Source organism: Macaca fascicularis, chromosome 5 (assembly GCF_037993035.2).
Source record: "Macaca fascicularis isolate 582-1 chromosome 5, T2T-MFA8v1.1".
Classification (NCBI taxonomy): domain Eukaryota; kingdom Metazoa; phylum Chordata; class Mammalia; order Primates; family Cercopithecidae; genus Macaca; species Macaca fascicularis.
The window spans coordinates 42,776,566-42,848,654 of record NC_088379.1 but is presented as its reverse complement, the minus strand read 5'-3'; positions in this window follow the sequence as shown (position 1 = coordinate 42,848,654).

The following is a 72,089-nucleotide window of genomic DNA, read 5'->3' as shown; positions in this document are numbered from 1 at the left end:
GATACAGATGTAATTACATGTAAATTATTGTTCAGTACATCTTAATCTTCAAATAAATTCTATTAGTTTGTATAGATTCTTAATAGACTCACTTTTCTCATAACTGTATAATGTAAAATTTATTCAGAAGGATATAAGAAATTGTAGTTCATACATTTTAGCTGCTTCATCACATTTCATTGTGTTTGGTATAAAAATTTCTTTATAAATTCTTGTTTTAAAGGATATGTAAGTTGTCTTCAATTTTAACCATTGGAAATAATGCTATATTTGACATGATTATAATTCTCTATTTGTGCCATCAGAATCAGCAAGCATGGTTAGGTGTATGTCATTTCACTTGATGAAAGTGCACTGCATGGCCTCCTTGATTCATTGCTCAGTGGCTCAGGTCACAATATCACCTGGATTGCCATAATCAGGCATTCAGTTTCTATCTGTTCCCTGACAGAGTGACAACTCTTTCTTAAAAGAGGAGTAGTTATTTTCTAAAGAACAAATAACCTTGAGAAAAAAAAAGTCCCAGTAGCTCAGTTTGATTATTGATAATAGCTAACAAAAACCAAGGAGAATATATGGATAAAATATAATGTATATACTTACTAGAAAACATTGGGAAATTATAAAGATATTCAAGAACTATGAGGTAAAGATTTAGGAGAAAATAAATAGAAATAAGGTTTACATTTATGATGAATTTTAACTTGAAAATTCTAGTAAAGAGGACTGGGAGTTTGAGCAACTGAGCAGTGCATTCTACAGAGAGGTGGGAGAGATAAATATTGGAGTCTAGGCTTATAAGTAGAGAGTTCCTCATAAACACCTTGAGAGTCTATACCCTAGGAAGAAAGTGAAATAGAAGTAGTGAAGTCTTCACAGGGTCTAAAGCTCAGAATACATGATATTAATCCCTTATTAGAATTACATTAATCTAGGATGGCTAGTGATTCTTGAATAGCCAGCAGATGATAGCAAACATAACTCTATCTTGGAGTAAGAGAATAGTATCCAGAGACTCAATTTACCTTGATAGTCTTCATACATACGGCTTGATAAGCATAACCAGGTATGCGAGTAGATAAAAATAAAGTGACCACAAAGCCAAAAGAAATAACCAGATAAGAGATTCAGATTATTCCATTATATGGCACAGGTTTTAAAATAATTATAAAAATTGTGTTTCAGTAAGTAAGAGACACAATTTTGTAATTTCAGTATTAAAGTATAAACTTAAAGAAAATAAGGAAAGTTGAAATTGTAAAACTTAAAAATACAATAACAGAAACTAAGAACTTAGTGTATGTATTTGACAGTAGATTAGATGCAGCTAGAGAAAGAATTAGTAAATTGGGAGGCATCTCAAAAGAAAATATTAAAACTGAAGCAAGGATAAACAAAAGGATAGAAAAAAAAAGAACATGAGAGAAGGTAATAAGGCCTAGAGAATGTTGCTCAAAGTGTGTCCTCAGATAAACTGTTACTGGTCTACATGAGATACATCAGAAATTGAATATTAGCATTTAGAACTTTTTATAACAAGTTGATACTCACTCTATATTTATCACATTTTTTCAAAAGTATCTGCCATCAATAGTTTTGAAAAAAGAAAATGAACAAACAAAACGAAAATAACCACATTCTTCACCACAGATATTTTAAGAAATAACAATCCAAGATGCTGATAATTAAAATTTTGAAATCAGGTGTGAAAAAGAATGAAGTAGATGCACTTTCATCTATATTAAACCACTGAGATTTTAGAGTCAATAACACAGTATAGCTATCCTATTTTACATGATTTTCAGCATAGCAGAAAAAAAACTATTTATAATTTTCAATATTAATCTAAGGTAGAATTAACTATGCTCACATTATTGAAAAACTAATAATTGTATCAGAATCTCTGGGCTCTGTTCAAATTCTTCCTTCATTCCACCAGCTGCCAGTAGGGTAAGCTTCTGATCATTACAATTGTGTGCCTCTGTGTGAAGAATTGCCCTGAACTGAAGAAAAGTGCCTCACCCCAGCTTTCATTCCTCTCTTAACCCACATGCAATAACTAGTTGATTTAAAAGAAACAATAAAAGGTCCCAAGTTTGAGCCAATTTTAAAGAAACATCTCAGCTCCAGCTACAGTTGAGTTAGCCAGAGATTACTAATGGAACTTCACTGGAGTCCAAATTCTCCTTTTGCCAATTCCTATTTTCCTAACTTTGTTAATGGTGCTGTCTTTCAGGGTCTCCTGCATTCCTCTAACTGTCTGCTTCTGTGTAACTCAATCTAAAATCATTGGTACAGGATTGGTCTTAGGAAATTGACCCTAAAATGGAATTTTGATGTTGGATCACTAACAGCCTGGCTTGCAATGAGTACTCATACCAGTGGTCAGTAATGTTTTGATTATTCCTGGTATGCTGTGGTGGTGCAATTGTTAAATCTTTTATCACTAGTAATCAGGGATGTTATATAAATTGAAGATTATGCACTGTCAGTGCCATGCCTCAGACATTTGAGAGTCATAGGGAAGGTAGTAAATTGAAAAGACTAGAATTGAATGCCTATTGCTGAGTGCTATAGAGTCATTGAAGAAAGCCAATAATGTCTAGGGTGATTAACCACCATTTTAATGTTAAGAGTAAAATCAAAGCACTTAGCAACATATAAAGTGACATTCCTCTCCTATAACCATTAGGCAGAGTCTAGGATTAGACACAGTATTTAATTCTAAGTATAGTGAAACTCCAAAGTTGAATTCTCAACTCAATAGATCTTCTATTTGCAAATTTTTCTTCAAACAGGAAACGTATTTCAGGAATCATGAGGTCTTGAAATGGTTGGCTTCTCTGAGATAAAGTCTAGCACTCCCCACTCTCCACTCCATTTCCCAACTCCCTTATCACTTGAAGATAGTATAGGCCTCTGCTTTGCAAGACAATGTGTCTGGTTGTAAAAAGTGATTCCCTGGTGGGAAATAAACATTGAGCAAGGGAGAGACTAAGTCCCCATAAGGAAGGACATACTAATGCCACAATGAGTGTAGGCAGTAAATATTCCCCAAGTCATTCCGCACAGAGGCCTTTGGCAACTTATTAGAAGAGTTGTACACTGGAGCATGAGATCTACCAGACATTTTGAGGGCTACTGGACACAGGACTTAAGATGTTAGTGATGGCTGTATACTTGAATCACTATATCTTCTAATCGGAAAATGATACTTCTTCAGCCCGCTTATTAGATTGGTGCAGGTGCAATGGAGAAAGGTCTGGGAGTCATGTAATTGAGTCCTGTCTCTATTCTTGTTCACCATGAATCTATTGGATTTACGGACATACCCAAGGACTTTTCTTCAGTGTATAAATGTACAATTAGAATGTAAATACTTGACAGTTACCATGATCCTTGTATCAATTCCATGGCCTCTGAGGTGAAAGCTATATTATTGGTAAATGGCAATTAAAAGTCCCAGCTAAGACATTAAGCAAAAAATAATACTTATCTGTGAGGATAAAGCAAAGATTAGGGCTACTACTTTTTTATTCATCAAAATGTAAAACTTTTATTCTTTGATATATACTGTTAAAATAAAAAGACAAGTCACAGTTATCTCACAAATAAATTATACCCAAAGTATATAAAGAATTCTCAAAACTCAATAGTTATAATAATGAAAACACAACTAAAGAGTAAAAGAATTCAGGATCATTGCTTCTACCATTTAGATGTACCAATTTGGTCCCTACAAAATTCAGATGGATTTTGGTGGGTGGCTGTAGATTATAATAAATTTAACTAGGATAACAGTCCTAACTACAACTCCTGGGATCTCTTCTAGAGGAAATTACTAGAAGACATAAATTCCCTATATACCTGTATTCATCCAACAGGTGCTAGGTCAGAGATAGTTTGCTTTCATATGGGATGGACAATAATATATATTTGTAGCTTTGTTTGCGGGTGATACTAACTCTTTTTACTTCTGTCATAATATAATCCTAGGGGACCTGAACAGTTTGGACACTCTGACATTATTTCACTATGTGGATAATTGGAAATTCTGGAAAAGAGGCTTGTGGATTAACCTGTGGGAGTGAACATAAAGCATAGTGTACCCAGGACATGAATGTCTACTGTAAAATATTGACCATAGAAGATGCTCAATAACCAAGTAGAAAGAATGACCCATACAAGTCACATCAGACAGCATCTGGCACTGGTCATTCTAGCGCTGGCAAATGGTTCATAAACAGCATAGACTTAATGGCAAAGATGAAGTCTCTGCATAAACCCTATAACATAAGCTTCCAGTCACCATGATCCAACCTATCATCAACAAAAAGCAATGCTTAGCCTCTGACATGACAATATCCTTTGAAGAATCCAATTACTTAGTTAGACTTTGAAGAGTCTAACTAAGTTCAAACTTAGTTACTTTCAGTTTAGCTATATATTTGTGATTTAACAATAGCTTCCATTAGACACTACCTCACCACATATCTTGAGTTGCCATGGACATATTGATCTGAAAAAAGGGGGACGAATGCGGGAATAAAGACAAGAGACAAAAAAATATATTTGGAAGAAGGGGTCAGAGATACCTTGACTCTAGTGGACAAGGGACCTGAGCTTTACACAACCCTTAGTATTTATTAGCAAAAGAGATAGCAAGAAGCGGGGTGGAATAAGGGGTCAGTGGCTCAGTCCAGAGCAGGCTTGCAAGACTGCATTCTCTAGATGTCGCAGTAGGTAAGCTCGGCACCAGGGAGTGATTGCCTCCAGCAAACCTTCTGTAGGCATGAGCAGTCATGAGTTTGCTCACATCTTGCATTCATGATAAGTATTTTGCTGTTTGATCATATAGCCTCCAGTGGAATGTTGAGTTGGTCACATCCCATGGGCCTTCAGCTCCCTGCATTGAATAATATAGTTGCTTTCACACAATGTAATTATGGTTAACCCCTTTCTAAAGTATGCATTATTATTGTTTTTTTGTTTTTTACCTTACAAATTGAAAGAAGAACATTGTTTTTAAATAAACAGTGGTTTCTTGGACTTACTCACTTGTCTTCCAATTTATATGTTTTCTATTTTCATTTCTCAGAGTCATCTTCTAAGATTCTTTTCTATCTTCCGAAAGTACACTCTTTAGATGTTTGACAATTGAAGGACTGTTAGCAGTGACCTTTCAGTTTATTGAATCTTTAGCTTTGAAGAACAATTTTGTAGACTAAATAATGTTAAATATACAGTTCCCCACTCACCGACCTTTAACTCTTTAATATGTCATCCTGTAGCTTTTTAGTCAATTCTTTATTTTATTTTATCAAACAATTTTATAGTATGCAGTGTAGGTTAATCTGCATTGTACATACTTTTAAAAAGTCTAAACATATTAAATCCTCATAAAAACCCTAGGTAGTCGACATTATTACCTCTCTTATTTTACAAGGACTATGGTAGACAAACTAATATCCCTCAAAAATGTTCAGGTCATAAGGCCTGAAATCTATGAATATATTACCTTTTATAGCAAAACAGACTTTACAATGATTGAGTTAGGGATTCTGAGGTAGGGAGATTATCCCAGATTCACAACGTGATCAATCACAGTGGTCCTTGTTAAAGGGAGGCAGGAGGGTAGGAGTTAGAAAAGGAGATGTGAACAAAGCAGAGGTTGCAACAATGAGAAGAAAGGACCATAAACAAGGAATGCAGGGGGCCTCTTGAAGCTGGAAAAAGCAAAAACATAGATTATAGTTTAGAACCTCCAGAAGAAACACACCCCTGTCAACAACTGACGTTAGGACTTCTGGCCTCCAGAACTATAATAAATAAATAAATACAATAAATCTCTAAGAAATCCAGTTAATAAATCTATGCTGCTCTGTGCCAATGTTTGCAGTGTTTTATCACAAAAGCAGAAGAAAACTCTACAAAGATAAGACACAAAAAGATCAAGTTATTTTCCAAAGATTGCACAGCCAGGGTGGCAAGGAGACAAACTCAAGCAATCTGAATTCAGAAACTGTAATTTCAGTTACTGATGCGAAGTCTGCTTTCAATATCATCCAGTTATTTGTAGGTGATTTCTCTACCTGCATTAAAAACTTTTCATTGTCTTTCATATCTGCAATATTACAATATAAATGTGTTTTCATTTGTTTGTTTTTCCTGTTTATAATTTGTTATGTTTCATGTATAGAGGCTCCTCAACCTATGATGGCATAATTTCACAATAAACTTATTGTAAGTCAAAAATACCAAAAGTCAAAAATGCATGTACTTCCTTGATAAACAAACCCATTACAAAGTTTAAAAAAAAAAAAAAAAAAAGTTAAGTTCAGCCATAGTAAGATGGCAACTGTTTGTATGTGTGGGTTCATGTTAGTTGAACTCTCAACTAGCCCTTTTCAGATATTAGCTTTGCTTCATTTTCTATATCTGTCTTGATCTTCATCTCTTGGCTCCTAGTGGTCATACCCTTTTGTAGTGCCTTCCCACTTTCTATCAGGCTCTCATTATCACTCTCGTGAATGCTTGCTCTCTCTCTCTCTGTCAACCTATACAGAGACCCAATTGGCAAGATGGCAGAGGAATTGAAGGACCTGCCAAAAGACTTGTGAGTGAGATTAGAAGAAATTTTAGCTTTGAAATATCTTCAGAGACTGTTGTCTAGACAACAGCTTGACTGGAACTGGTTAAGAGATCCTGGAGCCAGACAACCATTTGTTGCTTGAAGTTGCTACATTTTGGGATAATGTGTTATATAGTAGAAAATAATTAATACAATCTTCTATTGGGATAATGATTTCAGATGTGCATTAAATCTTCTCAATGTAAAGAACATGCCACTTTTCTTCTTTCTGCATGTTTCATTTTGTCTGTTTGATTAATTTCTTCAGATTTGTTTTCCTGCTTACTCTTCAACTATGTCTACTTTATTAGATCTTTTTCATTTAAAAAATTATGTGTTTTTAATTAATTAATCAATAGTTGATTCATTTTATAATTAACTTTGCCTTTTAAAAATAATAGTACTATCTAATTTTATATTTCTTATTATCTATATATATTCATATGGACACATATATTTAAGTAATATTCTGTATTTGATCTTAAAATATATGAACTAAGTGGGAGCCCTATCTGGACATTATTTCAGCTCTCTCTTAAACCTGGTGGTTTATTTACTTATGTGCTGGGGATCTTTATTTGCTGTCTCATATTTATTTTCTTTATCATCATCTTTGGAATCCTAAAGACCTGAGTTGGGAATACTTTTCTCAAAAAAAGATTGTTACTTGTCTATGATGGAAATCAAGAATAGTGTCAATCTGGGACCACTTTAGCCCTTCTATGAAAATCATGAACCTAATGTAATAATCCCAGATTCAATTCTTCCATTTGGTAGATTGACCTATTTTAATGACAGTGTCTTCATTTTCCCTTGAGGTGCCAGCCACATATTTTGTGTGTGTGAAGGGGTGATCCTTACAGATTTTCTTTACTTCTTAGAAGATCACAAATATAGCAAAAGGAAAGGCTTATTCAAGATCTAGTTGATTTTACCAAACTATAGAAGAAGACTTTTTTTGAAGACTATTTTTTGAGAGCAGTTACAGATTTGCAACAAAATTGTGAGGAAGGTACACAGATTTCTGGGATACCCTTTATCCCAAACATGCATAGCCTCCCCCATTATCAACGTCTCCCACTAGAGTGATATATTTATTATAATTAGTGTAACTACACCGACACATCAAAATCACCCAAAGTCCATAGTTTACATTAGAGTTTACTCTTGGTCTTCTATATTCTATGGGTATTAATGAATATATAATAGCATGTATTATAGTATCATACAGAATATGTTCACTGCCCTACAAATCCTGTGTTCTGACTATCCATTCTTCCCTATTCTCTAACCCCTAACAACCACTATGTTTTTAATATCTTCATTGTTTGGCCTTTTTCAAGATGTCATATAGTTAGAATCATATGGTATGTAGCTTTTCACAATGACTTTTTTCACTAAGTCATACAAGGTTCCTTCATTTGCTTTTAGTGCTGAATAATACTGCATTGTCTCAATGCACCACAGTTTATCCATTCACCTAATGGAGAACATCTTGGTTGTTTCCAAGTTTTGGCAATTATGAATAAAGTTGCTATAAACATCTATGTGCAGGTTTTTGTGTAGATATATGTTTTCGACTTCCTTGGATAAACAGGAAGGAGGGCGACTGCTGATCATATTATAAGAGTGTGTTTAGCTTTGTAGGGTTTTGTCACCCTGTTTTTCAAAGTGGCTGTACCATTCATTTTTCTTCCCATCAGCAATGAATGAGAGTTCTTGCTGCACCACATCTTTGCCACCATTTTCTGTTGTCAATGTTCTGCATTTTCGCCACCTTAATAGGTGTGGGAAGTAGACATCTTTTCTGTTCTTAATAACTTTATATTATTCTGCCACATGATTTTCTTTTAATGTATATAACAACAGCCTATAAATGGAAACTCAAGTTTTTTTCCTTCATTGTTTTGATGACACTGTGTTATGCATTTTTGTATGTAATAAAATATATCTCTCATTATTTCCTTGGTATACAGCACTATAAATTTAATTAGCAAATCAATAAATACACAGCATTTATAGGAATAAAAATATATTGCCAGATTTTATTTTATCAATGTATGCCCTCAAAAGCAGTGTTTGGTGATTTACAGATTTAATTGTAGTAGTATTACTTTATCTAAATTATTTTCCTTTTGTATGCAAGCTCAAATACAGAAAACTAATGAGTTACATTGGTGACCATAGCAGAAAAAAGTTAGAATGTGTTTCAGTACTGCACATAAATAAAGCTCTGCAAGGACACCCTTTGCTTGGTTGCCAGAAATGATCATTGCACACTCGACTGAAGGCACATAAAGGAATATGAGAAATGGAATAATAAAACTAACTGCAAAGAATAAACTATACTTTTTTGGGGATTTCCTACTAGCCAATCCAATTTATCGGATAAGATATCATGTGAAATTAGACATATGGGGCACACCCAAGATGGCTGAATAGGAACAGCTCCAGCTTCCAGCTCCCAGCTTGAGTGACACAGAAGACGGGTGATTTTTGCATTTTCAACTGAGGTTCTGGGTTCATCTCACTGGGGAGTGCTAGACAATCTGTGCTAGTCAGCTGGTGCAGCCCGACCAGCAAGTGCTGAAGCAGAGCGAGGCATTGCCTCACCTGGGAAATGCAAGGGGGAAGGGAATCCCTTTTCCTAGCCGAGGGAAACTGAGACACACAACATCTGGAAAATCGGGTAACTCCCACCCGAACACTGTGCTTTACCAAGAGTCTTAGCAAATGGCACACCAGGAGATAATATCCCACACCTGGCCCAGAGGGTTCCACACCCATGGAGCCTCACTCATTGCTAGCACAGCAGTCTGAGATCTAACTGCAAGTTGGCAGCAAGGCTGGGGGAGGGGCACCCACCATTGCTGAGGCTTAAGTAGGTAAACAAAGCTGTCAGGAAGCTCGAACTGGGTGGAACCCAACACAGCTCAAGGAGGCTAGTCTGCCTTTGTAGACTCCGCCTCTGGGGAAAGGGCATAGCTAAACAAAAAGCAGCAGAAACTTCAGCAGAGGTCAATGCCCGTGTCTGTTAGCTTTGAAGAGAGGAGTGGATCTCCCAGCACGGAGTTTGAGATCTGAGAATAGACAGACTGCCTGCTCAAGTGAGTCCCTGACCCCTGAGTAGCCTAACTGGGAGACATCTTCCACTAGGTGCAGACCAACACCTCACACCTCACACGCCCCTGAGACGAAGCTTCTAGAGCAAGAATCAGACAGCAACACTCGCTGTGAAGCAATATTCTATCTTCTGCAGCCTAAGCAGCTGATACCCTGGCAAACAGGGTCTGGAGTGGACCTCAAGCAAACTCCAACAGACATACAGCTGAGGGTCCTGACAGTTAGAAGGAAAACTAACAAACAGAAAGGACACACACACCAAAACCCCATCAGTACGTCACCATCATCAAAGACCAATGGCAGATAAAACAACAAAGATGGGGAAAAAGCAGTGCAAAAAGCTGGAAATTCAAAAAATCAGAGTGCATCTCCCCCTCTAAAGGAACACAGCTCATCACCAGCAATGGAACAAACCTGGATGGAGAATGACTTTGATGAGTTGAGAGAAGAACGCTTCGTTCGATCAAACTTCTCAGAGCTAAAGAAGGAACTATGTAACCAGCACAAAGAAACTAAAAACCTTGAAGAAACAATGGATGAATGGAAAAGTAGAATAATCAATGCAGAGAAGACCTTAAAAGAACTGATAGAGATGAAAACCATAACACGAGAACTACATGACAAATGCACAAGCTTCAGTAACTGACTCGATCAACTGAAAGAAAGAGTATCAGCAATTGAAGATCAAATGAATGAAATGAAGTGAGAAGAGAAGTGCAGAGAAAAAAGAGTAAAAAGAAACGAAAAAAGCCTCCAAGAAGTATGGGATTATGTGAAAAGACCAAATCTACGTCTGATTGGTGTGCCTGAAAGTGACAGGGAAAATGGAACCAAGTTGGAAAACACTCAGCAGGATATCATCCAGGACAACTTCTCTAACCAGGTAAGGCAAGCCAACATTCAAATTCAGGAAATACAGAGACTGCCACAAAGATACTCCTCAAGAAGAGCAACTCCAAGACACGTAATTATGAGATTCACCAAAGTTGAAATGAAGGAAAAAATGTTAAGGGCAACCGGAGAGAAAGGTCGGGTTACACACAAAGGAAAACCCATCAGACTAACAGCAGATCTTTCAGCAGAAACTCTCCAAGCCAGAAGAGAGTGGGGGCCAATATTCAACATTCTTAAAGAAAAGAATTTTCAATCCAGAATTTCATATCCAGCCAAAATGAGTTTCACAAATGAAGGAGAAATAAAATCCTTTACAGACAAGCAAATGCTTAGATATTTTGTCACCACCAGGCCTGCCCTACAAGAGATACTGAAGGAAGCACTAAACATGGAAAGGAACAACAGGTACCAGCCATTGCAAAAACATGTCAAAATGTAAAGTCCGTCAATGCTAGGAAGAAACTGCATCAACTAGCAAGCAAAATAACCAGCTAATATCATAACGATGGGATCAAGTTCATACATAACAATATTAACCTTAAATATATATGGACTAAATGTTCCAATTAAAAGACACAGACTGGCAAATTGGATAAAGAGTCAAGAACCATAAGTTTGCTGTATTCAGGAGACTCATATTACATGAAGAGAAACATATAGGCTCAAAATAAACGGATGGAGGAAGATCTACAAAGCACATGGAAAACAAAAAAAGCAGGGGTTGCAATACTAGTCTCTGATAAAACAGACTTTAAACCATCAAAGATCAAAAGAGACACATAGAAGGCCATTACATAATGGTAAAGGGATCAATTCATCAGGAAGAGCTAACTATCCTAAATATATATGCACCCAATACATAAATCTGGAGCACCCAGATTCATAAAGCAAGTCCGTAGAGATTTACAAAGAGTCTGAGACACCCATACAGTAATAATGGGAGACTGTAACACCCCACTGTCAACATTAGACAGATCAATAAGACAGAAAGTTAATAAAGATATCCAGGAATTGAACTCAAATCTGCACCAAGCGGACCTAATAGACAGAATGCTCCACCCCAAATCAACAGAATATTCATTCTTCTCAGCACCACATCGCCCTTATTCCAAAATTGATCACATAGTTGGAAGTAAAACACTCCTTAGTAAATGTAATAGAACAGAAATTATAACAAACTGTCTCTCAGACCACAGTGCAATCAAACTAGAACTCAGGACTAAGAAACTCAATCAAAACCACTCAACTACATAGAAACTGAATAACCTGCTCCTGAATGACTACTGGGTACATAACGAAATGAAGGCAGAAATAAAGATGTTATTTGAAACCAATGAGAACAAAGATACAACATACCAGAACCTCAGGGACACATTTAAAACAGTGTGTAGAGGGAAATTTATAGCACTAAATGCACACAAGAGAAAGCTGGAAAGATCTAAAATTGACACCCTAACATCACAATTAAAAGAACTAGAGAAGCAAAAGCAAACATATTCAAAAGCTAGCAGAAGGCAAGAAATAACTAAGATCAGAGCAGAACTGAGGGAGATAGAGGCACAAAAATCCCTTCAAAAAATCAATGAATCCAGGAGTTGGTTTTTTTAAAAAGATCAACAAAATTGATAGACTGCTAGCAAGAATAATAAAGAAGAAAAGAGAGAAGAATTAAATAGATGCAATTAAAAATGATAAAGGGGATATTATCACCGACCCCACAGAAATACAAATTACCATCAGAGAATACTGTAAACACCTCTATGCAAATAAACTAGAAAACTAGAAGAAATGGATAATTTCCTGGACACTTACACTCTCCCAAGACTAAACCCGGAAGAAGTTGAATCCCTGAACAGACCAATAGCAGGCTCTGAAATTGAGACAATAATTAATAGCCTACCAACCAAAAAAAGTCCAGAACCAGATGAATTCACAGTCGAATTCTACCAGAGGTACAAGGAGGAACTGGTACCATTCCTTCTGAAACAATTCCAATCAATAGAAAAAGAGGGAATCCTCCCTAACTCATTTTACGAGGCCAACATCATCCTGATACCAAAGCCTGACAGAGAGACAACAACAAAAAAGAGAATTTTAGACCAATAACCCTGAGGAACAATAAAACGTATCTCAAAATAATAAGAGCTACTCATGACAAACCCACAGCCAATATCATACTGAATGGGCAAAAAGTGGAAGCATTCCCTTTGAAAACTGACACAAGACAGGGATGCCCTCTTTCACCACTCCTATTAACATATGGTTGGAAGTTCTGGCTAGGGCAATCAGGCAAGAGAAAGAAATGAAGGGTAATCAGTTAAGAAAACAGGAAGTCAAATTGTCCCTGTGTGCAGATGACATGATTGTATATTTAGAAAACCCCATTGTCTCAGCCCAAAATCTCCTGAAGCTGATAATCAACTTCAGCAAAGTCTCAGGATACAAAATTAATGTGCAAAAATCACAAGCGTTCTTATACACCAGTAACAGACAGAGAGCCAAATCATGAATGAACTGCCATTCACAACAGCTTCAAAGAGAATAAAATACCAAGGAATCCAGCTTACGAGGGATGTAAAGGACCTCTTCAAGGAGAACTACAAACCACTGCTCAGTGAAATAAAAGAGGACACAAACAAATGGAAGAACATACCAGGCTCATGGATAGGAAGAATCAATATCATGAAAATGGCCATACTGCCCAAGGTAGGTTATAGATTCAATGCCATCACCCTTAAGCTACCAATGACTTTCTTCATAGAATTGGAAAAAACTGCTTTAAAGTTCATATGGAACCAAAAAAGACCCTGCATTGCCAAGACAATCCTAAGTCAAAAGAACAAAGCTGGAGGCATCACCCTACCTGACTTCTAACTATACTACAAGGCTACAGTAACCAAAACAGCAAGGTACTGGTACCAAAACAGAGATATAGACCAATGGAACAGAACAGAGCCCTCAGAAATAATATCACACATCTACAGCCATCTGATCTTTGATAAACCTAAGAGAATCAAGAAATGGGGAAAGGATTCCCTATTTAATAAATGGTGCTGGGAAAACTGGCTAGCCATAAGCAGAAAGCTGAAACTGGATCTTTTCCTTACTCCTTATACGAAAATTAATCCAAGATGTGTTAGAGACTTAAATGTTAGACCTAAAACCATAAAAACCCTAGAAGAAAACCTAGGGAATATCATTCAGGACATAGGCATGGGCAAGGACTTCATGTCTAAAACACCAAAAGCAATGGCAACAAAAGCCAAAATTGAAAACTGGGATCTAATGAAACTAAAGAGCTTCTGCACATCAAAAGAAACTACCATCAGAGTGAACAGGCAACCTACAGAATGGGAGAAAGATTTTACAATCTATCCATCTGACAAAGGTCTAATATCCAGAATCTACAAGGAATTTAAACAAATTTACAAGAAAAGCAAACAACCACATCAAAAGTGGGCAAAGGATATGAACAGACACTTCTCAAAAGAAGACATTTATGCAGCCAACAGATACACGAAAAAATTCTCATCATCACTGGCCATCAGAGAAATGCAAATCAAAACCACAATGAGATACCATCTCACACCAGTTAGAATGGTAATCATTAAAAAAAAATCAGGAAACAACAAGTGCTGTAGAGGACGTGGAGAAGTAGGAACACTTTTACACTGTTGGTGGGACTGTAAACTAGTTCAACTATTGTGGAAAACAGTGTGGCAATTCCTCAAGGATCTAGAACTAGAAATACCATTTGACCCAGACATCCCATTACTGAGTATATACCGAAAGGAGTATAAATCATGCTGCTATAAAGACACATGCACACGTATGTTTATTGTGGCACTATTCACAATAGCAAAGTCTTGGAATCAACCAAAATGTCCATCAGTGACAGACTGGATTAAGAAAATGTGACACATATACACCATGGAATACTATGTAGCCATAAAAAGGATGAGTTTGTGTCCTTTGTAGGGACATGGATGCAGCTGGAAATCATCATTCTCAGCAAACTATCGCAAGAACAGAAAACCATACACATGTTCTGACTCATAGGTGGGAATTGAACAATGAGATCACCTGGACACAGGAAGGGGAGCATCACACACTGGGTCCTATTGTGGGGCGGGGTAGGGGGTTGGGAGAGCATTAGGAGATATACCTAATGTAAATGACGAGTTAATGGGTGCAGCACACCAATATGGCACATGTATACATATGTAACAAACCTGCATGTCGTGCACATGTACCCTAGAACTTAAAGTATCATTAAAAAAAAAAAAGAAAAAAAAAAGAAATTAGACATCCTTTAGATCACTTGCCCAGGAAAAATAATTCATACAAGAGTTATGTGTTTTAGCTAAGGTAAAAGAGAAGAAAATGGTTTTATGAAGCAAGTCACTTTTACTTGCATTACTGATGAAAAGACAGAAATTAGCAAAAGAAACAAGCTAGCTTTCAGCTGGCTAAATAATTAATTTGGCAAAAGTAGAAGCTGCTGACTCACTAATAAGAAAAGATTTATTTCAAAAAGATCTGTGTTGCCTCTGTGGAACTTATGTAACTTTGTGCTATATATGTTTTTTCTAAAAAGGATCTGTTGAATTTAAAATACCTCCACATGATTGAAAGCTCTTTAAAAGATGGAGTGTTATGCAAAGGAAAATATATGATGATATATTTTTTTTTCTGTAAGAGATCTACTAACATGAGATGGTTCATTTCAAGATCTTTGTAAGTGTAAAAAATGGCATGCATAATATTTCAAATTGGTTTTTACCCATGCCAATATATAAAATGTGGCGTAAATAAATAATTTTCTAAAGAATATTTCTGATTCTTCTATTTATGTAAGGGGAGTCCTTTCTTCATTTTTGTGGTTTTACGGTTATTGAATTTCAAGGTACTATAATCTTACGAAACAATGCATAAAATCATTTGTACCTAGCCTAGAATTTAGATATTTACTTTACCTCCTTTCTTTATGATTTTAAAAGTGTATCCTGAGATTAACTACCCATATCAGCAGACTTCAGTGGATAAATGGTTGATCCATGTTTTTAAAAAGATCACGTTTCTGCTTTGAGGAAGAATATCATGTCCTCAATACTAATTTTTCCCTAACTGAGATGTCCCAGTAAAATGGTTCCTCCTCCATTGTTATCCTAGGCACATTTTAATTTTCTTTCCTTTGTAGCATTTAGTTAGCATTTCAAAAATACTTTACCTATTATTTTATAATAAAAAAGAAGCCAACAATAAAAAATGAATTCTCATACCATGAATCGTGAACTATCGATTATATTATCTTAAAAAATACAAATTTTTCTTTATCTGAGATATTAAAGGAGACTAAAAGCATTGTACATTTCAACATAAGAAAAAATAGTAAAATACAGTTACAAATGTATTGTGCTGACAAAATAAATCATTTGTTCAGCATTCCTACTACTTATTTTACATAAACAATGGTAAATATTAATTTCCTTTGGCTAATATCCTTTGTGATTTATTGACATTTTAAACCAAATTAGAGTTTGTGAAATGAGTTTTAAAATGTAAGCCAGAGTATAAGTCATAATGGCAAGAGCCTTACATAAATATTAAATATATAATTGCAAAATATTGTATTAGTACTGTTCAAAAATTTGTCCCTCAGATAAAGAATCATCTAAGATAAAGTTGTTATTTGGATATTTTAACTAACAAACCCAATTTAGAATGATATAAATAACAGTTTCTTAAATTAGATAATTGATCACCAATTAAATAAGTTTTTCTACTATATCACTGTTTGGGTTAGATAAATCAACAGGACCCACTGTAATTAAAACATCACACAGAATTAGTAGTACTGGTTTGGCTTCATTATGCCTTTTGGATATATTCCCAGTCTCCAAATAAAGTTCTATAGTTCTTAGGCTTCAAAGCATTGCCTCCTATCTCTATCACAGCTCTTAATTTGAATGTCTCATTTATGCTTTGTATTAACTAGTAATCATAAAGTTATTTAAAGAAATGTCACATGGCTTTGATTGAGTAATGCTCCCTTGCTAAAAAAAATCTCTAAAAATCATAAAGAATTTGCTATGAGATTTCATGGTTGCCATCAGGTCCTAAATGGTGGGCATTTTTGTATTCATTTGAATTGTTTCATCTAACTACATTAGAATAAATATTCTAAGAATTTATCATACCAACCATGGCACATTACACAGTTTTTATAAAAATAATGACTTAAACCCGAGAGATAGTTAAAAAGTAACCCTTCAGAACTATTGTATAAATATACATAGGCTATCAGGGCTATAAATGTCATCTGTTGCATTACTAATAACATGAAGGAAGAGAAATATTTAGCCTTTTATTCTTCACAATTGCTATATTTTATGCCAAGATTATGAATTATTATAAAATGATATAGCTATTGATACACAATTATATTAAATTAGATATAATTCATCTAATTTTTAATCAACTCTATTGGGGAAAAATTTATTGTCTCCGTATAAAAATAAATGGCTCCTTTAATATTTAAAATCAAATATACTTTAATATTCTTTAATATTTATTACTGTAATTATTGTTCTATGATTACAACTTTTCAAGCTACAAGGAATATCTATTTTATCTATTGGATTTGATCTTATGAACAAGTTCACTCCCTGCCTTCTATCCTCATGACACTGCAGATTCCAATAATATTCTTTGCCTTTACATTTCAAAATTGATAAGTATTAATCCTTATAGCATCCTCATAATGCAACCGTCTTGATTACAAATTACTTTGATTATTTTAATTATCCTTACCCATTATTTCTCAAACTTTTAATATTACCTTTGACTTATGCAAAGCAGTTTATTTGTGAATACCCAGTGAATATGTGGAAGGATTATATGATGATTACCTTTTTCCTTCCCCACAATTCACCTTCTTTTGAGGACCTATGTTGTTGTTGTTTAACATGGAAGCACAAACCGGCAACAGCTTCAGGAAACAGTCTAAAATAGTTTTTCTTTGATTATTAGCTGCATAGATTCCATCATCCTCCAGTTTTTTTGGATTATTTTTCCCTAAGTATTAATTTTCACTTACACATATTGAAGCCCTTCTACTGTCTTTCGGCTATGAATAAAACCATTTATTCGATTTCAGAAGACGCAACCTGCCCATCAACAAAAATACAACTGGATATGTTAATCTACTGGTGCTTCCATTGCAAAACACTGCAGTCTGGGTGGCTTGAAAAACAGGAATTAATTTTCTCACAGTTCTGCAGGCTGCAAGTCTAAGATCAAGGTCCTGGCAGGATTGATTTCTACTGATGCCCCTGTCCTTGGTGCAGAGACAGCCACCTTCTTGCTGCGTCCTTACATGGTCTTTTCTCTGTATGGGCCCCTCCCTAGTGATTCTTTCTTTATTCATAAGAACACCAGTCATATAAGATGAGGGTCCCATCTTTATGTGCTCATTCAACCTTAATTGCCTCCTTAAGGGCCCTATCTTCAAACACATCCACACTAGGGGTTAGGGCTTCAACATATAAATTTGAAAGGGACATAAGTCATTCTATAACACTAGGTTTTACCTTCTTTTTTGAGGGAAAAAAAGACTCATAAGACCACAGTAGGAGAAATTGTCGCACCAGCAATATCATTGAGGGAGATTGCCTGATGCTGTATGTCACTCTGTATCCAAACAACTTCTTTCTATTAAGTCTTTTCGAGAATAGTTTCCTCATTTTCAATACTCCAGAGCTTACCGGAGGGAAAAAAAAAGGGGAGGGGGATACTTGCTTCAATTCTTCTAATTTGAAACAACTTTATTTCTTTACAATTGAATACTTTACTAGAGTGAGACTACAGGAGAAAAGGGATATCTGTACATTTATCCAGGATATCCATTATACAATTTCTTTACCAAGTCTCCTGAGATGATAGATACCAAAAAAAAAAAAAAAAAGCAACATTATTTCCACAAGCCGAAGGTTGCTGTTGCTACTCACATACCTTACATGTGTCTGCCTTCCATGCACTGAAGAGCTACTCCGTATATAAGAAATAGACCAATGGAACAGAACAGAGGCCTCAGAAATAGCACTACATATGTAAAACCATCAGATCTTTGACAAACCTGTCAAAAACAAGCAATAGGGAAAGGATTCCCTATTTAATAAATGGTGTTGGGAAAACTGGATAGCCATATGCAGAAAACTGAAACTGGACCCCTTCCTTACATCTTATACAAAAATTAACTCAAGACAGATTAAAGACTTAAATGTAAGAGCTAAAACCATGAAAACCCTAGAAGAAAACCCAGGGAATACCATTCAGAACATAGGCATTGGCAAAAACTTAATGAACAAAGCACCAAAAGCCATTGCAACAAAAGCTAAAATTGACAAATGGGATCTAATTAAACTAAAGAGCTTCTTGCACAGCAAAAGAAACTACCATCAGAGTGAACAGGCAACCTACAGAATGGGAGAAAATTTTTACAATCTATCCATCTGACAAAGGTCTAATATCCAGAATCTACAAGGAATTTAAACAAATTTACAAGAAAAGCAAACAACCCCATCAAAAGTGGGCAAAGGATATGAACAGACACTTCTCAAAAGAAGACATTTATGCAGCCAACAGACATATGAAAAAATGCTCATCATCACTGGTCATCAGAGAAATGTAAATCAAAACCACATTGAGATACCATGTCACGCCAGTTAGAATGGTGATCATTGATAAGTCAGGAAACAACAAATGCTGGAGAAGATGCAGAAAAATAGGAATGTTTTTACACTGTTGGCGGGAATGTAAATTAGTTCAACCATTGTGGAAAACAGTGTGGCGATCCTCAAGGATCTGGAAACAGAAATACCATTTGACCCAGCAATCCAATTACAGGATACATACCCAAAGGGTTATAAATTCTTCTAGTATAAAGACACATGCACATGTATATTTATTGCAGCACTATTTACAATAGCAAAGACTTGGAACCAACCAAAATGCCCATCAATGATAGACTGCATAAAGAAAATGAAGCACATATACACCATGGAATACTATGCAGCCATAAAAAAGAATGAATTCATGTCCTTTGCAGGGACATAGATGAAGCTGGAAACCATCATTCTCAGCAAACTAACACAGAAGAGAAAACCAAACACTGCATGTTCTCACTTATAAGTGGGAGCCGAACATTGAGAATATATGGGCACAGGGAGAGGAACATCACACACGGGGGCCTGTAGCAGGGTGGGGAACAAGGAGAGGGATAGCCTTAGGAGAAATACCTAACGTAGATGATGGGTTGATAGGTGCAGCACATCACCAGGGCACGTGTATACCTATGTAACAAATCTGCACATTCTGCACATGCACCCCAGAACTTAAAGTATAACAAAAACTAAAATAAATAAATAAATAAATAAATAAATAAAATAAAATAAAAAAAGAAACAGAAACACATCTTAAAACTCAATTCAATAATATTGAATATCCAGAAGAAAGGCCCTAGAATCTCAATTTAAAACACATTTTTAAAATTATTTAGATGTGGTTTTGGTGTAGTGAGACTTTGTCTTCTGGAATAGAGCAAAGCAGATGTATCCAAAGTCTTAGCATGTTTTACTTGGGGTTCAGTTCCTTCCATAGTATTTCAGATTTTATGTACAATATAATATAGTCTGCAAAACTGAACATAGAAATGTCGGTATATGCAGACGTGTGTTACCCCAGGTTACACTATAGATTATCAGGGGTAAAGAGAACAGGAAAACTTTTCTTCAGTGTTTGACTTGTATTGGTTTCACACTGTCTTAGTGAATAAATTATTTGAGGAGGGAATTAATGAGGCTCCTCTTTTAATATAAATTAATTCTTCCAATAATTTATTGTTTCAGATAAGGCAAATATTTCTTCGTGTCTACCAAATTAATTGTTACCTCCATCCCCCTCTTCCTCCTTTTACTCTTTTTTCATCTTGTTTTGTTTTTATGTGTGTATATATTAGACAATTATCAATGTAACTAAAAATGTTCAGTTGGAGGAAAAACACAGTGAATGGAATTTTCAATATAAAAAAGTTATTGGGTCAGTAAACTATAAGGGACATACCTGACCTATAAATGGAATTAGATAAGAGTGAACAGTTCATCTTCAAAATCGAAAAGAAAGTAAAAAATATGAACTTCCAAATGATTTTCATAACAAAACGTATTCAAACCAAGACATATAATTTTATAATTTTAAAATGTCTTCTTATTAATAAAAGTGTTCAAAGTGTTCTCTTTTTATTAAAATAATCAAGTAATCAATACCTTCTGTGCAGTGTCAAATAATACAGCTGAGTCAGTGATCAAAAAAATTATGTTCAAAATATATTTCAAGCAGATCAACAAGAGAAAGCTCAGATTCCTTTCAGAAATATCTTTAATAAAAAAGGTATAAAGATGATGATGAAAACAAGGTAGAAAAATGTGAAACGGGACTTTATTTCTTCCTTTTAATTGTGATAAATTATTTTTTCCTCTGGAGAATGAGAATGGTCTTTCTGTTAAGTCATTGGCAGAAAACAAAGCAAGATGTCATGCACCCTTAGGAAAACTGAGACATGCCATTGCAAATCTAACATAATTCATATTCCACTTAGCATAGATTCCTAACAGGTATTAACAGATTAATTAATGCTGTGGAAGGTAGGTAGCTAGGAGGAATTTGGGAGCTCACTTTGAAAAAGACAGGAAGCTTATTCTTGGTTGTTACAAGATTTTCTGAAGCTTACAGGGTATCTTGAGAATATTAATGTAAGTTAAGGGAGATGCATTCCAACCAGTATTAACCAAATATCACTCAGTATTTGATGCTGAGTTGACTTTTAGGTTATGCTTATTAAGACATATCTGTACTTTTTCTCATAAAGTAAAATTAATCCATGCTACTCTACATTTTGTTAATTGTTTAAATTCTCCATTCAGATTTTTAAGTGCTTATTAAATATCTGACCACAACCTGGGAGAAACACTTTGCTTTCATTATTCACCTGCTCAAAAATATTCAGTATGTTAACAGTATTTACAGTATGAAGTCATCCTCCATAACAAGGTATTCCAATGTTCCTATCATATGTCTTTAGTTCTTAAACACTTTCTCTAGGATTATATTCTTGGTCTCCAAGAGTTTGGGCTGAATTATTCTCATCCCCTCAAATTCATATGTTGGAAGCCTAACACCCAATACCACATAGTGTGGCTGTATTTGGAATTGGAATCTATAATGAGGTAATTACGTTAAAATGGGGTCATTAGAGGAGACCCTAATCCCGTATGTCCTTATAAGAAGAGGAGATAAGGACAGAGAGACATGTCTGTGAGGACGTACCAAGGAGGCAGCATTTCTACACCAAAGAGAGGCCTCAAAGGAAATGAGGCTTGCCAATACCTTGATCTTGAATTTCTAGCCTCCAGAACTAATAGAAAATACATTTCTGTTGCGTAAACCTCTCAGTCTGTGGTATTATATTGTGAGATTTCTAGTAAACGAATGCAGCCAGCTTTAAAGATAATTAAAATTTTTCCAAAAACATTTATCACTGATGGAATATTCATTGAACATTTACTAATGCCAAATATAGTTTACTTTACACACATACAAAAAAAAATGAAAGGAGATTATTATTATCCTCATTTTAATGATATTAGCACTTTGCCCTACATTATATGGTTTGTTAACACTGGTTACACCGTTTGAATTTTGCTTATATCTTACAGTATTCTACCTTCCTGGCAGTGAATGTTTACACTCCTACCTAGTTCAGCTTATTTTATTTTCAACAGCCCTAGTTTTTAGTCTCCTGTTTCAGGGTTTTGCTCACTATACAAAATTTTCTATATCTGATATCTTCAATGTAAAAATTGGAGTAAATTTAAGCACAAAATCAGTACAATGGAAAGAGAACAGACCCGGATATAAATCTTCAATGTACCAATCAATAGTTGTGTGACGTGAATCCACTTAACCTCTCTGGGCCTTGTACTTTCATTTGAGGAATGGAGTTACACCTAATCGGAGGGCTCTTTTGAGGTTTGATGTAAAGTCTGTGCACAGTACATGATTTGTAACAGGCTCTTAAATATATCAATTGGATGATAAATAGCCTTTAACATAAAATCTGTGGCTGTATCACAAGACTTTCTATTTTTGTATGATTCCATATGAATAGAATTTTAAGATTCTTTTTCAAAAATCGAATATTGCTAAGTCCTGACCATTAAACATTTATTGTTTGCATGGTAATATCAACTCTAGAAAAGCAAATGATTCTTTGGATCAGTATTCTCAGCTAAGAATTGTTTTCTTCATTAGGTGCCGCTGAACAGATAATCAATCATGAAATTATTGAGAGCAAGAATTGTTGCTAACCCAAGCTGACAGACAACATAAGCCAAAGTAAAGAATTATTAAGAAAAAAATCTACTCTTCATTATTACTTCATTTGTTGATTCATTCACTCAATCAGTAGTTAATGAATGACTAATGTGTGCGAAGTACTGAGATGATGCAGATGTTACAAAGATTCATCAAGGACAACATTAATAAAAAATATCAAAATGATTAATGCAAGATAAAAAATGAAATTTTCTATTCTAAAATGACACAAAAAGTACTGAGTCTTGAGATTCCCCCCGGTAAAGAAATTTTTGTTTTTTACTGACTTTACTAGGGCAGACAATATAGAGGATACATAATTTAAACTGAATTATAACAGATGAACAATGTTTAGACCTTAAGAAAACAGAAGTGTGGGAGAAATAAAGCATGTTTTTAATGAAGATGGGAAAGCACTGGGCATATACACAATAACTCAGTAAGTCTGGAGTTCTTTTTAGCAATAATGTAGCTTTCCTGACAATAAATAGTTGAAAATACACTTGGAAATCATGAGTGTCTTGCATACCAAATTAAGAAGGCTTGGTACATTTGAAAATATGGAGATTAATTATAGTTTTTTTTTTTTTTTTTTTAGCAAGGAGGCATTACTCAATCAAAGCTGTGTGACATTTCTTTAAATAACTCATTATCCAATCCACTTCAGCAAGGGGCAAGGCTTGCCTGACATATGAGCTACAAATCGATATTTCTCTGGCTCTGCACCCAATTTTGGTAAATGCAGTCCCTTTAAAATTCCCCTAGACTGAATGCCTTAATCTTTTACCTATCAGTAGTATTTAGGAGTTCCATGAACTAGGCATAGACAGGAAAAAAATATAGGCCTTATGCACACAGAGGCAAACCCATGCATGCACACACTCACACACAGGCACACACACCCTTCTTTCATTACCTTTCTGTCATATTGTAAACTGTTTTTGTTTATAGAGAAAATGTTATATTAATTATATTTTATAATTACATTAAAACTAACATAAAATGCTTTATTAATGTTATATTACATTAATGCTATTACATCTTTGTTATAAATGGCATAGAATACTACTGAACATACATGTATGTGAGTATAACAATATTTCATGTAGGAAAGTTTCTGCTTGATATAAATAAAACACACGTCTTTGCTATTTTTTATATGAGACATCATTTAAGTTGGGAGCTGTCAATTAAAATACAGTAAAATGAAGCTGAAATTACATTTTAATTTCATTTAAAAAAATCTGATTGGACATCAAACGACAATATTTATAATATGACAAACTTTGTATGTCAATGGTAATCTAAAGCCCCGGAGGCTGAAAAAGCTCCTCAGGTGTGTTCAACCTGAGAATATGTCACACTCATTGATATGTCTCAAGAGAAGATGTCTTGATTTAAAGGGGCTGGAAACTAAGGCTACCCTGAATCAAAACCTTCCTTGAAAGCATCCTACACAGGGTTGGGTATTGCATTTCCAATTATGAAACAAAGCTGTTCACAATTGTGGAGACCTTGATACCATCACGAAATAGAAATGGATAAGTTTTTTTGCCCAGAAAGAAAAGATGCAGTGTCTGTGACAAATGATACCAGCCATTTGTTTTCTAATATATAAGAGATCACTAAAGAATCAGTGATTCAGCATCAGCAGAGAATCTGATAGTATATTAATGAAGGTCACTGAATGATTAGCAAAGAATCAGCATGCAGCAACATGAAACTACTGAAATCTCTGTGCAGACAACACATAGATTTCACCTCTTAGAATGGGATGACATCACTGGGAATTTCTGTTTGGAGAGCTCATTTAAAATCGTCAACATCTCCTTAAAATCCTTTGCTACTAAAATGTGTTAATTGAAAAGATATGTTTGATCCTCTTTTCAGAAACAAAGCACCTGCAATGCTTACTAACACTGTTTTGCTGTTTGGGCAAAGAAGAACATGTAAATGAGTCCTGTTTCATAGAACAGTTGTCAAATCTCAGCCAAAGATTCTGCAAAAAAGCTTGGACTTTTGCTCTGAGACTTTAATTTCAATGGAGTTGCTGATCTCTCCTCTCTAAAGTGATCCGGGCGAGAATTAAAAGCAGAGGCCGGGCGCGGTGGCTCACGCCTGTAATCCCAGCACTTTGGGAGGCTGAGGCGGGCTGATCACGAAGTCAGGACATTGAGACCATCCTGGCTAACATAGTGAAACCCCCTCTCTACTAAAAAATATTCACTTGGACACAGGAAGGGGAATATCACACACCCGGGCCTATTGTGTGTGTGTGTGTAGGGAAGAAGGATAGCATTAGGGGATATACCCAATGTAAATGACGAGTTAATGGGTGCAGCACACCAACATGGCGCATGTATACATATGTAACGAACCTGCACGTTGTGCACATGTACCCTAGAACTTGAAGTATAATTAAAAAAAAAAAAAAAATAGCCAGGCGTGGTGGCGGGCGCCTGTAGTCCCAGCTACTCGGGACGCTGAGGCAGGAGAATGGCGTGAACCTGGGAGGCGGAGCTTGCAGTGAGCCAAGATCGCGCCACTGCACGGCACTCCAGCCTGGGAGAGAGAGCGAGACTCCATCTCAAAAAAAAAAAAAAAAAAAAAAAGGTTGCTTACCTGTGACAAAGAATGTTTTTTCACCTCTCAGTAAATAATTACTAAAGTCTTTGAATGAACTTCAGCCAGGTGTTTGACTATATTTTTGAATAAATAGGGACGTCTACCTCAAAATAATTTGATAAGAAGCAATTCATCCTAGGCTTCCTCTATTCAATGAAAATGGTCATAAAATGAAATTTATCTTGTCTGCTTGATCTCTCTGAAAGGAGTATGTTAAAATGACCAATTACAATTTTTCATTAATCCATTGATCTCATGGTTCTGCAGAGTTGCTTAATACATTTTAAGTAAGTTTATACAAATTTATGATAAATAGAATGTTTCATCCATTTTTCCTTTACAAAATACAATTTCTTCTTTCACCCTATTTTTTCTTATGCCATAAATTCTATTGTGATAATCATTAAGATTGTTACCTCTACTTTTATAATGATTTCTATTTATGTGTTATGTTTCAAACGTTTTCTTAGGTATATTTTTATTTAAGAGAGAATCTTTGAAAATTATATTATTTTAAAAATTAACAGTATATTTCCTTTTTATTATTATACTGTAAGTTCTAGGGTACAGGTGCACAACGTGCAGGTTTGTTACATATGTATACATGTGCCATGTTGGTGTGCTGCACCCATTAACTCGTCATTTACATTAGGTATATCTCCTAATGCTATCCTTCTTCCCTACACACACACACAATAGGACCCGGTGTGTGATGTTCCCCTTCCTGAGTCCAAGTGATCTCGTTGTGAAATTCCCACCTATGAGTGAGAACATGTGGTATTTGGTTTTCTGTTCTTGCAATAGATTGCTGAGAATGATGGTTTCCAGCTGCATCCATGTCCCTACAAAGGACATGAACTCATCCTTCTTTACGTCTGCATAGCATTCCATGGTGTATATGTGTCACATTTTCTTAATCCAGTCTGTCACTGATGGACATTTGGGTTGATTCCAAGTCTTTGCTATTGTGAATAGTGCCGCAATAAACGTATGTGTGCATGTGTCTTTATAGCAGCATGACTTATAATCCTTTGGGTATATCCCAAGTAATGGGATGGCTGGGTCAAATGGTACTTCTAGTTCTAGATGCTTGAGGAATTGCCACACTGTTTTCCACAATGGTTGAACTAGTTTACAGTCCCACCAAGAGTGTAAAAGTGTTCCTATTTCTCCACGTCCTCTCCAGCACCTTTTGTTTCCTGATTTTTTAATGATTGCCATTCTAACTGGTGTGAGATGGTGTCTCATTATGGTTTTGATTTGCATTTCTCTGATGGTAAGTGATGACGAGCATTTTTTCATGTGTCTGTTGGCTGTATGAATGTCTTCTTTTGAGAAGTGTCTGTTCATATCCTTTGCCCACTTTTTAATGGGGTTGTTTGTTTTTTCTTGTAAATTTGATTGAGTCCTTTATAAGTTCTGGATATTAGCCCTTTGTCAGATGAGCAGATTGCAAAAATTTTCTCCCATTCTGTAGGTTGTCTGTTCACTCTGATGGTAGTTTCTTTTGCTGTGCAGAAGCTCTTTAGTTTAATGAGATCCCATTTGTCAATTTTGGCTTTTGTTGCCGTTGCTTTTGGTGTTTTAGACATGAAGTCCTTGCCCATGCCTATGTCCTGAATGATAGTCTCTAGGTTTTCTTCTAGGGTTTTTATGGTTTTAGGTCTAACATTTAAGTCTCTAATCCATGTTGAATTAATTTTCATATAAGGAGTAAGGAAAGGATCCAGTTTCAGCTTTCTGCTTATGGCTAGCCAGTTTTCCCAGCACCATTTATTAAATAGGGAATCCTTTCCCCATTTCTTGTTTTTCTCAGGTTTGTCAAAGATCAGATGGCTGTAGATGTATGGTATTATTTCTGAGGGCTCTGTTCTGTTCCATTGGTCTATATCTGTGTTTTGGTACCAGTACCATGCTGTTTTGGTTACTGTAGCCTTGTAGTATAGTTTGAAGTCAGGTAGCGTGATGCCTCCAGCTTTGTTCTTTTGGCTTAGGATTGTCTTGGCAATGCAGGGTCTTTTTTGGTTCCATATGAACTTTAAAGCAATTTTTTCCAATTCTATGAAGAAAGTCATTGGTAGCTTAATGGGGATGGCATTGAATCTATAAATTACCTTGGGCAGTATGGCCATTTTTGCAATATTGATTCTTCCTATCCATGAGCATGGTATGTTCTTCCATTTGTTTGTGTCCTCTTTTATTTCACTGAGCAGTGGTTTGTAGTTCTCCTTGAAGAGGTCCTTTACATCCCTTGTAAGTTGGATTCCTTGGTATTTTATTCTCTTTGAAGCAATTGTGAATGGAAGTTCATTCATGATTTGGCAATCTGTTTGTCTGTTACTGGTGTATAAGAATGCTTGTGATTTTTGCACATTGATATTGTATCCTGAGACTTTGCTGAAGTTGCTTATCAGCTTAAGGAGATTTTGGGCTGAGACAATGGGGTTTTCTAAATATACAATCTTGTCATCTGCAAACAGGGACAATTTGACTTCATCTTTTCCTAACTGAATACCCTTGATTTCTTTCACTTGCTTGATTGCCCTGGTCAGAACTTCCAACACTATGTTGAATAGGAGTGGTGAGAGAGGGCATCCCTGTCTTTTGTCAGTTTTCAAAGGGAATGCTTCTGCTTTTTGCCCATTCAGTATGATATTAGCTGCGGGTTTGTCATGAGTAGCTCTTATTATTTTGAGATACGTTCCATCAATACTGAATCTATTGAGAGTTTTTAGTATGAAGGGCTGTTGAATTTTGTGGAAGGTCTTTTCTGTATCTATTGAGATAATCATGTGGTTTTTGTCTTTGGTTCTGTTTATATGCTGACTTATGTTTATTGATTTGTGTATGTTGAACCAGCCTTGCATCCCAGGGATGAAGCCCACTTGATCATGGTGGCTAAGCTTTTTGATGTGCTGCTGGATTCAGTTTGCCAGTATTTTATTGAGGATTTTTGCATCAATGTTCATCAGGGATATTGGTTTAAAATTCTCTTTTTTGTTGTTATATCTCTGTCAGGCTTTGGTATCAGGATGATGTTGGCCTCGTAAAATGAGTTAGGGAGGATTCCCTCTTTTTCTATTGATTGGAATCGTTTCAGAAGGAATGGTACCAATTCCTCCTTGTACCTCTTGTAGAAATCGACTGTGAATCCATCTGGTCCTGGACTTCTTTTGGTTGGTAGGCTATTAATTATTGCCTCAATTTCAGAGCCCACTATTGGTCTATTCAGGGATTCAACTTCTTCCTGGTTTAGCCTTGGGAGGGCATATGTGTCCAGGAATTTATCCATTTCTTCTAGATGTTCTAGTTTTTTTGTGAAGAGGTATTTATAGAATTCTCTGATGGTAGTTTGTGTTTCTGTGGGGTCGGTGGTGATATCCCTTTTACCATTTTTTATTGCATCTATTTAATTCTTCTCTCTTTTCTTTTATTAGTCTTGCTAGCAGTCTATCAATTTTGTTGAGCTTTTCAAAAAACCAACTCCTGGATTCATTGATTTTTTTGGAGGGTTTTTTGTGTCTCTCTCTCCTTCAGTTCTTCTCTGATCTTAGTTATTTCTTGCCTTCTGCTAGCTTTTGAATATGTTTGCTCTTGTTTCTCTAGTTCTTTAAATTGTGATGTTAGGGTATCAATTTTAGATCTTTCCAGCTTTCTCTTGTGGGCATTTAGTGCTATAAATTTCCCTCTACACACTGCTTTAAATGTATCCCAGAGATTCTGGTATGTTGTATCTTTGTTCTCATTGGTTTCAAAGAACATCTTTATTTCTGCCTTCTTTCCTTATGTACCCAGTAACCATTCATGAGCACGTTGTTCAGTTTCCATGTAGCTGAGCGGTTTTGAATACATTCCTTAGTCCTGAGTTCTAGTTTGATTGCACTGTGGTCTGAGAGACAGTTTATTATAATTTCTATTCTCTTACATTTGCTGAGGAGTGCTTTGCTTCCAACTCTGTGGTCAATTTTGGAATAAGTGCGATGTGGTGCTGAGAAGCATGTATATTATGTTGATTTGGGGTGGAGAGTTCTGTAGATGTCTATTAGGTGCGCTTGGTGCAGAGATGAGTTCAATTCCTGGATATCCTTGTTAATTTTCTGTCTTGTTGATCTGTCTAATGTTGACAGTGGGTTGTTCAAGTCTCCCACTATTATTGTATGGGAGTCTAAGTCTCTTTGTAAGTCTCTAAGGAGTTGCTTTATGAATCTGGGTGCTCCTGTATTGGGTGCCTACATATGTAGGATAATTAGCTCTTCCTGATGAATTGATCCCTTTACCATTATGTAATGGCCTTCTATGTGTCTCTTGATCTTTGATGGTTTAAAATCTGTTTTATCAGAGACTAGGATTGTAACCCCTGCTTTTTTTTTTTTGTTTTCCATTTGCTTGGTAGATCTTCCTCCTTCCCTTTATTTTGAGCCTATGTGTGTCTCTGCATGTGAGATGGGTCTCTAGAATACAGCAAACTGATGGGTCTTAACTCTTTATCCAATTTGCCAGTCTGTGTCTTTTAATTGGACCTTTTAGTCCATTTACATTTAAGGTTAATATTGTTAGGTGTGAACTTGATTCTGTCAGTATGATATTAGCTGGTTATTTTGCTCGCTAGTTGATGCAGTTTCTTCCTAGCATCGATGGAATTTACATTTTGACATGTTTTTGCAATGGCTGGTACCTGTTGTTCTTTTCCATGTTTAGTGCTTCCTTCAAGATCTCCTGTAGGGCAGTCCTGGTGGTGACAAAATCTCTAAGCATTTGCTTGTCTGTAAAGGATTTTATTTCTCCTTTACTTATGAAGCTTAGTTTGGCTGGATATGAAATTCTGGGTTGAACATTCTTTTCTTTAAGAATGTTGAATATTGGCCCCCACTCTCTTCTGGCTTGGAGAGTTTCTGCTGACATATCTGCTATTAGTCTGATGCACTTCCCTTTTTGTGTAACCCGGCCTTTCTCTCTGGTTGCCCTTAACATTTTTTTCTTCATTTCAACATTGGTGAATCTGACAATTACATGACTTGGAGTTGCTCTTCTCGAGGAGTATCTTTGTGGCAGTCTCTGTATTTCCTGAATTTGAATGTTGGCCTGCCTTACTAGTTTGGGGAAGTTCTCCTGGATGATATCCTGCAGAGTGTTTTCCATCTCTTCTCGCTTCACTTCATTCATTTGATCTTCAATTACTGATATTCTTTCTTCCAGTTGATCGAGTTGGTTACTGAAGCTTGTGCATTTGTCATGTAATTCTTGTGTTACGGTTTTCATCTCTATCAGTTCTTTAAAGTCTTCTCTGCATTGATTATTCTAGTTTTCCATTCATCCATTCTTTTTTCAAGATTTTTAATTTCTTTGCATGGGTTAAATAGTTCCTCCTTTAGCTCTGAGAAGTTTGATTGGCTGAAGCCTTCTTCTCTCAACTTGTCAAAGTCATTCTCCATCCAGCTTTATTCTGTTGCTGGCAATGAACTGTGTTCCTTTGGAGGAGGAGATGTGCTCTGATTTTTTGAATTTCCAACTTTTCTGCACTGCTTTTTCTCCATCTTTGTTGTTTTATCTGCCATTGGTCTTTGATGATGGTGACGTACTGATGGGGTTTTGGTGTGTGTCCTTTCTTTTTGTTAGTTTTCCTTCTAACAGCCAGGATCCTCAGCTGTAGGTCTGTTGGAGTTTGTTTGAGGTCCACTCCAGACTCTGTTTTCCTGGGTGTCAGTAGCGGAGGCTGCAGAAGATAAAATATTGCTGAATGGTGAGTCTTGCTGTCTGGTTCTTGCTCTAGAAGCTTCGTCTCAGAGGTGTACCCCGCCATGTGAGGTGTGAGGTGTCAGTCTGCACCTAGTGGGGGAAGTCTCCCAGTTAGGCTACTTAGGGGTCAGGGACCCACTTGAGCAGGCAGTCTGTCCGTTCTTTGATCTCAAACTCGATGCTGGGAGATCCACTGCTCTCTGCAAAGCTGTCAGACAGGGGCATTTACCTCTGCTGAAGTTTCTGCTGCTTTTTCTTTAGCTATGCCCTGTTCCCAGAGGAGGAGTCTACAGAGGCACACCAGCCTCCTTGAGCTGTGGTGGGTTCCACCCAATTCAAGCTGCCCAGGTGGCTTTGTTACCTACTTAAGCCTCAGCAATGGCGGGCGGCCCTCCCCCGGCCTTGCTGCAGCCTTGCAGTTAGATCTCAGACTGCTGTGCTAGCAATGAGGGAGGCTCCGTGGGCATGGGACCCTCTGGGCCAGGTGTGGGATACAATCTCCTGGTGTGCCGTTTGCTAAGACCCTTGGTAAAGTGCAGTATTAGAGTGGGAGTTACCCAATTTTCCAGGTGTTGTGTGTCTCAATTTCCTTTAGCTAGGAAAAGGAATTCCCTTCCCCCTTGCATTTCCCACATGAAGCAATGACTTGCCCTGCTTCATCTCTTGCTGGTTGGGCTGCACTCATGGACCAGCGCCAACTGTCCGACACACCCCAGTGAGATGAACCCGGTACCTTAGTTGAAAATGCAGCAATCACCTGTCTTCTGTGTCATTCACGCTGGGAGCTGTTGGCTGGAGCTATTCCTATTTGGCCATCTTGGGCACACCCTCAAATTAAAAGTATATTTCTAAATGACAAATTAAGCATATAGACACATTTGAATTTACTCTTATGTTAGAACTCATACTCATGTCATTTTAATGGAATATTATACATGAATTTGTACTTTCCATTCATTTTTTTCCATTTATGAGGCCCTTGGATGGACTGATTTATCTTCTAATTGTTTCAAAGTTGTACATGTGTTCCACATTTTTTCGAAACAGTGTTCATTGTTCTTTATTATATTTTCTTTTCCTTTTTCAGATTGAATAGCCTCTAATGATCTCTTTGACTTTGCTAATTCTTTTTTCTGATAACTGCTAACATCTACTGTTCAATACTTCTGGTGAATTTTAAAAATTTCTGTTATTTGTCTTTTCAATTGCTGAATTTTCATTTTTTTTTTTTAGAATTTCTGTGTCTTTATTGATATTCTGCATTTGAAGATACATTGTCATCTTATCTTTCATTGGTTCTTTAACATTGTTTCCCATGCCTAAACTAGGATCTGGAGGAAGAGGTAGCCAGCATTCTTGGCCCACAATAGAACAATTGAGCTAGAGATTCCATAGCATGGAGGTGGAGAAGGAGTTTTAAAAGAGCAATTTATAATTTTAATAACATAGACTGTCTCTGTGCTTACCAATATTTAGTATATTTTCTTGAATTAATATTTTTCCATTTCTTGTGCTTCCTATGTTCTGTATTTTTATTTTCTTCTTCATTCCTGTCCTTAGGACAATTTTCAGAGACTTTAAACGAATTGTTTTTATAATTTTCATCAGTTAAGTTGTTTTGCAAAGAAAATGGTCCACCAAGTTTCTTACACTGTAAATCTGAAGTCTTGCTCTACCATATGCCTCTGATGAATATTTGAATTTGCATAGCATACTCAGGAGGTGTTAAGCAGTTTGCTGTAGCTTGTATGTAGGGTCACTGAGGTAGGGGCAAAGAGATGATATTGAAAAATATGATCTCAAAATATAGAAGAGAAAGAAAATAGTTTTATTATTGAATATATATTAAAGCTGAATGTGATGCATATCACATACAATCTGATAAAGAGATTGTAAAGACAGACTTTTCATTCCCTTCATAGTCAAGCAGATACAACCCACTGCACACACATTCTGAAAATAAACAATAACTAGTACTCAAGTAAGAGGACTTGACAGCATTACCTGTCTCATATAGTAGTTAATCTTAATTCACCTGGTAGTTAAGTTACCATATATGTTAGCTGATTGGCTTTGTCCAAAGGAAAACATGAATTTCTCATATGAGAAATTTATGACAGGAGGAAGACTTGCAACTTGAAGCTAGGCACCAGCTGAAGTCAGCCAGCTGAAGAAGTTCCTATCTTCTCACAGGAAATAGAGACTAGAGAACTATCTTTAGCCACTGCATTTCACAGAAATGGCCCTTGAGAAAAGCATTTATGGCTTTTAAAGCTGGAAAAAATGGATATTTAGCTTTTAAAAAGATTTGCAAACACCTGAAAGTAATAGAAAAAAAAATACAATTAAAAGTTTTCTAAAGGAAGTGCTCTAAGAAAAAAAGACAAAGGGAAAGATCTTTCTCTTTTTATTCTAGAGAAAATTCATGTGCTTTCTTCTTTTTAATTTGTATTGACCCTTAAAGTTATAACATAATTTGATCCACATGTGAAAACTTGTAAAATCTGTTTATTATTCAGGGATCTTGGAAAAACAGTTACATAAAACTTTCATTATACACAATAACTGGAATGAAATGATACTATACCTGTGTAATAGCTTCTTTTACTTGCCCTATTATATTAAATGAGACAGGGACTTGCTCTGTTGCCCATACTGGAGACCAGTGGTGTGATCATAGCTCACTGCAGCTTTGAACTCCTGCATTCATGTGATCCTCCTAACTCAGCCTCCCAAGAGCGCTAGGACTACAAGAATTGCAACCATACCTGGCTAGTTTTTAAAATTTTTTTAGAGTCAGCATTTCACTATTTTGCCTAGTCTGCTCTCAAACTCCTGGCCTCAAGCAATTCTCCCATCCTTCCCCCTTGGCCTTCCAAAATCCCGGAATTACAGGTGTAAGCCACTGCAACTGATCTTACTGGCCCCATTTTTCAAATACAGATTTACAAATACATAATATTTTTAATGGTTTATGGAGTACATCTAATATTTTGGTACATGCATTCAATGTGTAGTGATCAAGTCAGTATCTTTAGTATATCCATCACCTCAAACATTTATCATTCCATGTTGGAAACATTATAGCTTTCCTCTTCTGGCTATTTTGAAATATGCAATAAATTATTACCTATAATTTTCCTACTGTACTATCAAATGTTAGAACCTATTCCACCTATCTAATTGTATTTTTTTACCTATTAACTGATTTCTCTTCATAGACCCCTGCATTCTTCACTTTTACAGCCTCTGGTAACCACGATTCTATTCTACTTCCATGAGATCAAAGTTTTTAGCTTCCACATATGAGTGAGAACACATAATATTTGTCTTTCTGTGCTTGGCTTTATTTCATTTAAGATAATGACCTCTGGTTCCATCCTGTTGCTGCAAATTATGGAATTTCATTCTTTTTTATGGCTAGTTTTTCACTGTTTGTGTGTGTGTGCATCACATTTTTAATCCATATATCTGTTGATGAACACTTAGGTTGACTCTATATCTTAGCTATTGTGAACAGTGCTGCAATAAATATGGAAGTGTAGGAATCTCTTTGATATATTAATTTCCTTTTTGTTTGGCTAAATACCCAGAAATAGGAGTGCTGGATCATATAGTATCTCTATATTTAATTTTTTAAGAAACCTCTGGTTGGGTGCCGTGCCTCACACTTGTAATCCCAGCACTTTGGGAGGCCAAGATGGGCAGATCACCTGAAGTCAGGAGTTTGAGACCAGCCTGGCCAACATGGTGAAACCCTGCCTCTACTAAAAATACAAACAATATCCAGGCATGGTGGTGCATGCCTGTAGTCCTAGCTACTTGGGAGGCTGAGACACAAGAATCAGCTGGACCCAGGAGGCAGAGGTTGTAGTGAGCTGAGATTGCACCACTGCACTCCAGCCAGGGCAACAGAGTGAGACTCCATCTCAAAAACAAAAAAGAAAGAAAAAAAGAAAAGAAAAGAAAAAAAAAGAAAAGAAAAGAAAGAAAGGAAAGGAAAAGAAAGGAAAAGAAAACAGAGAAACCTCCATAGTGTTTTCCATAATGGCTATACTAATTTATATTACTACTAAGAATGTATAATAACCCCCTTTGCTTCACATTCTAACCAGCATTTGTTTTTGTTTTTTGTGTTTGTCATTTTGATGATAGCAATTCTAACTGGGATAAGTTGATATCTCATTGTGGTTTTGCTTAGCATTTTTCTGATGATTAATTATGTTGAGCATTTCTTCACATATGTGTTGGCCATTTGCATGACTTCTTTTGAGAAATGTCTATTCAGATTATTTGACCATTTTTAATAAGATTATTTGTTGCTTTGCTGTGGAGTTGTTTGAGTTTCTTATATATTCTGGATATTGGTTCCTTGTTGGATTGAATAGATTGCAATATTTTCTTTCATTCTAAAGGTTGTGTCTTCACCCTGTTGATTATTTCCTTTGATGTGCAAAAGCATTTTGCTTTCATATAGTCCTGTTTGCATCTTTTTGTTTTGGCTGTTTTTGAGGTTCTAATTGTATAATCTTTGCCTATATGAATGTGCTGAAGATTTTTCCCCTGTGGTTTTGTTTTGTTTTGTTTCTAATAATTTTATAGTTTTGGGTGATATATTTAAGTCTTTAATTGATTTTGAGTTGATTTTTTTATATGGTGAGAGACTGGAGACTAGTTTCATTCTTCTCTATATAAATATCTAGTTTTCTCAGCGTTGTTTATTGAAGAGGGTATCCATTTTTCAATCTTTGTTCTTGGCACCTTTGTAAAATATCAGTTGGCTGTAAATACAATTATTTATATGTAGGCTTTCTATTCTCTTTCACTAGTCTATGTTTTTATCCCAAATCATGTTTTATTTGTTTTCTGTTTGTTTGTTTGCTTACTATACCTTTGTAGTATATTTTGAAGTCAGGTAACATACTTCTTCTAGCTTTATTCTTTTTACTTAGAATTTTTTTGCTATTCATGTCTTTTGTGATTCCATGCATGTCTTAGGACTGTCTTTGTTTTCTACTTCTATGAAGAATGTCATTGGTATTTTGATAGGGATTTCATTGAATCTGTAGATTTCTGTGGGTAATATGATCATTTCAACAATATTAATTCTCCAATTCATGAGCATAGGGTGTCTTTCCATTTGTTTGTGCTTTGTTTCTTTAATCAGTGTCTCATGGTTTTCCTTGTGGAGATCTTTCACCTCCTTGATTTTATTTATTTCTAAGTATTTAATTATTTTTATCTATGATAAATGGAATTGCTTTCTTGATTTCCTTGTCTGCTACTTTATTATTAATGTATAGAAATCATAGTGATTTTTATAGGTTAATTGTCTATCCTGCAACTTCAGTAAATTTGTTTATCAATTCTAATAGTTTTTAACGGATTCTTCTAGTTTTTCAATATATAAGATCATTTCATATGCAAAGAGGGACCATTTGACTTTCTCTTTTCTAACTTGGCTGCTTTTTCTTTCTTTCTCTTACCATATTGTTCTGGCTAGGACTTTCAGTATTATATTGAATAAGAGCAGTAAAACTGGGCATCCTTGTCTTGTTCCAGTTCTTAGAGAAAAGGCTTTCAGATTTTCCCCATTTATTATGAAGTTAGCTGTGGGTTTGTCATACATGGCCTTTGTTGTATTGAGGTATGTTACTCCTATGCCTAATTTGTTAAGAGTTTTTATTATGAAGCATTGCTGAATTTTATTAAATACTTTTTCTGCATCTATTGAGATGGTCAGTATGGTTTTGTCCTTCATTCTGTTGATGTGATGCATCACATCTACTGATTTGCATATGTCAAACCATCCTTGCATCCCTAGGATAAATCTCATTTGATCATGGTATATTATCTTTTTGATGTGCTGTTAGATTCTGTTTGCTAGTATTTTGTTGAGGAATTTTGTGCCTATGTTCATCAGGGATATGTGCCTGTAGTCTTTTTTTGTGTGCCCTTGTCTGGTCTTATTATCCTGGTATGTCTTGCTTATAGAATGATTTAGAAAGAGTTCCTTCCTCTTTAATATTTTAGAATAGTTTAAGAAGAATTCATGTTAGTTCTTCTTTATAACTTTGGTAAAATCCAGCAGTAAAGCCAGTTTACTGAGCTTTTCTTTGTTGGGAGATTTTTATTACTGGTTCAATCTTATTATTCATTGTTCTGTTTATGTTTCATTTTTCTTCCTTGTTCAATCTTGGTAAGTTGTAAATGTCCAGGAATTTATCCATTTTCTCCAGGTTTTCCAACATGTTTAAGCATGGCTTTTCATAACAGTCTCTGAGAGTTGTTTATATTTTTGTAGTATTGGTTGCAATATTTCCCTTTTTATTTCTCATTTTGTTTATTTTGGTCTTTCTTTATTCTTTGTTTTATCCAGGTAGCAGTTTACCAATTTTATCTTTTCAAAAAATGTTTGTGTGTAGTTCTTCCTTTGTATTTTCATTTTCAGTGTCCATTTTCTTTAGTTCTGCTCTAATATTCATTATTTCTTTTTCCTATAAATTGAGGGTTTGATTTGTTCTTACTTTTGTAGTTCCTTGATGTACATAGGTTATTTTTAATTTTTCTACTTTTTTGATGTAGGCATTTATTATTATAAAATTCCACCTTAACATTGCCTTTGCTATATCCTAAAGGTTTTAGTACATTGTATTTCTGTTTTCATTTGTTTAAAAAATTAACTTCTTCATTGACCTAGTGGTTGCTCAGGAGCATGTTTAATTTCCATCTATTTGTCCAGTTTCCAAAGGTCTTCTTACTATGATTTCTAGTTTTATTTTTAAAAAATTTGTTGAAACCTGTTTTGTATCCTAATCTATAATCTATCTTGGAGAACGTTCCATGTGTTGATGCAAAGAATGTATTTCTGCAGGTGTTGTATAAAATATTCTGTAAATGTCTGCTAGGTCCATTTGGTTTAAACTGCAGTTTAAATCCAATGTCTCTTTGTTGCTTTTCTGTCTGGATGATCTATCCAATGCTAAGAGTAGGATAATGAAGTCTCCAAATATTAATAATGTATTTGAATCCAATTGTCCAATTTGCTTTATAAATAACATTTGCTTTATATATCTGGGTGCATTGGTGTTGGGTGGATATATATTTAGAATTGTTATATCCTCTCATTGAATTGTTTCTTTTCTCATTATATAATGACCTTCTGTGTAAATTTTTACTGTTTTTGACTTAAAGTCTGTTTTAGCTGATATACGTATAGCTACACCTGCTTGCTTTTGATTTCCATTTATGTGGAATATCTTTTGCTGACCTGATATTACCAAAGACCCAGCTCAATGCACTGGAAGAATGAAATATACAAAGCAAATTGGTTTTCCTCTGCATTTTATAGAAGCAACCGTCACTCTCTTCCACAGTACCATGTCTTTTAATTCTAATTAACTCAAAAATAAAATGCTTCTCATAGTTCTTTCAATATAGTTTTTCTTTCATGAGTTATACTTAATATTCTATATTAAAAATAGACTTCAATATCATATCCTTATAACAAACCTATAGCTATCATCAGTACACCTCTAAAGTAATTCTCAAATGTGCTCTGCTTCATAGAATGAAAAATATTCACTCACTTTTGATAGAATGTTATAGTTTATACAGTCTACATAGACATCTACCTCATTCCTAAAATAGTACAATGAGTCATTAGCACAAATAGAATAACATATATATTATTCTGATAAGGATTTTGAAAGAACGTTTGAGCAACTTTCTCAAAGTAAGGATACAGCTGAGATTCAAATTCAGCACTCCTGATACCCAATTTCTAGGATTTTTCACTGTACCGTATGTATTAGTTCATTCTCATGTGCTATAAATAACTGCTCAATACTGGGTAATTGGTAAAGGAAAGAGGTTTAGTTGACTCACAGTTCTGCAGGACTGGGGAGGCCTCAGGATACTTACAATCATGGCAGAAGGGCAAGCAAACACGCCCTTCTTCACATCACAGCAGGAAAGAGAATTGCTGGCTGAGGAAATGTCAGACACTTATAAAACTATCAGATCTTGTGAGAACTCAGTCACTATTATGAGAGCATCATAAGAGAAACCACCCCCATGATTCAATTACCTCCCAGTGGATCCCTCTTATGACATGTGGGGATTATGAGGACAATAATTCAAGATGAGATTTTGGTGGGGACACAGCCAAACAGTATCATTTTTCCACTGGCCCCTCCCAAATCTCATGTCCTCACATTTAGAAACACAATCATGCTTTCCCAACAGTCCTCCAAAGCCTTAACTCATTTCAGCATTAACTCAAAAGTGTACAGTCCAAAGCATCATCTCCAACAAGGCAAGTCCCTTCTCCCTAGGAGCCTGTAAAATCAAAAGCAAGCTAGTTACTTCTCAGATACAGTGGTGGTTGTATTAGTTTGTTCCCATGCTGCTAATAAAAACATACCAGAGTGATATGGTTTAGTTTTTTCCCCACCCAAATCTTTTCTTGAAATTGTAGCTTACGTAATTTCTTCGTGTTGTGAGAGGAACCCAGTGGGAGATAATTGAATCATGGGGTTGGTTTTCCCCATTCTGTTCTTGTGCTAGTGAATGAGACTCACAAAATCTGATGGTTTTATAAGGGGAAACCCTTTATGCTTGGTTCTCATTCTCTTCTCTTATCTGCGTGCCTTTCACCTTGCACCATGATGGTAAGGCGTCTGCAGCCACATGGAACTGTGAATCCATTAAACCTTTTTCTTTGGTAAATTTCTCAGTCTCGGGTGTGTCTTTACTAGCAGCATAAAAATGAACTAATACACAAAACTGGGCACTTTTTAAAGAAAAAGAGGTTTAATTGACTTACACTTCAACATGGCTGAGAAGATCTCACCATCATAGTAGAAGCCCAAGGAGGAACAAAGGCATATCTTACTTGGCAGTGGAAAGGAGAAGTGTTGAGTAAATAGTGAAAAAGCCTCTTATAAAACCATCAGATCTCATGAGAACACACTCATTATCATGAGAACAGGATGGAGTAACAACCCCATGATAAAATTACCTCCCCCATGTTCCTCCCATGATGTGGGGATTAAGGGAACTATAGTACAAGATGAGATTTGGATGGGGACACAGCCATACCATATCAGGAGCTCAGGCACTGGGTAAATACACCAATAACAAATGGGAGAAATTGACCAAAACAAAGGGGCTACAGGCCCCCTTACAAGTCTGAAATCAAAGAGGGCAGTCATTAAACCTTAAAGTTCCAAAATGATTTCCTTTGGCTCCATGTCTCACATCCAGGTCACACTGATGCAAGAGGTGGGCTCCCATGTCCTTAAACAGCTCTGCCCCCTGTGACATTGCAGGGCATAACCCCCCTCCTTGCTGCTTTCAGAGAGAGGGTTGTGTATCTGCAGTTTTTCTGGAGCATGGTGCAAGCAGTCAGTGGATCTACCATTCTCAGGTCTGGAAGATGGTGGCCCTCTTCTCATAGCTCCACTAGGCAATGGCCCAGTGAGGACTTTGTGTAGGAGCTCCAAGCTCACATTTTCCTTCTGCACTGCCTTAGCACAGATTCTCTATGAGGCCTCCACCCCTGCAGCAAACTTATGTCTGGACATCCAGGCATTTCCATGCATCTTCTGAAATCTAGACAGAAGTTCTGAACCTCAATTCTTGTCTTCTAAGCACTGCATGCCCAACACCATGTGAAAGCTTCCAAGGCTTGTGGCTTGCACCCTCTGAAGCAATGGCCTGAGCTGTGCTTTGGCCCCTTTTATCAACTGCTGGAGTGACTTGGAAGCAGGGCACCGAGTCCTGAGGCTGCACAAGCAGGGGGTCCCTGAACCTGGCCCAGGGAATCATTTTCCCCTACTAGGCTTCTGGGCCTGTGATGGGAGAGGCTGCTGTGAAAGTCTGACATGCCCTTAAGACACTTTCCTCATTCTCCTGGTGATTAGCATTTGGCTTCTTGTTATGTATGCAAATTTCTGCAGAAGGCTTTAATTTCTCCCCAGAAGATGAGTTTTTCTTTTCTATTGCATTATCAGCCTGAAAATATTTCAAACTTTTTTGCTCTGCTTCCTCTCAAACAATTTGCTACTTGAAATTTCTTCCAGTAGACACCCTAAATCATCTCTCTCAAGTTCAAAGTTTCACATATCTCTAGGGCTGGGGAAATTTGCAGTCAGTATATCTGATGAAGCATTAACAAGAGTCACCTCTGCTCCAGTTCCCAAGAAGCCCTCATCTCCATCTGAGAACTCCTTAGCCTGGACTTCATTGTCCATATCACTATAAGCATTTTGGTCAAAGCCATTTAAAAAAAGATCTAGGAAGTTTCCAACTATCCCACTTCTTCCTGTCTTCTGAGTCCTTCAAGTCTCTAGGAATTTGCATACTTTTCCACATTTTCTTGTTTTCTTCAGAGCCCCTCACTCCCAAACTGTTCCAACATCTGCTTATTACCCAGTTCCATAGTCACTTCCACATTTTCTAGTATCCTTATAGCAGCACCCTACTCTCTGTGTTATCAATTTATTGTATTAGTTCATTCCCACACTGTTACAAAGAACTGCCTGAGACTGGGTAATTTATAAAGGAAACAGGTTTAGTTGACTCACAGTTCTGCAGGGTTCAGGAAGCCTCAGGAAACTTGCAAATATGGTGGAAGGGGAAGCAAACATGTCCTTCTTCACATGGTGGCAGGAAGGAGAAGTGCCAGCAGGGGAAATGCCAGATGCTTATAAAACCATTAGATCTTGTGAGAACTTACTATCATGAGAGAAGCATAGGGGTAACCACCCCCATGATTCAATTACCTCCCACGTGGTCCCTCCCATGACACAAGAGGATATACAAGACTACAATTCAAAATGAGATTTGGGTGGAGAAACAGCAAAACTATAGCACCATACTAACAAGATTCTGAAAATTGAACATTTCAGTATAAAAATCACAATGTAGCTTAACGTACCTTGTTATAAATTCAGACTAAAATATCTGTAACAAGATAAAAGTTCACCATGGAAATGTACAATTTTTATTTACAATCATTACCATTATATAGAAGAACATGAAGAGGATGAAGAGATTCACTATAAAGTAACAAACAATTGTCCAATCTCTTACTTTATTATAGTGTCTGAAATAAAATAGCTAGATTCAGATTCAGCAAACAATGAATGAAAGTAATGGTTTAGAAACTCTCACTTAGTTTAATTGGAGCCAAGATTTACATTTTGTTTTAAAACATGTTTAGGAATGCTGCCTCATTGCAACTATGGGGGTTATCATTTAGCCGTGAATGAAGAAATCTCTTCTCCTAACCTGGAGCCACATAATCAAGCAATTAACCTGGAATTGAAGTATAATTTAAAGCCCTAAAAAATTTTACTTGCCCCCAAAACTCTCTCCCTGGGGGGTATTATGCTCCTCCTCCCCTCTTCTGTGTGAATTGAACACTTCCATCAAACTCAGACACACATACCACCACCCTCCCTAATGGAATGGCTACTAATTTCTGCTACAGTAGCTGTTTTTAAAAACTCATGATTACCCTGTCATTCTGAACCAATGGCTTCCTTTTTGTCTTTGTTTCACAAAAGCTGGCTAGAATTAATAGATTTTATTAGCAATACAAATGGCTAATCATGGAAAAGACAACTATACTAAGCTAAGAAAAAATTGCTTACATATTAGGGAATAAAATCAATCAAATACTTTTATCCAGTGTGTGAATTAATAAACATAAATTTGATGGGTCTAGTTCATGACACGTAATATATGACTTGCAAATGTTGCTTTCCTTCCTATTAAAAGTTTCACTTAAATTCCTAATGTAAACATTGTGAAATTAGTACTTTTCAGAAAAAATAGGTTTTCTTGTCAAGGCTCCAATATTTCCATACACAGCATAGTTAGAAAGAATCAGAACTTCTTTCCAAAAGGTCAGTAGATGACTGCGCCAGTAATTGCCCAGTAGGACAAGTAAAGAATAGTTAAATCATGAGGTAAGTCTATTACAGAGCAGAGGCTGCAAGTAAGAAACACTAGGCCCCTAATCAAATATGTTCTCCTGTTTATTACAGTGATATTCTTCAATTTTTTTATATTAAAATTTGTGTGGAAACTTAAGAAGATAATAGAGGCCAAAATTACATTCAGGCTCCATTTTATCACCTCAGTTTATTTAACAAAGAAACTCCATTAGAAAAACTTTATAATGGAGAGGAAAATTTTACTAATGGAAAATTCATTTCAGTGACATCTTATCCTTAGCCAGAAAAAGCTCTTCCGAAAGTTAGGGAATCAATAATGCTGATGAGTTCTTGATGCAAATATGATATAGAATATCAATAAGATGATAATATGATAGAATACTCCTAGTTAACACAACGTGGTAGAAGCAAAAATATGCTAATTAACCAAGCATTCCAATGAACAGAGGCTCTTAGGGATACTTTGTGCTGCACATTGTGTACTTTTAATTAAGCTATTGTTTGCAAAAATAACTAGAGACATCATAATTTTTAAAATACAAAAATTTAGATTGTTCCAAGAACACATAGCAACACACTATTTAAAAAGATGTAATAAACAATTAAGATAAGTTATTTTTAGGGGCATACCTTGATGACTCTGTTGCAAACAATATATTTATATAATAAATTTATAAATAAAAACGTGTTCTGCAATTTAATGTTGACTGTTTTGTGCAGCTCATATAAGCAAAATCATTCAAAAGTCAACCCAATGTGAGCTGATATCTAGATACTAGTTTAGATATAATCAGACTTTGATAGCCTTAAATTTGACCTTAGGCATCATATTGCTACCCTACTATCAGATTTACTGCTAAATAATGAATCCTTTAATATATTTGACTCCTTTATCTATTCTATTTCCATGCCATTTTTCATGTCAAAGTAACTGGATTTAGGGTCCAAATGTCTCTCTACCCAGTTTGTAGTAAGGCTTCTCAGATTCTGATTAATTCATGATTGAAGACAACTCAAGTACTCAAGTAGACTGCTCTCATAGTAGTTGATTGATTCTATAATATAATTTTCATCCTTTTAAATGTATACTGGATAGTAAGATTGTCTGCAATTAGACAGATAGTCTTCTACGAAGAACAGATATGAACATATCAAGGCTTAAATATTTAAATATTGATAGCTTGTGGGAGATAAATGTTTAGAGAATATAGTAAATACAAAATTCTATAAATAACCACGATCACTCCAATTTTTAATGTTCCTATCTAGAAAATTGAAATAATAATTTTATCAACTACAAATGACCAATAAGAATTAACAATGAGATGATCTACATAAGGTTCTTGGCAGCAGAAGTATTCAATAAATGATAGTCATTCTTTACTTTTGATTTAAATGTAATATTTTATTAATAATGTAAAGAATGGATATGGTAAAAACTGTGAGGGAATTGTTTTTTCCTTCATCTTTCAGGAGTCAGATTTGTTTTCTTTCTTGTTACCTTAATTAGAGCAACTGAACCTGCAGTTTCTCTTGTTCTCCCACAGTTTTCAATTAATGAATACTGGATAAAGGGCAGCACTGAAACTGATTAGCCAAAATCTTTGTAAAGCAAAGATCCTCATATGGTAAAATGTCATCTATAAAATCTTTTTCAGAACATTTTTTATTCCCCAACTTTTTTTTTAGAATAATAACAGGTTAAGCAAACGTTTCCTGGATATTTCTAGAAGAGCAAATAGTAAAGTATGAGATTAAATGAATCACAGAAATACAAACATGTATCGCTGAAGGCATATCAGGAAGCCCTGATCAGAATCGCCAATCCAAATACCAACCATAGGCAAATAGGTTATGCAATCGAGTACGTAAGGCAATCTATGGAAGCTAAGACAAATGAAACAAAGCATAACCCTTTTAACAGAGGTAGCTTTTATTCAGCTCCATCCAGTTGTTGCCATGAGAAATTAGACCCAATGTTGTCATATGTTCAGATTTTTCAAGATAGATGGAATATTCATCGACGTATGTTTAGATGCTCATATCTTAAATGATGTCAACTCGTTTCATTTTGAGAGTACATTTTTGGCTAGAAGTATCCCATATACAGGCAGTTTGTGAATTCTGTGCTATTGAGTGAGTTAACTCTCCTTGCAAATGAGAAAGGTGATACTAAAAAGGTCACTGTACAATAAATAGGAATATGTAGATCCAAAAAATGTATGCATACCAATAAGTTTAATAGCAGAGAGGGGTAAATTTATTTAGCCTATGTTAAAATTAAAATACAATTTTCTTTTTTAAGAACATGATTTTCATATACTCTTCCTCTGCAAAAATTAACTTTATTTCCATTGAAGCCACATTATTCTTTCTTATTCTTTATTCATCTCATTATACATTCTGGTCTACACTGGCCTTTTTAATACTATTCCTTTTCATTCTCCTAAAATCTACTACCTACACAAGTACATTTTAAAACACTAATTGATTTTCGTGGACAAATACAAATGTAAGTTTTCTGAGAGCAAAAACAACCAATCACTTACTCTCAACTTTATCCTTTGCACCCTGCACAATGCCAGAGGCATGGAGATGATCAATACATATTTCTGGAATTAATGCATATTTCTGGAATTAATGAATCAGTGAATGATCACCCCAGTCAGAAATGCTGGTTCCATTCTCTAAAAAACTAGAATATTTCTTAGGTTTGGAAGCACTTGTCTTAAACTTTCTGGTTCTAAGCCCTTTTGGTAAACTGAAAAAAAGGTGGGTTTTTTTGTTGTTTTGTTTTGTTTTTTTAAGAAGGAGTTTTGTTCTGTTGCCCAGGCTAGAGTGCAATGGTGCATTCTTGGCTCACTGCAACCTCTGCCTCCTGGATTCAAGCAATTATCTGCCTTAGCCTCCCGAACAGCTGGGATTAGCGCATCCGGCTAATTTTCTGTATGTTTAGTAGAGACAGGGTTTCACCATCTTGGCCAGGCTGGTCTTGAACTGCTGACCTTATGATCCACCCATCTTGGCCTTCCAAAGTGCTGAGATTATAGGCGTGAGCCACCTCACCTGGCCAAGGTGTGTCACATATTAATGGTTGTCAGTTTTCTTGCTGTCTTTAAAATGTAGAGTACTCAGGCTACACTATGTACAAGTCTGGGCCCCAGAATTCAACTTTGGGATATTAGAAATAGTCTCACCCAAACATACCTGTTTCTTTCTTATTTACTCTCCCTCACTAGATTTTAATATCTTTGCAAGCAGAAGTGACATTGTGTATTAACTGCTTACTCTCATTAAAATGATTAGCCCAAAGACTTCCCACATGATAATCCTTTAATGAAGTGAAATGAATAAAAATTGATAAGGAAATGTTTTACTCTAACTCGACATTTCTAATTATTTTTCAGTGGCATTGTTATTTTTTTCATCCCAGTCTTCATATCAGATGTTCAAATAATTAAAAGGAAATAAAATTTGAAATGTCTAATCATCAGCTGAATTTAGTTCAACATCATATTATCATTTTTTGCTCATCTGTCAAACACCATCCTTGATGCTGAGGAACCAAAGAAGCAAATACAGACAAAAGGAGGCATAGCACAGTGATATGCACAGTAATGGCAAGATGTTCCAGGTGCTGCTGGAGGAAATAGAAGTTATTGACACTATGTAGGGTGATGCACAAGTGCTATTTACTAAAAAGCTTTGTTTAATGCAACCCCACTGTTGAAATCCTATATTTCTTCAAATTCATTAAGAGAGAAGGGTAATTTTAATCACCAGATTTTAAAATGTAATTTAATAATTTAGACATGAAATCAGAGTGTCAGGTAATTGTTGGCTTTCACTTCCTCAAAGACCATTGCCTTCACTTGTGCTGTCTCACGTTCTACCCTGAGGCCATGTTTATCCAATCTCTGAGATGACCACACTCCAGATAGGAGGCGTTACTGTATTATTTATCTATCATTGTATAACAAATCACCCTGTATTTGACATCTCAAGACAACAAACATTGATTATTTCAGGAAGTTTCTGAGGGTCGGGAATCTCACAGAGGCTTAGCTGTTTGGTCTGACTCAGGGTCTCTCCCAAGTTGCAGTCAAGCTCTTGCTTGGAGCTCTGGTCGTCTCTAAATTTTGCTGCAGTTGGAAAACCTGCTTCCAAGCTCACCTGTGTGGTTTCGGCAGCCTGAGTTCTCACCATGTGGACTTTTCCATAGGGCTGCTGATAACACGGCAACTTCCTTCTTCCAAAATGAGAGATTCAAAATAAAGACAAAAAAAGTGGACACCTGTGGCAAGTTCAAAGATTTCAAGGCTGATTAAGGGAAAAAACAAGTCCATGGAATGGCAGTACATCGCAAGATTTATTGGGTGGTGCTTAGACAAGGTTGCATGACAGAAGTCCCTCAGGGCAGGAGACTTCCCAGGGACAGCAGCAAGAGACACTGTCCACAGGGTGAAGAGGATAAGGAAACTCCTGGGGAAGGAGGGGAATCTGAGAGACGGTTTCCGTGTATAGGTGATGTCATTTAGTGACAAAGTGGGAGTTTCTGGGTCAGTGAGCTCCAAAGGGCAGCAGAAGTTTGGAGTCTTTTAAAGTTACAAGGTTTGTCTTATCTATGCCTAGCAGGTGTTGGCTGCAATTTTACAGGGTATGCAAAGCAGGAAGGCTTAAAATCACTAAATATATACTTATTTAGGCTATACTTAAAGCAATTGGATGTGTACGAATTTGAATTTGGTACCTACAGGTTTTGAACAAATGGTCCTTACCATGCTGCGGGGTAAATAACATCAGGGCCCCTATACAGAAATCATGTTTGGTTCATTTACATAACAGCATTGAAGATTGAACCCACAATCTTTTTTTTTTTTTTTTTTTTTTTAGATGGCATCTTGCTCTGTTGCCTAGACTGGTGTGCAGTGGTGCAATCATAAGCAAGAAGCTACAGTCTTTTATAACTTAATCTCAGAATTAATATATCATTACATCTTCAATACGAAAAGGGTCAAGAAAAATTCTGGTACAAGGCATGGGATGACTATACAAGGATGAGAAATCAAGGAGGTAGAGATCATTGGAAGCCATGCTGGACGCTGGCTTCTATACCTACGAGAAATCACAGCTGAAGAAGTGAGTGTGAACCACAGTTGTATACCAACTTTCCTTATTTTTCTGGTGCCAACCCTTGCCAAGACTGTCTGGACACTTACTAGTGTTTTGCTCTCTAGTCTATTAATCTAAGGTTGTATTTTTACTTTAGCTAATTTTCTGGATTCAATATTTTTCTTCTTTGTACTAAAGTACTCATAGGTTTTGTTTTCCTTGGCTGATTTTCTGAACTTCAACTGGATAAGCCCTAACTTTTGCATTTACCCACCTGTCAGGTAGAACTCAACTTATTTTCCCAGCTCCCACAAACCTTCCCCGATGGATTGTCAGAAAATTACAACATGGTGTAAAATCTTTTAAGGATAAAGCTACTACAGATAACCTCTAACACATTTTTATATAAAGGCAAAAAATTAACACCATGTTATCATATACAACAATAACAACACAAGCAATAATCTTTTCTCACGGATCCTTCTTCAGTGATTTCTTCCTTTTCCCTTAAAAACTTCTGCAATAAGTGAGCAGGTGGGTGATAAAACATCTAAAATTCCTACTTCACAAAAAATATTGACTGTAAATCAGGCTTATCTTGTTATTCTTTCACCTGTGTAGAACTCCTGATCTTGGCTTCATTCATAATAGAAACTCATATTCAGACGGTTCTATAGAGAGTAGGAAAAAATGTGACATTCACCTGTCAGTACCCATATTGTTCTAGAAAAGTTATGATATTGTTGATTTTAAGCAACGAGTAATCCAAAATTATAATTCTATTGAATATTAGTTTTAATACTAAGTTTTGATACTTTCATTTCATTGTGTTATGATATGCCTCTTCCACTTTCATCTTCTTTTCTGTGACTATTCCTCTTTGGGACCATGAGAGGGTTACTTGATGATTAAGTGATTGTCACTCCTTTCTTCTTTGTTCACACCATCTTTCCAAAGCATTTCATATTTAAAAAACATGTACAATTTTATCAGCCCACATGGTTAAGTTAAGAAAGATTGCCATAAATCATTCTTACCCATCCTTAATTGTCTTCGTTTGTGAGCAGACATGCAGAACAATCCCTGTCTAGACAGAGCTGACACTTTCCACCATCATTCAAGGGTGACCTTTGAGTCATAAATTCCAGGAGGTGAAAGAGATAAACAAATCCTTTGAGATTAAAGTTATCTCTTCACAGGTTATCTGAGTGCCACACTTACTAGGGTTATTTATTGTTCAAACCTTTTTTCTGCATAAGAAAAAAAATGCATTTAAAATTATTCAATGCTTGTTATTATATGTCAGGTCTTGGGGTAAAATGGAAGGTTAAAGAAAAAGAAAGATATGGCCTAATTATCAGGTAGCTTAAAGTTCAACTAAGGAAAACGCATCAGCCAAAAAAAAAAAAGCACACAATACCATTACTGCAGATTGTGGTAATTACTGAGCGTGGTGTAAGCATAGAGCAGATTCTGATCTCGTCTGTAGGGTCATGAAAAGTTTTACTCAGGAACTGACTTCACAGCTAAGATTGGAGAATGAAAAGGGCTTAACTAGAAAGAGAGGAGGGATGATAAGGAAAAGATATGGAAAAAGAGTCTCAGTAATAGATAGATTATGCCACAGACATAAAAATAAAAGGAAAATAAAATCGGCTGTAGATGAAGCACAGAGAGAGGGAGGGGTAGCAAAAAATGAACATGGAGATGTGGGTATGAATCAGATCATGTAGGTTCCCGTGAATATGGTGACCGTATAACTTATTGTTCAAATTATTATCATTCTGAGAGTGAAAGGTGAAGCTATTACTTTTTTCAGGACACCAGGCATAAATCAAGACTCTCCAAGGCAAATAAGAATTTATGATATTTCTACATACAGGCCACATTAAGGATTTTGTTCTTAATAGTAAGAGAAATAACTACAGTGATGCATTGCTTAACTATGGGAAATTATTCTGAAAAGTGTATCCTTAGGCAATTTTGTCATTTCACAAACATCACAGAGTGTACTTACACAAACATATATGGTATAACCTACTACATGCCTAGACTATATGATATAGCCTATTGCTCCTAGGCCACAAACCTGTATGGCATATTATTGTACTAAATACTGTAGGTAATTTTAATACAATACTATTAGTATATCTAAACATAGAAAAGGTACAGTAAAATATGGTATAAAAGATAAAAGATAGTACAACTACATAGAGAATGTACCATAAATGAAACTTGCACAACTGGAAGTTGCTCTGGGTGAGTCAGTGAGCGAATGGTGAGTGACTGTGAAGGCCTGTGTATTAGTCTGCTCTCACATTGCTATAAAGAACAATCTGAGACTGGGTAATTCATAAGGAAAAGAGGTTTAATTGGTTTATGGTTTCACAGGTTGTATAGGAAGCATATCTGAGAAGGCCTCAGGAAACTTACAATCATGACAGAAGGTGAAGAGGAAGGAGTCACATCTTACATGGCTGGAGCAGGAGGAAGACAGAGAAGGGGTAGTTGCAGCACACTTTTAAACAATGAGATCTCATGAAAACTCACTCACTATTATGAGAACAGCAGGCCGGGTGCGGTAGCTCACACCTGTAATCCTAGCACTTTGGGAGGCCGAGGAGGCCGAAGTCAGCTCTCATGATCAAATTACCCTAATCAGGCCCCTCCTCCAACACTGGGGATTACCATACAACATGAGATTTGGGCTGAGACAAAAATACAACCCATATCATTCCACCGTGGGTCCCTCGGAAATCTCACTTCCTTCTCACATTGAAAAATACAATCGCGCCTTCCCAACAGTCACCCAAAGTCAGCGAAGTCTTAATTCATTTCGGCATTAACTCAAAATCCACATTCCAAAGTCTTATCTGAGACAAGGCAAGTCCCTTGAGCTTCTGAGTCTGTAAAATCAAAAGCAAGTTAGTTACTTCCAAGATATAATGAAGGTACAGACTTTGGGTAAATGCTCCCATTCCAAATGGGAGAAATTGGGCAAAACAAGGCAGCTAAAAATGCCATTCAAGTCCAAAACCCATCAGGCAGTCATTAAATCTTAAAACTCCAAAACAAACTCCTTTGACTCCATGTCCGACATCCAGGCCACACTGTTGCAAGGGATGGGCTCCTGATATGGTTTGGGTGAATCCCCACACAAATTTCATCTTGAATTGTAGCTCCCATCATTCCCACTTGTTGTGGGAGGGACCCAGTGGGAGATAATTGAATCATAGGGGCGATTTCTCCCATACTGTTCTGGTAGTAATAAAAAAGTCTCATGGGAGCTGATGGTTTTATAAGAGGAACCCTCTTCACTTGGCTCTCATTCTCTTCTCTTGTCTGCTGCCATGCGAGACATGCCTTTCACCTTCTGCCATGATGGTGAGACCTCCCCAGTCATGTGGAACTGTGACTCCATTAAACCTCTTTCTTTTGTAAATTGCCCAATCTCAGCTATGTCTTTATCACCAGCATGAAAACAGACTAATACAGCTCCCAAGGCCTTGGGCAGCTCTGCTCCTGTGGCCTGTGGCTCTGCAGGGTACAGTGCCCACGGCTGCTTTCATGGGCTGGCATTGAGTGCCTGTGCAAGCTGTAGGTGGATCTACCATTCTGGGGTCTGGAGGATGGTGGCCCTCTTCTCACAGCTACCCTAGATAGTACCCCAAGGTGCCCTCTCTGTGCAGGTTCCACACCCACATTTCCCCTCCACACTGCCCTAGTAGAGGTTCTCCATGAGGGCTCTGCCCCTGCAGCAGACTTCTGCCTGGATGTACATCATGTGAAATCTAGGTGAAGGCTCCAAAGCCCCACTTCTTGCTGTCTGCACATCTGCAGGCTTAATATCACATGGAAACCACTGAGGCTTATGACTCACAACCTCTGGAGAAGCAGCCTGAGACATATCTGGGACCTTTTTAGCCACAGCTGGGAGCAGCAGGGATGCAGGGAACAATGTTTTGAAGTTGTACAGGGCAGCCAGGCCCTGGTTCTGGCCCAGAAAACCATTCTTCCCTCCTAGACCTCCAGGCCCATGATGGGAGGGCCTCTGAAATGCCTCTGAGGCATTTTCCCCATTGTCTTGGCTATTATTTGGTTCGGGCAAAAGTAATTGCTGTTTTTGCCATTACTTTCAAGAAGAGGAAGGAGTCACATCTTACATGGCCGGAGCAGGAAAAAGAGAGAGAAAGGGGAGATGCCACACATTTTCAAATAACCAGGTCTTGTGAGAACTCACTCACTATCATGAGAAAAAGTCTATCCCCGTGATGCAATCACCTCCCATCAGGCCCCTCCTCAACATTGTATATTACAATTAGACATGAGATTTGGGCCCTGGTCAGAAATACAAACTCTGTCAGTTTATGACATTATTGTACATTACTCTAGGCTTTATAAGCAAGGTACATTTAGGCTGTACTAAATTTATTAAATATTGTTTTATTTCTTCAAAGGTAAATTAACCTTAGCTTGCTAAAACTTTTAAATTTATAAACTGTTTACTTTTTAATTTTTGATTTTTTTTGTAATAACACAGCTTAAACACAAACACGTTGTACATCTGTACAAAACGTTTTCTTTTTATCCTTATAAACTATTTTTCTATTTTTAAATTTTTTTCCTGCTTTTCAAACTTTGTGTTTCTGTTTTGACATAAGCATACATATTAGCCTATGCAGGACCAGAATCATCATTATCGCTGTTTCACACCTCTATATCTTCCCGTTGGAAGGTTTTCAGGGCCAATAACATGCATGGAGCTGCCATCTCCTTTGATAACAATGCCTTCTTCTGGATACTTCCTGAAGGACCTGCCCGAAGCTCTTTTATAGTTAACTTTTTCTGTATATAAGCAGAAGGAGCACACTCTAAAATAACAATAAAAAGTATACTATAGTAAAACATAAACCTTTAACATAGTCATTTATTAGCAAGTATTAAGTACTGTACACAATAGTATTTATTATACTTTTAAATGAATGACACCATAATAGGTTTGTTTACAACAGCATTACCCAAAAAATGTGAATAATGTTTTGCAACAGGTTATTAAGGTAGCTACAACATCACTAAACAATAGGAATGTTTTAGCTCCATCATAATCTTATGGGACCGTGTCACTGAAGAAAATCTCATCATGCAGCACATGATTGTAATTTAAAAGTAATAAGCAAAGGAGAGATATGATAATATTGGTTCTATAGAAAAGTCTCTCTGATTGAAATAAAAGTGAGTCATGAGAGATTAGTTAAAGAGCTATAGAATTTGTTCAGGTAAGTGATGATAGTAACTTAGACAATATCGAAAATAAAATAATTGAAGGGATTGAAGATGACTCAGAGGTTTCTATTTGACTCAAACTACATAAAAGGGAGAATATATCAGGTCTGGCATAGATCACTGTGGAGTTATTTTTGGATATTATCAATACCTTGTAGCCAAAAACCACAAAGAACACAGCTATAAAGTTGGGATTATTTAATCCTGGCAATGAGGGATGCTATAGTTTGGATGTTCTCTCAAGCGTCATGTTGAAATTTGATACTTAGTGTTGGAGTAAGGGTCTAATGAGAGGTGTTTAGTTCTTAGGGGTGGATCCCACTTGAATAGATGAATGCCTTCCCTGAGGGAAGCAGTGCTGAGTTCTTGTTCTACTAGTTCCCTCCAGCGCTTGTAGTTAAAAAGAGGCTGGCCCCTCCTGACTCCTTCTTGCTTTGTCTGGCACTGTGTGCTCCCTGAACATGCTGGTTCCCCTACATCTTCCACCATGAGTAGAAGCAGCCTAGGACTTTTCACCAGATGCCCAATCTTCCAGCCAGCAGAATCTTGAGCCAAATAAACCTCTTTGTAAATACCTAGCCTTGGGTATTCCTATATAACGACACTGAACGGACAAAGACAAGGGAGAACACACACTACGGAGACCTGTGGATCATCTCAGTAAATGCATTTGAAAAGAGAATTATTCGTTGTGTGGCTTGTGTTGGTGATTTGAGGAAGGTATAAGAAAGCAGAGATTTATTCTGAATCGGATACTGTTTGTCAGAAGAAGCAATTCTATGATCATCTGAATCATTCTTCTTTAAGATAAAGGAAGAATAGAATAAAGCCAAGTTGGTTAATAAAATAGCAGTGATTCATATTAATGAGGATATTGAGATGTATGGTCATTTTTGTGGTTTGGAAAATTGTCATGTTTTTTCTGTACTCAGATTGGATTACAAAGTGGCCTTATTGTGTCTTGATCCCCCAGAGTCACACAGTGGCCATGTCTGCTGTAGGCATTCTGTAAAATTGTTAATGTTGAAGAGGAGAACACCATGGTCCCTCTGTGAGTGCCAGCTCATAGTAGCTTCAAGAGCCAGCAGGTGATAACACCAGGCCAGGCCCTGGATATTGGAGGCTGGTTTTCTCTTTCTCAGTAGAGTAAGTGAGGGTGCCTTTGAGACAACCAAGTAAAGATTTTGAGGGTGTGTTTGGATATATAAGTCTAGGTCTTAGTGAAAAAATCCTGATTAAGAAAAAACAGTTGAGTCTGTTTAGCACTGAGTAGGTAGTGATAATGTAATAATCTTAACAACTTCAATGGGCTTTATGTGTATTAATTTAATCCCACAGAATCTCTAAGAGCTAGTTATTACTACTATCTCATTTCATAGTAAGAAAATTGAGGCATAGACAGTCTAAGAAACATTACCAAGGTGACATAGCTAGTAACTGATGAAGCTGAAATTTTAACTAAGGCAGACTGATTCAAGAGTGTGTAATCTTAACTGCAACTCCACACTATGGCATATGTTGTATGACATTAGTCAGATAAAAGACTATTTAATTATTAGACAGAAAGAAGCCTGAGTCCTGTCTCTTACACTTATCAGTTACGTAAACTTGGAGAAGGTCATTTAACCTCTGTGCATTCATTTATATTCTTTGCAACACAAGGAAACACAAAAGACTGTGTGCATTCAAATGTCAACTGCATATGAAAGTGCCCAGCATTGTGTCTAAGACCTAATAGACCCACTTCAAAGAGTAGATTTTAGATAAAAGTTAAAAACATTTAGATAAAAAGTTATCAGCATGATTTAGACCTTTTCCTAAAGCTAAATTACACCAATGAAAACAGAATATTTAAGGCTGAAGGAAAATATATCTAGAAAGCATTCCATTTTCAATGTCTTCCAAACAAGTTAGAGACAAAAAGATCAAGGGCCTGAGAACAATAAAAGAAAAGAAATATTGTGCCATTATTTTTTTAAAGTGCTGATAAATTAGTGAAACTAACATTTTATCACTGTTCTGAAAATGCTCCCATAAAATGAAAAGATAAATGAGACACAAATATTTGCTTATATGACTACAAATTTGGGAAGCCTGAGTTTGATGATAAATGGTGTTATCTTTTCAAAATAGTATGAACTGTCGAAACATGAAATTCATGTGGTAGTCATGGTACTTTCATTTTCCTTTTATGGCATGTAAACTTTAAAATGTGATTATGTTCTCATGTTTCAGCAGAATTCATGGTGGTTTGTGACTTGGTACATATAATAAATGTCTGCTCAGGCACTTAATAAAATAACATGCTAAGGGAAATAAGTTTGTGGGTGGAATAAAGTATTTATTAGGTCTGGTTTTCCCCTTGAAGTCTGCTATCAGTATGGTAGTGGCCTTCAGTGACGTTTTCAGCTAACTGACAGGGAAACAGGCTTCATTTAAGAACTGAGAAAAGTGTCTTTCACTGGCTCTCAAGACAGTTTGCACAATTAGCATCTGCTAAAATGCTGGAAGGGATTGTCCAGAACCTATCGTTCTAATGTTTCAGCAACCCACTCAACACTCAGAAAATATTATACCTGGAAGCTATAAAAATATTTAAATCATCAAATTGCCAAAATGGAATTGGAAAAAGTAAGACTGATTTGTAAAAGACTATGTATTTAATTTAACCCAGGTCATTTTTTTAAAAATTCAGAGCAATGTCTTATAACTCCACTTGGTATGTGATGGAGTGTGCATCACTTCTTTGAGTGCAAGTCATTTTTTATGTCACTTTTTCATTAATAGGGAGCACGCTGAGCACATCTCCACTCATCACCAGGAGCCATAACATTGTCAGCCATTTTGGGGAGGTTATTTTTCCTTAAGAAAAAAAAATTTAAAAAGAAAATATCTAAAAATTGTGTAGGTAGGTACCAAATTGACCTAATTATTTATACACAAATAACATTACAGTTAATATTTTAGAAATTTCAATTAAATGCAAAAAGAATAACAGAAGATAGTTATCAAAGAACTTACTTGATAATTGAGGTAAATAAGTTCAGAATGCTATTCACAATCTAAGGTCTTGAGACAAATCTGTCTGTGATTGACCACGATTATGCCATGGAATCTGTAATATCTCTTATAATTTTATGTATTTTGTAACTTATCTGCTATGCATACAATGTACTTTACACTTTTTGAGTACAGAAAATTGTTTTATACTTTAAATTTTTCTTTGATAACTTCAGCATAGTTTTTTGCAATAGGTATATAGAAATTAGAACAGCTCTAGTTTGGAATCTCAGTTCTGCTACTATTAATATATGATCCTGGATAGAATGCTTGGGGTTGGATAGGTTGTTAAACTAACTGAACCTTAGTTTTCTCATATGCAAAATGAATACGTACCCTGAAGGGTGGCTGTGAATACCTACTAAAGGAGCTCAATAAAAAATGTTCACTCTCACAATTTGCTTCATAAATATCAGTTGCTTTTTTGGAGGCTGAGTTAGAATATAATACTTCCCTACAAGACTCAGATTTTAAATGGAGATTTCTACAGGCAGAAGCAGACTCTTCCTTCTTTCTAAAGATCTCTTTAATCTCCTCCTTGATCTACAAGGCTCAAAGAGTATAATCCTCATAGAACATAGTATTTTTAAAAGAACATTCCAAATTCTAATATATCTTATTAATAATGTTTGTTAATTGTTTTCACATTTTAGAATAAACAAAAGGTGCTCTAATACCAAGTACAGGGGCTGAGTTCTCACTGCCGCTATTAAAGGAAAATATTTCCTAAGTTCAGGAATTTCTCTAATGTGTTCATTTGTGTCTAATAAAAGAGGCAATTGCAGCAAGTTTTTTAAACCTGTGTTGGTGAAGCAAGTACAGTGAATTCATGTCTCCTGACTGTGGAGTAAAAACAAGGTTAAACTGCATGTGGCATATTGTTGGATAATGCTCTCTGCCAGTGGCTATCCCAGGTACCAGGGCTGTGTCTTATCCTGCTGTAGAAAAACTTTAACAATGAATGGATTCACTACTCCCTGTCACACTCAGTGAAGAAGGCTCTTTTTCAAGCTGGCAAATGTGAATATATCATCAAGCTATTGAAGCTTCATGGAGGAGAAGAAAGTAATAACAGCTGACTTTGGTGAGCTTCGCTACTCAACCAAATTTGGTCTTGGATAGAATGGTTCAATGTATGTGCTTTCTAAAGAAAGGAGGATACTAGAAGATGCATGTTTGTTTTTAGATAACATCTCAGTAACATGGAAATCATGGATATTATTTTTGTATGGCAACATTAAAGACACTTACTGAAACAAAAATGGAAATTACATGTCTCTGTTGCTTGAAGTTGGAATGATAATAACAAAGTAAGGAAAATAGTTTGTTTCTGTTTGTTTCCTTGCTTGCTTATTTTGTGTTTTATTGTGTGGTCCAATGATTACATTCTCAACTGATAATGTATTTATGGAAATAAGAAAAGTACAAACTTTTGATGGGTATAGAAATTTTATGAATACTACAAAAGAAATGCAGACTACAATTTATTTTTCCTGTGATTTATCAGTGGTCTCCAATCTTTTGGCAACTAAAATTGGATGTTGGAATAGAAGTGATCATAGATGATGGAATTATTTATCATTCTGGCTGTTTCTATGCAGGTACGAAAAGCTGCTACTTTATAGAAACTCAGTGGAGCTGACCCAGGGTCAGTATCACCTCCACCAGCTGCGCCCCTGCTCACATCCTGTCTGGTATCTTGCAGCGTGATGTAGGATATTGACACAAGTACAGTGAGGAGGGTACACACTACATAAGAGGAAATTGAGAAAGAGCCACTCCCTTAATTCTGGAACATACGGTGTGATCTCAACAAGGCACAAATGCAGAATTTGGCAGTTGCCTCTCAAAATAACTCAGAATAGGATAAAAGACTGAAGGAAGAGAACAGTTCCCATGTGTGAGGTCAGTTCAGGAAGGTGTCTCTGTCCCTAGACTCTGGCGACTGGGAGAACTGTGAATCCTAAGGATTCCCTAGGCCAAAGACAGGCAAGTCTCCACTGCCCCAGGTTGAAACTACTCTCAGGAACTGGTATAGAAGAAAGATGGACATCACACACCGGCACCTATCATGGAGAGGGGGGAGGAGGGAGTGATTGCATTGGGAGTTATACCTGATGTAAATGACGAGATGATGGGTGCTGACGAGTTGATGGGTGCAGCACACCAACATGGCACAAGTATACATATGTAACAAACCTGCACGTTATGCACATGTACCCTAGAACTTAAAGTATAATAATAATAATAATAATAATAATAATAATAATAAAAGTTTTATTACTCTAAAAAAAAAAAAAAGAAGAAAGATGGGATCAGACATGGCCCCAGAGTATAGATAAAGAAGACAAGATGAGTGGATCCCAGAGCCAGAGAGTCTCCTGCTCTTCAGAGGTGGGGTCTAGAGGGTCATCAGAGACTAACTCACTCCACTCTACGGTGACAGGACTGTCCAGGCTAGGGTGCTTCACTTGGCAGGTGTAGATGTCTCCCTTCTGGTGGCTCATTTCCAGAATCACTAGGATCTGGAAGGTCTAGTCTCATTACGAATCAGGTTGGTGGACACAACCCCAGCTATTTCCTCCTTTCCATTCAGGAACCATCAGACTTGAATGCTGCCTGGATAGAAATCTGTCATGTGGCAGACAAACAGGTTGTGGTGCTTCAGGGGACCCTTCTTGTATGGGGAGACATTCACCCTAAGCTTGACTAGGAGTAAAGAAGAAGACAAATGAAATAGTTTTGAGATTATTACTTCTTAGCTATTCCAAATGCATTATGGAGTTGGTTTCTAGATGTTGAAAATAGGAATAATGTGATTAGGCTAGTGGAAAAGGGTGGTACTGAAAAGATAGAAATGGATCTTCAAATAGAACATGCATGATTTTAAATAAAGTAGTAAGTTTTGAGAAGACTAGGAGGGAGACAAACTTACCAGTTTGTAGCACGTTTAAAGGAAATGTTAACGATAAGTAACTGATTAACAGCCTTTGGACAAAGAATGTTTAATCAGCAGTGACACCACCTACCTATTCAATGCAAAGAATGCAATATTTGCTCAAATAATTTGTCAAAATCTATATATATATAAAACAATGATATTCTCATGGTTTATTAATCTAACAACTGTATTTTATAAAAAATATAAAGAAAATAAAATGAGTTTTACATTAAAAAACTCAGGGGAGCAATATCTTCAGCAGAAGGTATTGCATTGGATCAATACTGTACTTTATAGTACCAGCTTTTTCTGATAAATAGTGGTAACACTTACCTTTGCATTGGATTTAGGGCTCACACTAATCCTGCATGGTCTCCTCTCCAGCACGATATCTGCAAATATCTCATTTCCAAATAAAGTCATGTTCATGAGTACTGGGGCTAGAATATAACATTTTGGGGAGAAAATTAAACTCATGACACTTCTATAACTCTAATACTATTAAATCAAAATTATGTGAATGGAAATTGAAAATAAAAGGCATATCTCACATTTTCAATCATCAAAGAAGGATTTGATTATATTTATTTTTTTTTACTTAATAATAACAACAGAAAAGCAGATTTGCTGCATTTACCACTGTACTGAGTATCAACATATAGATTTTAGTTCCATCATTGTCTTATGTGAATTTGAGCAAGTAATGAGACTACCACAGTTGTAGAAATTATAAAGAATACATTTCTTGAACAATATGCAATAATACATGTAAACTGGAAAAAAAAAAAAAAAAAAGAGTTTGTGATCATCCTAAGTGCAAAGGAAAGTTGTTCTGGTTGTTGTGAATGGAGCCACCTTTGGCCTAGACATTACAAAATTTAAACACTTCTCTAGGGTAGGAACCACAAATAAGCTGGGAGAAAGTGGATGAGTCAAACTTTCAGAAGCCTGTTTCTGTATTGGTGCTCACTTTAGAATTAGCTGTTACTAGATAATTTTATGCTTCAAAATTAAGACTTTAAAATATGTCGAAGTAATCACAATTTTAAATTAACATTGAATTTTTTAGTATCAATGTAATCACCATATTCACCAAAAATCTAACTTAGTCTCAATTTTTCCATATCTTTTTTGTTTAATCAAATGTTACGTTACTCTTTTAATATAAAAGTAATAATTAATGGGTTCCGTATCTGGCCTACAGCATCCGTTGGAAAATTGGCCAAAGTTAATAAACTCTAGAGATTTTTTCTGCTTGGTAACTTGTATTTTTGTCCACTGTAACAAGTGGTAGTAGTTTGAAAGGACTTCACTCAGGCATAATTCTCTTGATATGAACTCCACCAAAGCAATTACTAAGCACAAAACAACCAAAAGCAAATCCTTCCTGGTTAGCTTTCTCCTTTTTTTCTTTTCTATTTTAATTTTAGTACTATGTCTATTATAGTGTAACACAAAATTCTCCAAAGTATATAAGGAAAATAATGACAATAAGAGGAATCCCTCCACCAGATCCACAACTAATTAGGTTCACCTTTGCAGTAGAGGAGGAAAATGTAAAAAATTAACTAAGAAGTGATTGTGCACAGGCTTGAGTGTAAAAATCAATAGCTTTATAAAGTCACTACACATCAAATGCACAAAGAATAACACCTATCACCATGACTTACACATTATAGTTGCCCAATAAATATTTTGTCAAAGGAAGTAATTAACTACTTAGTTTCTGTGACATAGATAAATTCACTGTGATATCTCTCTCCCTTCAGGAAAGAAAATGAATTGATATGCTCTTGATTCCCCTATCCCATCATTCTGTCCTTAGATGCCTGAAGTAGACTCCTCAATGTGATAAGGATTTGTAAAGCACTCCTTCTTTATGTTTTTGAAAAACAAATATTTTTCTCAATTTCTACTGTCCACATTTCCCAAATGAACTTCCCCAGGCACATGATTTCTTGTAAACTCATGTAAACACACAAGTCCTTTTTAGACAGTGTGTGACAGGAGGCAAACTATACAGATTTGCACCCAAAATGAGAAGCTTGATACCTTAATAAGGTGGTATGCTCTTATCAGGCAACACAGCTAACAGTGACAGCAAATTCTGTCTGTGGTAATTTCAAAGGGCTCCCTAATAACGCTTCTAAGCCTCTCTTCAATCTCATCTTATACCACCCTCCAGCCTCACGGTTGAACACCTTATAGCTGTGGCTTATGGTATATTTAATCATCCTTCTCTACCTTTATTATATCATTCCCCCGACTGGACTGCCTCCTTCTTCCCTGGGAATGCTTTAAGTATTATTTGTCTCTCAGTCATGACCTCTGACTTAGAAACCTTTTCAGACTTGCCCAGGTCAAAGCAAGTGGTCGTCCTCTATATTTCCACAGCACCTCACACACACATAGGTACCATCTCTGCTTAAATGGATATTGTCTTAGAAAGATCTTTCCAAAGTACCACAATCCACTCCATCATCATATTCTGTCTCAGCCTCTTATTTTTGCCTTAAATCGCAATTATTTATATGTATGTTGATGTGACTGTCTGTCTTGCTAACATGACAGATATTGTTTCTCTCCTGCTCACTTCTGTTCCATAAAGCTTAGAAGAATGTTTGGTGTAGAGTGGGTACTCAATACCTCATTATTGAGTGAATGAATATACAATGGATGAATTGATTTGAATTTATCTTTTTATTTCTTTTTTTTTTTAATTATACTTTAAGTTCTAGGGTACATGTGCATAACGTGCCAGTTTGTTACATATGTATACTGGTGCCATGTTGCTGTGCTGCACCCATCAACTCGTCAGCACCCATCAACTCGTCATTTACATCAGGTATAACTCCCAATGCAATCCCTCCCCCCTCCACCCTCCCCATGATAGGCCCCGGTGTGTGATGTCCCCCTTCCCGAGTCCAAGTGATCTCATTGTTCAGTTCCCACCTATGAGTGAGAACATGCGGTGTTTGGTTTTCTGTTCTTGTGATAGTTTGCTAAGAATGATGGTTTCCAGCTGCATCCATGTCCCTACAAAGGACACAAACTCATCCTTTTTTATGGCTGCATAGTATTCCATGGTGTGTATGTGCCACATTTTCTTAATCCAGTCTGTCACTGATGGACATTTGGGTTGATTCCAAGTCTTTGCTATTGTGAATAGTGCCGCAATAAACATATGTGTGCATGTGTCTTTATAGCAGCATGATTTATAATCCTTTGGGTATATACCCAGTAATGGGATGGCTGGGTCATATGGTACATCTAGTTCTAGATCCTTGAGGAATCGCCATACTGTTTTCCATAATGGTTGAACTAGTTTACAATCCCACCAACAGTGTAAAAGTGTTCCTATTTCTCCACATCCTCTCCAGCACCTGTTGTTTCCTGACTTTTTAATGATTGCCATTCTAACTGGTGTGAGATGGTATCTCATTGTGGTTTTGATTTGCATTTCTCTGATGGCCAGTGATGATGAGCATTTTTTCATGTGTCTGTTGGCTGTATGAATGTCTTCTTTTGAAAAAGGGATATCAGATGCATAAGGGACTACTGTTTACAGTTTCAAATCCTCAGTACCTTCCATCATGCTTGGCATAAGATAGGGAAGCAACAGACATTAGCAAACAGTTTTATTTAAATGACACTATAGCTCAAAGAATCTCCTTCTTACATGCAATGTAGAAATAAATTCTTGCCTTATCTTAACCTAGTTAAACACCTTAATTTTCATAATTATAAGTCTTAAAATATGTTTGACACTTTATTTTCTCATATAAATCTATATCTATATCTATATTTATATACAGAGAGAGCACCATGATTTTTTAGTCTAAAAATCTGTGGCTTATTTAAAACAATGGTGTGGCACTTACTGTGAAAACTGAAAGAGCCTAAAAACATTCAGCTTTCATTATACATAGGGTTGTATGAGAACATGAATACACTGTTGATTAACTAACTTTTATTTCCTCGACAGTCTTTAAACATGTGCATATGACTTCCAAAGTCCACAAGTGAAGTGAAGAGGTCCTCAAAACTCAGTGAGGTCCACATAACTGATTAAACATTTGTATTTTATTGAATAAAGCATAATGAGAAAGTGTCCAATTTCGAAAATTTTGTTGTCTCCTAAGGAACCATCAAAGCTGGCTAAAATTTAGCACCCACTTATAGCCAGTTCCTTTGATTCAAGAGATCACTTAATCACCTAAGACATAACAATAAATTTCATAGTCATTAATAAATAGACATAATTTTAACCAACACTCATCATCAAGCATTTTATCAACTCCTATGGAAGAATTGAAATTGCTCAGTTTTCACTTGGAGAAAACAGTTAACTATAATAATTCTGGGCACTCTCTGACCTGACATATGATGGGCTTATTGAGGTTGAACACTGTGATACTTTTCACAGGTCAAAATATATTTAAAATCTCTCCATTTCCTTGTTTTTATTTCTTTGGCTTAGCTTGTCTTTCTTTTAAATCTCTACCCTTTTCTTTCCACTTTCTTACTGTCAGGCAAAATCGGTTCTTCCATAACTGTCTTTTCTTTGGAAAAGATTTAATGATCTAATTCACATTAAGGTTGTATTGATTAGAGGAAGCTTAATATTTGCAACTAGGGTTATTTCTCGTTGTTAGACAACAAGGCTTACTCTAAAAGGAAGGGATATGCTTTTTACACAAGATAGGACATTCTAAGAGCCCTTCAACCCATAAACAATTGTTCTTTGTTATGCTATAAATGAAAATGCTCCTTTACATGGAAACTTTGTATTACAATAACTAGTTTCATAATTTCCTAGTGTCTTCCTCTCTGATTACTTTGAGTGCATAGAAACATAAGTAGGAAAAAGAAGGCTATGGAGAGAAGAAAACTCACACAGATGCTCTCTCTTTCTCATTGTCTTTCTCCTCCTCTCTCATACACACACCACAGACATACATACATGCATACACGCACACACACACATACATGCATACATGCATATACGCACACACACATACATGCATACATGCATATATCACACACATACATACATGCATACACACACACCACACACATACATACACACACACGACACACAAACATACACATAAGAAAAAATTTAGTTCCAAACAACAAATATATATATATGTGTGTGTGTGTATATATATGTGTGTGTGTGTGTATATATATGTGTATATATATAATCACCAGAGAAGAGATGTTGTTTGGAACTAAATTTTTTCTTATGTGTATGTATGTCTGTGGTGTGTGTGTATGTACGTGTGGTGTGTGTGTGTGTGTATGCATGTCTGTTATATTTGGAAAAGCATGGATTGAAATGTGTGTATGTACATATATATATACACACACATATGTATACACACACACATATATATAAGGTTTTAGCTGATATTAGGGTCTTGGTGGCTAAGAAATTAAGGGCATAACTTTATCAGGGCTATAAGTTGTGGAATATTAGTGGTACCAAAAATTGCAATGAAAGCAAAACATCACCAGCGAGACTATATCAGAGGAGAAAGTAAGCATGTTCTGAAGATAGTCACAAAAAATTCTAAGATGCAAAGCCAAAAAAATTACATATTACATTTCACATCCCAAATTATGGGTCAGTCACATTTTTCAATATATTCAGCAGAGGTTTTGCAAATTCAGCACAAAATATTATATAGTCCACTAATAAAATGTGTAAAAGTCATGACCCAAACGTGAATGAACCTTCCCCCATTATCAAATTCTTGGGAAGAAAAAAAGTGCTAAAGTTGAATGCTTTTCAGGTGCAGTTTCAAAGATCTGAAAGGCCAAATTTCGTCTACCCTGATGTTTCATCTGAACAGTCTCAAGCAAGAGAGGTTTGGTACTATAACTCACAGATTTGGTCTTTGCCATTTCAATCCATGCTTTTCCAAATATAACATACTACATAATTATGGACCTTAATTTTAACATCACCTTTGAATTTTAAAAAAATATATGTATTGTTTTATTTATTTCTACCAGCATTTATCTTACAAACTAGTGTTTTCTTGGATGACATTGGAAAGTAGACAAATAATTGATGGTTGCCTCTAGAACTCTTTGCCAAAGTTCCTTTCACAGTCTGTCCTCACTTTATACACATTAGTGGCTGAATGTCACTGTCATGTGATTTCTAAACGAGGCATTGGCTAATAATACCTTACAATGTGGCCTGAGAATAACATCAAAATCTTCAGGTCACAAATATTTATCTAAAAGTAGAATAACTGAAGTTATGACATAGAGAATTTTTTTTAATTCTAGGAGCTTTATCTGATATTCATAATCATTCTGCCTACTTCTATGTATGAACTGTTTGGTAGATGCCAGGCGTTCAGAAATTTAATGTTCCACGTTTCAAAAATTTGTGAGCTCCCCAGAAAGTCATCACATGCCATTTCTCATTTTTCTGAAGCATAAATTGGAATCATAAAAGCAGCAAGATTAATGAGGGGGAAAGACATAGTTAATACATTTTTGAGCCAACCAGGGTAACAAGATGTCACCTAACACAGTCAAAGCCAGGGGATCTTTTTGAAGTAGGGACTGTGAAGGGAGCTGTCTTAATTGGCCACCAAATTGGTTTGGGTCACTTGCAGTGGATCTTGACAGGCAACGAATTAGGAGTTTAGTTTCATAATAGGAGTCAGCAGTACTTAAGTTCTGATAAGTCTCTTATTTGGGAAAGGTGAAGCCTCATAGTTCCATATGTGACATGACAACCAGCAAGTGGGTGATTGAGGCAAGGTCTGACTACCATGGGAATGGGAGATTGCAATAACCAAAAACACTATCAAACCCATTATTCCTCCATCCTAGCTACAATAGAGTAACTTGAATACTCGTCAAGAATTAAGATTGACACACAGACGTAGAGAAAGAATCAATGGAAGAGTCCAGGCAGGTGGTAACTCTGGGTAGTTTGAGGCCCATGTGCAACCCTGGCTGACAGTGTAGGATAACAAATTTAACTTAAATTTCACCACTACGGGAGATAGAACATGCACTCAAAACTGATGCAGAAACTTAGCAGGGTGGAGCAGCAGGTGAGAAGCATCAGTAGCCTCAACTGAGTAGTGCTGGAGCCAGGAGGAATTGACATATCACAGGATGCTGTGTAACTATCAAAAAGTGATGTATTGTCACTGCAATTAAAATCACTACAAGCATAAAATATAAGGTCAGGTAATAATGCTATAATGCTATTTGTTAATAGACATAAATGTAATAAAATAAAGGAATTATCATGCCATGCAATTACTGAGCACCTCTTAATTCATTATATACTACACCCTTGCTTACTTATGATTTATTTTTATGATTTGCCATAGTTAATCTTTTGGCACCTCCCATAGGCCAACATTTTTAGAATGTCCTTGACATTCTTGAAGTTTATTATTCCATGTGAACTTTAGAATCTATTGACTTAATTTTCCTTTGACCATTCTTAAATTTGTAGATTAAGGAGAAATGACGTATTTATAATATTGAATCTCTATATACATGAATTTCTTCGAAAGTTTTTGGTCCCTTTAATATTTTAAAGTTCCATTCACATATCTCTTATATATTTCTTATTGAGCTTATTCCTATTGGCTTTATCATTCATTGATTCTGTTAAAGTATTTTTTTCCACTGTATTTTAAAATAAATTACTCTTTTCTATGAAATTTATTTTTTTAAATCAATTAGATACATAGAAACTGAAGTAATTTATTATGGTTTATGGAGAGTGTATGAGGGAATAGGAGTGAGAAGTGAGCTTGGAAAGAAAAGCAAAAACAAAATATAACCCTATTTGGAAGCTTGGATTTTGTACTATAGGCAATGGGTAGTCTTGCAATTGTTTTAAATAGAGGACTCACATGATGAGATTTGTATTGCACAAAATTGTTGCCAGTGTGAAGAACGATTGGCTTTCTGGGGCAAAACTGAAGAACGGATGCCTTCAGAGATGTTGTTCTAAGTAAGGAATGGAGCAGGGACTGGACGTGAGATTAGGAACTGAGAAAGGGGACACACTTGTTTTCTTATAGGAAAGAAAATGAGCAGGACTTCATCACTGATTGGATGGGTGATCAAGGAGGAAGAAAGAAAAGTCTGTCAATGAAGGAGGAAATAAGCTGGAATTTAATTGAATCTCTGTAAGTCACAAAAAGGAACATGTTAGCAATGACCTAAAATATAACAGAATGTGAAAAAAAAATACTTGGAATGTCGTTGGACTATCAATAAAACATTCAAGTGTCCTCTAATTCTAGATCTTTAGTCTTGCAGATGCATGGAAGCCAGATTACAGCAAGCTGAGGAGCCAATGGATGGCAGGAAAAGAGAGTAAGACAATAAACCAAGCCATACAGAATGATATCTGAGGGGTTATAAAAGTCCAAGGAAAGGAAAGCTTTTGTTTTGCAAAACATAAAGCTCAGAGGTGTATGTTTCTGTTTGAAATGAGTGAAAATAGCACGTGGTGAGAACCTGAATTTTCCGAGGTCAAAGAGCAAGCTAAATCCTGGTGAAATTACAAAGGGTGTGCAAGAAACTGAGAGAGGCAGGAAAGAGTGCTTCTGCAATTGACTGTTTCCAGAAATAATACAGTACAATAAGATCCAGAATAAAACGAAGTGAATTTCATCAGGGTTTGTGAAACATTAAATTTCTTGCTTCTGCTAACTAAAATCATAATTCCTGTTAAAAAATTAGTCATGATTATTCTTCTATAGGACAATTATTATTTCTGCTATATTCTCTCTCTTCTTTTTTTTTTTTTTTTTTTACAATTTTCTAGTAAAACAAAAACATAAAAAAGCATGCTCAGGAATTCACATAGCAAAATTATTATCTCCAACTAGTTTTAAAACATCCCTTTAACATTTAAAACCATTTCATTTATATTTTTCAAATATAAATGCAGATGATATGTAGATATAGATATAAAATCTTTGGCCATTTTAAAATAACAGCAAAAGAAAAGCAATGTTAACTGAAAATCCTGTATTTATTTACTCAAAAATAATAGTTAAGTTTAATATTAGTAGGCTTAATGGTAGTTAAATTTAATATTTGTTAAATATATCTGTGATAAAAGCTCTGTTCTCAAACCTTTGATTACTCTTTAATTCTGTGCAGTCCACATACATACATAGTCACTTAATGCCATCTGTCTCATTGATATGTTTTGAGGGTTTTTGTTTGTTAAGTTATATTCCAAGACTGCTACTCCCTGCATGTTCCATGGACTTGAAGCATCAGGATAATCTGGAAACTTGTTAGAAATGCAGAATCTCAGACTTTATCCCAGACCTACTGAATTAGAATCTGCATTTTAACAAGATCTCAGGGTGGTTTTTATGCCATATGGCCCTTAAAGCTGAGAAGCACTGATCCAAAATAAAACACTCATTATTTAGAGCAATACAATACTGACTGTACTACCAAGGTAGAAAAAAAGCTAACAGAGCCTTGTAGTTCTCTGCACGTAGATTTAGTAAGATTTGTGGCATCGAAAATTGTAGCATTAATATAACATTACTTAAGAATAATGTAATAGTAGTTATGATTTATAATCTTTGATATAAAAAGTTACATTATTCAGTTTTAATACATATTGAGTACAAAAATTCTAAAACCGCTCCTTTTGGACATTTTGCTTTGAAATAAAATTTAAAAGTATCACCATTGAATATGTCCAACTCGCCATTTAGAAATCCAAGATTCCAATATTCTTATAATTAAATATTAGAATAGCATTCAAAGAAAACTGAGAAATAGTTTGTGATGTAATGCATCTATTCTCCTGACTCAGCTCTGCGAAATTCTGTAATTTTAAAAATATAAACAAACGTCACCTGCTAAAAACAGTTTGAGAACTATGTAAGTCATGTTTTGCTGAATAACAATCTCAGTATCTTGGTAGCTCACAACAACATATATTCTTTCTGCTGTGAAAATCAACTGCCTATCCATTAATCTAAGCTGATATTGGCTAGTTTAGGCTAGACTCCAGGCTTTGTCTTGCATTCTGATCTCCTCCATCTAAATGTATTCTGAGACCTAGACTGAAGCAGCTATTGTGGAATGCTTGTTTGATCATGGATCATAGGAGTTATGAGAAAGCACAGGATGCTTCGAGGCTTCGGCTGACAATTTGCTTACTGTTACTTTCATTCACATTCCATTGACTAATGCAAGTCATTTCACCAGTCTCCAAGTCAATGAATTAGGAAAGTACACCCATAATAAAAGGTGTTGCTAAGTTACATGGCAAAGAGTGTGAATGCATCATTCCAATACGAAAAGGAAAAGACTCAATCTAGAATAATTAGCTTCACATTTCTCTTATTTTTGACATGGCCTATGTGCCCTGCTCAACTATAAGCTTTCTGAAAACAAGATCAAAACACAAGCACTCCATTCCAATCTTCCCTAACCCTCACAAAAAGCAAAGATTAAATCCATTGTGTTGAATGCATTTGAGAAACTTAAAAAAAAAATGGATTGGTGGTTTTTTGGTTTTTTTTTTAAGTTCCAGGGTACATGTGCAGGATATGCAGGTTTGCTACATAGGTAAATATGTGCCATGGTGGTTTGCAGCACCTATTAATCCATCACCTAAATATTAAGCACAGCATGCATTGGCTCTTTTCCCTAATGCTCTCCTCCCCGACCCTCTCCCAGCAAGCCCCCATGAGTGTTGTTCCCCTCCCTGCGTCCGTGCGTTCTCACTGATCAGCTCCCACTTATAAGGGAAAACATGCAGTGTTTGGTTTTGTTTTCTGATCCTGTTAGTCTGCTGAGGATAGTGGCTTCCAGCTATTTCATGTCCCTGAAAAGGATATGATCTCGTTCCTTTCTACAGCTACATAGTATTCCATGGTGTATATGTACCACATTTTCTTTATCCAGTCTGTCCTTGGAATTCCGGTGATTCCATGTCTTTGCTATTGTGAATAGTGCTGCAATAGACACACGCTTGCATGTATCTTTATAAGAGAATAATTTATATTCCTCTGGATATACACACAGTAATGGCATTGCTAGGTCAAATAGTATTTCCAGTTCTAAATCTTTGAGGAATCACCACACTGACTTCCACGATGGTTGAACTAATTACATTACCACCAATGGTGTAACAGCGTTTCTATTTCTCTGCAACATCCGTTGTTTCTTGACTTTTTAATAATTGCCATTCTGATCAGTATGAGATGGTATCTCATTGTGGTTTTGATTTTCACTTCTCTAATGATCAGTGATGTGGATCTTTTTTCATATGCGTTGGCTGCATGTATGTCTTTTCTTGAGAAGTGTCTATCCATATCCTTTGTCCTCTTCTTAATGCTTTTTTATTGAAAATTTGCTTAAGTTCCTTGTAGATTCTGGATATTAGATCTTTGTCAGATGGATAGATTGTAAAAATTTTCTCCCATTCTGTAGGTTGTCTGTTCACTCTGATAATAGTTTCTTTTGCTGTTCTTTAGTTTAATTAGATCCCATTTGTCGATGCTTGCTTTTGTTGCAATTGCTTTTGGCGATTTAATCATAAAATATTTGCTCATACCTATGTCCTGAATGGTATTACCTAGGGTTTCTTCTAGGATTTTTATAGTCCTGGGTTTTATATTTAACTATGTAATCCATCTTGAGTTAATTTTTGTATAATGTGTAATGAAGGGATCCAGTTTCAATTTTCTGCATATGGCTAGCCAGTTCTCCCAGCACCATCCTTTCCCCATTGCTTGTTTTTGTCAGGTTTGTCCAAGATCAGATGGCTGTAGATGTGCAGTTTTATTTCTGAGTTCTCTATTCTGTTCCAATGGCCTGTGTGCCTGTCTTTGTATCAGTACCATGGTGTTTTGGTTACTGTAGGCGTGTAGTATAGTATGAAGTAGAGTAGTGTGATGCCTCCTCCAGCTTTGTTCTTTTTGCTTAGGATTGTCTTGGATGTATGAGCTCTTTTCTGGTTCCATGTAAATTTTAAAATAGTTTGTTTTCTAATTCTGTGAAGAATATCAATATTAGCTAAATGGGAATCATATTCAATCTCTAAATTGCTTTGGGCAGTATGGCCATTTTGACGATATTTATTCTTCCTATATATGAGCATGGAATGTTTTTTCATCTGCTTGTGTCCTCTCTGATTTCCTTGAGCAGTGGTTTGTAGTTCTTCTTGAAGATATTCTTTGCTTCCCTTGTTAGCTGTATTCCTAGGTATTTTATTCTCTTTGTGGCAATTGTGAAAAGGAATTCA